Here is a 60,948-nt window from a genome sequence, read left to right on the forward strand (position 1 = left end):
AACCTAAACGCTTGACCAATCACAGCAAAGTGGGGGTGGTTTTGGTAAACAAGATTTCATATCCAGAAAAAAAAGTGTTTTTTAGAGGGCAGGGCTAACATTTTCTTTTTTTCTAATTTCTTTGAAAGGAGAGTTTTGTACAACAGGCACATACTGATGAGTGCAATAGAGGTCCAAGAGTAACTTAAGAAAGACATAATTGTGCGTGCTTGCGTGTGTGTGTTCGTACCTTGACGATAACGGACAGAGTCTTTGTGTCGTCCGTCAAGGAGAAACAGAAAAAGGAAGTTCCTGCGATGACCAGCAGAGACGATATACTGGACACTTTGCCAAACACAGACATTTGTTGTCCTCGAGGCCTGGAAAGTAAAAGACAAACTGATTCAAATTCAATGACAAACCGACTCAAAAGAAGCTAGAAACTCACCTGTTGGACAGAATCTCCGACGCCTCCCGAACACCGATGGCTCTGTGAGACTCAAACCATGAAGACGGTGCGGAAAATGTTACATTTGAAGGACAGTCCGTCAGCAGGACTGGAGAAGCAACGAGTTCCAGGCAACCATCTGTTGCATCTTTAGAAGTTGCGGGTATGTAATTCCAGTGAGGCAAGAAGACAGGAAGATACCGCCACAGTGGAGATGGACTCAGACACTGAGAAGTATTCAAGACAGTTTTAGGACGTGAGTGATGTTCTTATTTCTCTCCACAACTTACCTCACATCTGACATTTCCACCCCCGTCAGTCAGCATCCAGTCTCCATTTACTTCTGTCCGTAACCAGCCAACCAGAAGCAGATTCACCCTTGGTAACGCCTGCTGATTGGGTTGATGGACCTTTGCCCCTTTTGCGAACGCTCGCTCCTGATTGGTGCTCCAGGTCAGGTTACTGAAACAAGCCAGGTGCTGCTGGGAAAGCAGCTCAGTCGCTGACACGAGCCTGAGGACAAAAGTCAGAGGTAGTTTAAAAACAAATGGATACAATTTGAAGATTCTTAGAATCATATCACCATGACTGGTTAGTCTATAGCCGCGTAGGTACCTGTAATTGAGCAATACTGCATTTGTGGAACACCTGAGCTCCTGCACCTTCTTCACCATACTCAGAGTCAGGTCGAAGGCATGTTCGTCAACCTGCAGATTAGAGTCTTCGGACACATCTTCCACTTGTGAACCAACTGTAGGGTCAAAGACACAGGCAACAACAATTATGGTTTTGTATTAGCAATAATTTAGCGATACGATACGTACCACAATACAGGGGATACAATACAAAATATTGTGATACTGTAGGATATATTTGTAGTATTGTCAAGAATGTGACTTTAGTGTTGCAGAATTTACAGACCACATGACTCTTGACAAAGTGGTAACTGGTTTAATTTGTTTTGAAAGCAAAATATGTCCAAACATCAGCTTTAAAAGCCGCTTGAGTCGACTGTATCCTCTTGTTCTCAGTCACCATCAGGATCTTGCAGGAATGTATTGTTCCTTTGGCTGAGGAGGATGTAATGACAGCACCAATCGGCCTGAGGTTATATTGCCATATAATAAAAATATGATATAAAAGACAAAATTAATAGATATAAAAAACCCTCCAAAATAAAATAACGTATAGGAGTATCAATATTTTTTGACACACATAATGCCAATCACATCTGTTTTATCAAAGACAGGTGAAAGCCAAAAAACACAAGCAAAAACATCAACAGGACACCAAATGATTATAATAATCATAAGAAATAATAATAGGAATTGTGGTACAGTTGGCCTAATAAAGAAAAACAAACACTATAAGTACGAGTCCTTGCATTACAATGCCAAATAGTAAAATATTAAAATGTAGAAATACATTAAAAGATAAAGTTGAAATTTGTGAATGTACACATAAAAAGATCATCAGAACGTTGTGTATTTTTTATAACCATTCATTCAGTATTTTCCATCAAAGTCTCTTCATAATGTACAACTCACCTGAATGTATTTTTTATAACCATTCATTCAGTATTTTCCATCAAAGTCTCTTCATAATGTACAACTCACCTGACTCTCTGACGAAAAGCGCGGGACCATGTGACGCAGGACACACTCGTTCTTTCATGAAAGTATAAACGTCTTTCAACCAGGTCGTCTCCTGAAAATAACAAGAGCAAGAAACACTCTATAAACACACCGCAGGTTGACCGACATGTTTTCATAAATCACATACTGCTCATCTGTACTAACATAAACTTAGTCATTGGTTAACAAAACTCACAGCTTCACTGGCGGCTGGAAAATGATTCTGCAGCAACTGCAGCAACTTCATTTCTGAATCTGCTTCCTACAAACCAAGCCGTATTAAAAACTATATTTATATGAATTAAAAAAACTACTGAACCAAAAAAGAAAGTGACAGCAACTACGCTGTCCTGCAAACTCATAACATCACGTGATCATGTTCTTTTTCTTTGCGTGAAGGCACACATTGGCTGGTGCATTTGACTGCCATCTAGAGGATGAAGGAGTTATTGCCCTCCGCCCGTTTTTTATTTATTTTAATTAATTGCAAATGTGTCTAAAGCAAAACAATCTTACGTTTTTTTTTATTGCAGGTTATATTGTGATCGTTATTATATGCGCACGTTACTAGTATATCATTATTAAGAAATTGAAAATTGTTAAAAAATATATATAAAAAAAGAAGTAAAGGTTGATAATTTTGATCACCTATTCAAACGTTTTCTATGTATTTTGATAGCTTTAACGCCACAAAACGTATGGCTTATAAAGTCAGTATGAATTACAGATCTATATTTGCATACATCAGTGAAATATTTGGGTAAAATCCTGAGAAATTCCGCGTGGACCTGACTTAACTACCTCAGCCCCGGTGATGACTGAACCTGCCTTGACGCTGCCTGTTCTGTCATACATTGTCGCTCGACGATGACGACAGAGTTTTGATTTCCCACTGTCTAATTTTAATCCTTCTAGTTTGATCTCCCTGGATGACCAATCTCACTCCTTCTACAATTCAGAAAACAGAGATAAGATGAAAATGAGTATGTTATGTTAGTAATAAACCATTTAGAGTTAGGAATAAGGATCAAGCTCTGTAGACACTAATGAGTTTAGATAAGATAAGATAAGATAACTTTGTTAATCCCACAGTGGGTAGAGGACATGGTCACAGCAGCTCAAAATTGCAAAATATAATCAATTAAAATAAGTATGCATAGATAGATAAAGCTTTATTGATCCCTCTGGAGGGCTCCTTTGGGAAATTGTTTTTCCAGCTCACAGCAACACATAGTATAGAGTATAGATTCATAAAAAACAAGAACAAGTACAAAGTTTCTATAAAAAGAAAGTGCAAGATGACACAATCCAAATTTGAAGATAAAAAACAAAGGATACAAAGATTAACATAGAATAGAATGTCAAGGTACTTTTCTCCACTTCTGCCCCCAAACTCAGAATTATATCTAATAGCACGAGGAATGAAAGAGTCCCTGAGTCTATTAGTGTTATGTCTCGTGTGTCTTTCTTGGTGTTTCCTGTTTTTATTTTGAAACCTGCTCCCTTCTGTGTCTGAGTTTCCTTTCCAGTCCCTCCTCCTGCTGATTGTTATTGTCTCCACCTGTCTTGCTTTTCCCGTTCTGCAGCTGCCAGTGATTGCTGGCAGTCTTCATATTCTGCTCACTCTCCCTCAGTCTTTGTCGGTTCGTCACACTTGTTATCCTGTGTTCGTCTAGTTCGTGTTTCACGTTTTAGACTCCCAATTCTAGATTGTTTCACTTTCCCGGTTTTGACCCCTGGTACGTCTTATTGTTTTTCTGCCTGCCTGTGCCCTTGACCTGTTTTTCTGGATATCGTACCTGTCGGATGTATATTTTCCTGGACTACCTGTGACGATCTCTCTGCCTGCTGCTAATAAATCTGTCAAGTTTGACAATCAGACACTTTCTGCGCCTGGGTTTCCTTCCGCACCCTGACAATTAGCGTTGCATCAAGAGGAGCATTCCTGCTTCTCTGCTCACTGATGACCGTGTTGAGAGGATGACTGTCATCCATTTGTCCAGTGATCTCCTCTCAGCAACTGTCACCAGTGAGTCCAGATTCAACCACAGAGCCAGCCTTTCTGATCAACCTGTTGACACTCCTCTTGGACACATTTCCACCCCAACACACAGCATAAAACAGGACACTGGCCACCACAGACTGGTAGAACATGCAGAGGAGCTTCCTGCAGATGTTAAATGATCGAAGCCTCCTCAGAAAGCACAGTCTACTCTGAACTTTCTTATATACATGGTCTGTGTTGCAGGACCAGTTTACTGTCCAGCCACACACCGAGGTACTTATAGTTGTCAACTATCTCCACCTCGTCACCTCTGAAGGACACTGGACGTGGCTTTTTCTTGGACCTCCTAAAGTCCAAGACCAGCTCCTTTATCTTTGAGGTGTACAGCTGCAAGTGGTTCCTATCACTCCAGTCCACAAAGTCAAGTTTTAGACTCCTGTACTCGTCTTCGCTGTTGTCCCTGATGCATCCAACAATAGTAAGTAATTTTTATTTATATAGCGCTTTTCCAGACCAGGGTCACAAAGCACTTAAACAATCAAAACAATATTCAATAAAGTATATACTTTAAAGGTCAAGATAAAACTGATAACACAACAGGAGTTCCACAAAATCAAGGAAAAGCCTGAACAAATAGAAACGTCTTGATGTTTCTGTCAGTATGAACAATAAGGTTCAAGATTTGTAAGTATAGTGTTTGTTTTTTTCATAATTGATCAAAAGACAAAGCCATCCGTCTGTAAAAATCAATAATGAAAGAGATAAAAATAACTTTTAGATAAAAATCTATAACTAATATTTGTAATCAATATTATTGTGTATCCTATAAATGATCTATTATTTTGAGCGCAACTAATGAATTGTTGTTGAGTTGATCTCACGTTAAAAACAGCGGCGCCTGTGATGCATCCATTGGCACGGTTTGACGGACAACGCTTCGAGCCAATCAGCTCTCACTCCTCCTGAGCCTTCCCCGCCCCCCTGCCCCGCCCACTGAATAGAAAACCCTCAAAGGGGGCGTTTCCGGGGAGGCGGTTCCCGGTTCGAGCTCGACCTAGTTTGAAAGTGAACCAACGGCTGCAGTCTCTGCCTGCGTCTCTAAACAACAACAATTCAGTGAATTTCCTTTAAAAAAAACAAACAAATTGCGATTCTTGTTCCCAAGTCTGCACCAGCCTGTAAAGCAGGCCCTCTGACAAGTGAGTACACGACTGTGTCATAGGCCTGCTCTCTGTCTCAGTGACGGAGCTCCTGCTCCACGGCTTTTATTTTATGTTTGTTTAGAGACAAAAAAAATAAAATGGTGGCTCTTTGTGGGCTTTTTTTATTTTTTATAATGATGACATTGAATCGGTTGGAATCCAGTCACTAAGAGAAGAACTTGATTGTTAAGAAACAGCGCAGTTGGAGTTTTTTTGTGAATAACGGGAATTAGTCTAGTCCCGTGCCATTGGAACTACCGAGCTTCACCGTGTTATAGTCGGAGCCCCGTCGTCAAAAACGCGTATCTTTTTTTTACATTGGTTTCTCTTGTTCGTCGCTTTCTATTGTGTCCGCGGGAATAAACGTGTTTTTTTGACGCTTTCTCGCCGTCAACCTGCGGATGGAGGAGGAGGAGGGAGGTGGGGAGTGTTGGCGCTGCAGAGGGCGGGAAGCAAATGGTGTTTCCATTGTTCTGGATCGTCCCGTCCGCCTCGCAGTAATGCAGCAGCAGCATCCACGCTGGTCTGCGGGGCGAGCGCGTCACCCTCCCGCGGTCCACGTCCACGAGACCCGCGGCTGTCAAACCCGCGGCGTGGATCTGGTGGGGGGCGAGCTTTTTTGGTAGTAGGCCCTGAGATCTGCCAGCTAAAATGGATCCCATCTTTTTTCTCTTTGTTGTTTCCCCAAGCAGCCATATTAAGTGTTTTGATGGGGGGAGAAAAAAAAAAACTGGAATGTCCCGGTTATATCCACGGTGACAGTGTCGACCACTGTTTATCAATTAAATTAAATAGACATTGTGTCTTTGGGAAAAACATTATTTTGTTTTTCCGAAAATGTTTAAAAAATATTTTTTTAAAAAAAAGATGTCGTTTGAGGAAAAAACACAAGTGTGTACATTTACAAGCCTTTGTTTTGCACAAACAGCTGCTGTAGCCCTGAGCTCCTGGTGGCCTGTCCATGACCTTTGACCTTTCCCTTTTTTTATAGTAGCCTTTCTATTCCACACATTTTTACCGACTATTCAGGGACTTATGTGTTGATGTTCTACTTTCTAAGAATTGTGCGAAATGTCTTTTTTCTGCGGTTTTCTAACAATTATAACGGGTAACATTGATCACTAGATTCCTTGAAGGATCTTAAGACGTTTTTATTTGTTCAGGCTTTTCCTTGATTTTCTGGACTCCTGTCGTGTTATCAGTTTTATCTTGACCTTTAAAGTATATGTTTTATTGAATATTGTTTTGATTGTTTAAGCGCTTTGTGACCCTGGTCTGGAAAAGCGCTATATAAATAAAAATGACTTGCTTCCTTAAATTCTTAATGAAGAGTTACAATTTGAACATTTATTTTCTGACTCTAGTTTTCTCAGGGTCAATGTGACCCAAAGCCCTTTAAAAAAAAAAAGGTCAAGGTGAATGACCTCCCTGGCTTCCAGAAATACTTATACAGTAGTTCAGGTCGTTCACCTTGACCCAGAGACAACACTAGGACTAAAAAGTGTCAATGGGTATTAAAATCATGATTGTAAAAATAGGACAAAATTGGCTTAAAATGTGAAAACTTTAAGGTTTATTTCTGGTTTCAAATCTGAAAATAGTTTATTTGTTTTTTTAAACAAGACTTGTTGTTAATCTGAGTAATCATGGATTTAATGTTAAATCACAACCATCTGCACAGAGTGTTTTTGACTTCTAACCTGTTTTCAGTTTACTACTGATGCGTGTCTGGCTAGTTAATTACTATGGGGATGAATGTGGCTTAAAAGCTGTTTAGCTCAACGTGTGATATTATAATAATAATAATAATAATAATAGAAAAAGGTGAGCCGAGCAGTTTTCAAATTTAGGAACATTTAATTTATTTTATTTTTTTTGCATATAAAACTTTTTACTTTATTAAAGTATTAAAATCCCCCAAAACAAAAATAAACAATAGTTAAGTTGACGTTAGTAACCCTTTTCTCTACCAATGCCTTGTGTTAATCCTTAAAAAATAGTAGGTTATATATATATTCAGTATGACATTTCATTTTCGTTTGTATATATATATGTTTTTTAAATGGTTCTAAAAAAAAATCAATTGCTTTTTCAGTAAAATATTTGATAATCAAAATATTCCATGGCAGATCTAAGTGGTTAAAAAAAATACATTTGTTCAGGATCCCAACATTAAATTCCTGCAATAACGTGTGCACTGACTGACTTGGATTAACATGACATGAATCAAGTATATTCATATTTTCTCTCTCTCTCTTACTATGTTCCCACGAAGCCGCCAGTATGATGCGCAAAGACGTGAACAAGCCGAAGGGGAAAACGTCAGCGTACGCCTTCTTCGTTCAGACGTGTCGAGAGGAACACCGCAAGAAACATCCTGAACAGTCCGTCAACTTTGCAGAGTTCTCCAAGAAGTGTTCAGAGAGATGGAAGGTACTGTGAAGGAGCATGACGTGGAACAATTGATTATAGCGCCACGTTTTCTTCAACTAATTGTTTGAAGAAAACATGGGTGGTCTCGTCATTTGTGTTTCGGATTAGTGAGTAAACGTTTGCTTGTCTCCTTAAGGGTCTAACTCCCACCGACAAGAAGTGTTTCGAGGACATGGCGAAACAAGACAAGGTTCGCTACAACAGAGAGATGAGGGACTATGTACCCCCCAAAGGATTTGGAAAGAGGGGCCGCAAAAGGAAAGATCCGAATGCGCCCAAAAGACCTCCGTATGTGTCCCTTTTGTTGCTCTGCTGCACATCTACCCATCCAGCTGACGCTGATCCCTGACCCTGTTCGTGTGCCCGCAGGTCTGCGTTCTTTGTTTTCTGCAGTGAGTACCGTCCCAGCGTGAAGCAGCAGTTCCCTGGTCTGTCTATAGGCGACTGTGCCAAGAAGCTGGGTGAGATGTGGAGCAAGTTGACCCAGTCCGAGAAGCTGCCGTACGAAGAGAAGGCACAGAAGCTCAGGGAGAAATACGACCGGGTAAGAACAAGGTTAAGGTTGTTTAATAGTCTTTTGGTTACACTTGAAGCCTTGTGCGCACGGACGCGATCTCTTAAGAGACTCAAACGTGAATTATGATGGAAACTGATTGCCGGGACGATCCCAGCTCCTGACCGGTTTGTCGTCATTGTGCCCCTGAGCAAGACACTTGATCCTAAAAGTGTTCGAGTGCTCAACTAAATGGGAGACGTCATATTTTTCCTCAGAGCCCTAAGACTCACTGTCACTTCCTCTGACCTCCATCGCTCATCCCTTTCAAAACAAGAGACCTCTGGTGCTCTTTTTGGCATGAACCACTTCTGCAGGGTCTTTAAAACTCATCCTAAGACGTTTCTCACCGACCTCCTCCATTGTCACGTCGAAAGGTCAAAAAAAAAAAAAACCTGGTCCTGAACAGATACAGAGAGTCTGTTGATGGAGTTCATCCCGAGGCAGATGGAGAGAAAAAGACTTGTACTCGTGAAACTCAAAAGGCTTATTGTTATTTTGTCCAATTTGAGGGCAGAGGAACTAGGAGAAAAATGGTATTAGGTCCTGTGTAACAGACCGGAATCAGTCATTTGTTGTCACTTTCAATTGAGTCAACTTCAAATTAAGAGGAGGAAAGATTGCTATAGGACGGTGCATCGGGTAGTTTAGATGGAAGTGATGGCAGGTCAAGAACCCGGTGAAAGTGTGGAGGGGGAGCAGTTAATTTCTCCACCTGGATGTTCAATGTGACCTCAAAGAAGGATAAGAATATTCCTGACAAGTATAGGAAGTTTTCTGGCACCAACTCTCGGAGCAAAGACTCCCTGAACTTCATGATGGAGGGATCAAGTTGAGAAGTCACACAATGAAGACGTTGAAATGCATGAGTTCCAGCAAATGGAAATCCACAGCAGTAGCATGTTTTTTTTTAAGACAACACAATTTAAGACCAATTTATACATCCTTAAGTGGTGCCAGTTGATGTTGATCAATTTTGATTTTGTAATCAAATCACGCTCTTGAGTTCTTATCATATTTATGTTAAGTCTTAGTTGAATAAACCAATTTAATTTTTACTTTTTCATAATTTTAATCGCTTGCAAATATTTATGGATTTTGTTCGTTTTTGTGCTGCAATTAAACCTCCGGTCACTAGATGGCAGCAGTTATCACGCCATCTGCAGAGAACAGAAATCCCGGCAATGACTGAGGACGAGGGGATACACTCGACTTGGACATAGTTTGGGTTAAAAAAAACTAAAATAATTTATCACTCTGACAATACTACCAATATTTTTTCGAACGGTATTGCAATACATTGTGTCGTATTACCACCTCTAGCTGATACACATTTGGACCACTCTACACTAGACCGTAATATTTGTGTAAAGTGATGACACGGCAGTAAATAACGTGTTCGCTCTGCTGCAGGACATGGTGGCGTATCGTGGCGGCGGCACTTTTGCCAGGAACCCCAGCTCATCAACTCAGGGCGGTGGTGGTGGCGGTGGTGGTGGTGGCGGCGGCGGCGGGGGGGAGGAGGAGGAGGATGGCGAGGAAGACGGCGAGGAGGAAGACGACGATGACGACGACGAGTAGAGAGGAAGAGTTGCCGATTGTTGAGTGCGTTTGGGTGCGAGGTGCGAGCGCATGTGTGTTTGTGTGTGTGTGGTCAGACAGTTTTTAACTCAATGTTTCCACTCTTCCAACTGGCCGACTCTAGAGAGCGACCCCGTCGCTCACCTGAGGGGTCGCCACGGTGACGTCCATGCTGTCAGTAGCAGCTGGCTCAGCAATTTTTAGTATTGCAGCAAGATTTTAACGTTCATATCAGTGGCTCCTGTCGCAACCGTTTAAATATCAACCGTCAGCGATTTGTGTTTTCTAAAGACTGCAGCGCTGTACGGCTACACTGTCTTAAAACATGTTTGTTTGTTTTTTTTCCCCAAGAAAAAAAATATCGACTTATTTTATCGCCTCAAAATCAAAACTGGAAGCCAGTTTTGACACCCAAGGTTAGGTTGGTGGTGATATTCTAATACGGCTCCCTTTTTAACTGTCAGTTGTTGATCAGTGCACTTCATGTTGGGGTTACCTCAACGTCCAGTAACAAACCGTACGTCTGTTTTTTTTATTTACCCACTTAAGAGTTCTTACCTCTTCGTTCAAGTGGACAAACAACACACACATTGTATTGACTGAATTCATTTTTTTCTTTGCCTTTGAGTAATGTGTATGTGTGTGCCAGTGTTCACAAGATGTTCAAGCGTCTGAAGCCCAAGAATACTAGAAAAACCTGCCTTCACTGTTGATATTGTTCCCCTTGCGTCTACTCCCTCCCTCCCACCCCCTTATCATCATCATGTGTGTTTTCCATGGGCGTCACCTACCCTTCATTTATATCGTATTGTTTTTTGTTGGTTCTTGTTTTCTTACTCTATTTTTTTTCTGGTTCACTGTTACAGTAGAAACTTTTTTAATAAAATGAACAACGGAGGAAAATTCAACCTTTGCATTGTCTTCTTCCATCGTTAGAACGAAGAATTACGGTCTTTTCATTCTAGTGTTGACAAAAACATGTTTCCTTCTATTGACGTTCACAAATCCTCGTCATGCAGACTATGGGAGTAATGACCCACAATAACACATCAATGTTCAACAGCACATGTATTTTTTTTTTCAGTTCTTTTATTAACATTTTAATTGGGTTGCAAAATGAAATAATATTTGTTATTACAATACAAATTGAAATATTCAGTGTTTTGTTCATTTAAGTGTTGCAATACAATTTGCTGGTAGCTATCATTACATCCTCCAGAGCTAAATAACTAAGATCCAGGTGTTGACTGAGGATGAGAGGATACAATCAACTCCAGCAGCTTTTAAAGCTGATGTTTGGACATATATTGGCTTCAAACAAATGAAAGCAGCTACAACTTCGTCAAGAGTAATGCGGTCCGTAAGTTAGTACTACAAATATATCGTTGTTTTCCTCATATGTATCATATTTAAAGATTCTCGACAATATACACCTTAATGCAGAAGCTTTAAGCAATGGTACAGGCTTAATCCCTTTAATTTCATTGTTTTACTGAACAATAACTTATTTTATTTTTTATTTTCAAGAAAGGTAAAAAAAAAACAGACTGAGTGAAGTTATTTTGTGAGCATCTTCAAAGTTGAATATAAATGAAATATGTGATTTTAATTCAGCTAATGTTAATCAAGATGACTCGTCGTCTGTAAATCACTGTTGCGCGACAGCATCTTTATGTTCAATACTCGGAAACTTTACGTCTCAGACAATATTTGAGATTTCAATGGGACGTTCATTGTGAGAATTAAGAAAGCATAACATCCATTCTTACACTCTTTGAGCAAAACCTTTTAAATTGATGAAGTTGTCGGCCTTTTCATCTCTTTTCTTTCACCTAAACGTTGCTAACATGTCTTGACAAGAAGAAGCTGACTCTGATCCAGCCTTACACCCCCGCTCGGGCTCTGAGGAGAGAAATCCTTCCAGACTGAGGCTCCTAAGCTTTGGAACTATCTTCCTCGCGCTTTACAAATAACTATAACTTACTTACTTACTTCACAACAAATCCAACAAAAAGGGCTTGTTCTGCATTTAAGTTAATGAATATATACCTATACAAACACATATTAATTTCCTTTTTAAAACATAAATTCCAGGACACATCTTAACTACACTCTTTGCTTTTCTCTGGCATTAAATACATCTTATCTACATTAAAGACAATCTTTTGTCATTTGTAAGTGCTTTTATTTTATAGTCAAACCGAGACAGTTCATACAACAGTGGCAGAAACAGTTTTTGTCCTTTTTGGCTCGGACAGCCTTGAAAAACATCAAACAAGTGACCTCTGGTCAAGTTTGATCGCAGAATACATCGTTCCGCTCTGGGTCTGTAATTCTGTGTCAACATCTCCAAACATTTCAGTCATAAAAGAATACAAACAATACTGTAAAACTGGCAGCCTTCAGTCAATCAATCAAAACACCCACTACACACTTCACAACAGTAACAGGTAAGAATGTCGCACATCAACGAATGAAAACACACCATGCAGCAGGTGCACGGCCAGAGCACAGACATGAACTTTTGCCCTGAGTAGAGAATTAAATAACATAACCTTCCACATTAAGGGGTGCGGACCCACAATGCATTGTTTCCGTGGAGCACAATTGTCATCAGCCGTACATTTGTTTGGAGCCGCTGAAATGTTAAACGATAATAATTTGGTTCAAGGAAAATACTTTAATATTTAAAGATTTCAGTCAGTTTAAAAATGAATTTATGATTGTAAACCCCTTAATAAATAGAAAATACATCTTGATCCATTCCGGTCCAGGTGAGAAGAAGAAACGTTGAAAGCTACATTTTGTAAATCCGATCGATGCTACGTCTGAAGTGGAAGGATTTTCTTGTAGATTTTTTTTTCAAATCAAAGACACTTTGTTTTTTACATAGCGATGGAATCCTTCAACTGTGATAAAGAACAGCAACAAAAACATTCACAGTACAAACAGATAATACATTTGTTGTAATTCTGGCTACTTTCAGTAAAGATTTGTGTGACTTTTGTAGCACAGTCCTCGTCTCTTTTAACACACACAAGCAAGAAGTAAAGTTGCAAGAGAAAATGTGTGAATCCTTTTAGATAGCTAAGTATAAATTGTCCATAAAATGATCTTTCTCTACAGATTATAGCAGCCTGTTTTTTTTTAAACGTCTGGTACAACCAAAGGTTCATATGTTTGAATATAACGTAGGAAGAAAAATACAAGAGTTTAATTTAAGAGATATCTAGACGTTGTAATAGCGACTTCTAATATTAATAAATATGAGATTGTATTGAGCAAAAAATGTGCTTTTAGGAATTCCATGTTTCTTTTCTGTGTGTTAGTCACATGAGTAACTACTCGATTGAGAACTATCTAGTCTAGACAGATAGATTAATCCATAGTTCAATTGAATTTCTTAATTTTGGGGTGGATTTATATATAATAGAATATGATATAATATTTAAAAGAAACTGTTGTTACAAGAAAACAAAGCTGCTCTTGTCATTTTTGACAATCCTATACCCAACAACAATAGACAAACATTGCCTTCTTATGATAATATAATAAATGTGATTGTGCATTTTTAGTTTAAGACGACGGCGTTTGTTTATTTTCATGTTTCGGATTCAGACACATTTTTTTTATGACAAATTGAGGCAGAAACTATGTGGTTGTTTTCATCCTCAGTAATAAAATAATTTCACGCAACATAACATAATGAACATATATATGTGCTTACAGCGACAAATACTGAGCGGTAATGGAAATAAAGACATTAGTGAGAGAAGAACACGTTTAATTACAGAAGTAATTGTTGTTAATAATAGTTGCATTAACTTAAACCATTTAGATTTTGAACTACTCAACACAAAACTACTTTTTCCACTCAGAGCTATAGAGTAAAAGAGGGCTACAAGAAGATGTGATTTATTTTTTTTTATCTATAAAAAATCTTCTTCTGATACAATAAGGCCCTGGGAAGTAAATAATACTATGGTTTGTGCTACCGGATGTGTCCAAATCGCAGGCCTCTGATTGTCGACTCCAATGATCCGTCCTCTGATTGTATTTATTGCTTCAACAGCATCACAGTCGGCTGGTTTCCAATTAAAAGAGACTTCAATTCTACAAAAACCTAAGCTGTTACTGGTTTGTTTTAAATCCTGGAAGACAATTATGACATCATCATTGCAACTTTGGGATCCTCATCACCCGCGCCGCCCCCCCGCCCCACGACTCCTAACCCTGAGATTTACATTGCCATTACAAACATTCCACCAGCCCCGTCCTTCGCAGATACCATGTTTGTGCGTCTCTTTGTACGTCTTAGTGGTCGTTAGGCATGTGTCTTATGGTGTGAAAGATCCAGTCCATCTTTGTACTCCAGCCACCGTGGTGAGCGTCATTCATCTGCTTTGTAAAATATTCCAAAGCCTCTTGTTGGCTCTTTTCTGGAGCACAGACACACAAAATCATGATTAAGCAAAGACACACAAACACATGAGAGAGAAATGGACACACAGTTATAACAACACTTAAATACCCTCAACTTAATATACAACCTGAAGCCAGAATATTGTCTTATTTCACCCCAAAAACACTTACAAAATACCCTCAATCAGGGTTTTATCATAACCAAAATCATTAAGTTATCATTGGTGATGGATTGATGAAGCTTCATTAAAGACTGGGTTCTTATTTTCAAAGTACACATGCTGGCTCTGTAAAATACTGCTTTGTACAGTTAGTCTACTTGAACCTCATTTGTAAACTGAGGGCGCCACCTACTGACCTACAATAAATAGGACAGTGAAGCATCGTCAGCCCATCACTGACCATCACTTAGCAGTTGTCATAGTTATTGATAAACTATTGGAATATTTGTTCCACACAATACTGTATCAATATTAAACAGTACAGTGTATTGATTTAATGTATACATATTAATTAATAATTTACAATTAACATGCAAATAATTACGAAGTTTGTTTATTTTGTGTTGCAATTAAACTTCCGTCTGCTAGATGGCAGCAGTCATATCCTCTACAGTAAAGAAAAAATGAAATTCTGCGAGTGTAACGGGCGATACAGTCGACTCCAGCTGCTTTTAAAATTGATGTTTGGACATATTTTGCTTTCAAAACAAATGAAACAGGTAGAGAAAGAGTCATGTGGTCTGTAAATTCTGCAACACCAGAGTCAGGTACTTGGACAATACTACAAATATATCCTTATTCTTGCAGTATGACAATATATCGTTGCCTTTATTGTTATACATATTGTGTTGTGAGATTCTTCACAAAACACAACCCTAGTATCAGGAGGTGTAAACTCATCTTGAAAAACAGAATATGACCTCCAGGCCCTGTAATCTGTTCCTTTTGTGAGTCCATTATAACAACAAGTATAGATTTTAAGCTTGTTTTTAGCGGTTTAACGAATAACAAGCAGTACAGACAGGAAGTACTCAAGGTCTATACTGTGTACACTGGTAACGCTTGCGATATTTACCTTGAGTACTTCCTGTATGCATTGCTTGTTATTCTTTATATTTAAATGGTTTACGTATCTTTTTGGACAAAGATGAAAACAGACCACTGAGCTCCAGTCGCTACATTAAAATTGATGGACATCTTTGCCTATAACTCTAAAAGCTATTCAATTGAACCTCCTCCTGAGCTCCAAAAAAACGGACACTGCTTTGTCAAGCTTCATCAAACCATCACTAGTTGCAAATGCACTGATTTAAAAATATTCAAGCCGTCCATGAAAGCTGGTGATAAACATTAAACATGGGGATAAGAAGGAGAGAGAAACATGTGGATCACTCGAGGTCTTACCCAGTGCAAGTGTCTTCCTCAGATATGCTATATCGTCAAAGCTTTGCAGTTCTGGCATCCCACAGCCCAGCAGCAGGGAGAAGAGGTTTATGAAGAGGCTGGCGTGCTGTCGGATCGCCAGATACGCCTTGTAGCACATCTCCTGAAACCTACACCGAGACAAGTGGCAACGTTAGAGTAAGTAAGTACATTCCAAGGCAGAGGCAAGCCAAGTAGGACCACCTTTCAAACTCTTTGGTTTTCGTGGACTCCTGCACTCCCTTGCTAATGACGATCAGGAAGTCCTGAGTCAGCACAAAGGGGACTCGTTCCCGCTTGTAGCCAAACTTCTTCTTTTTGTGATCCAGAAAGTGACCAAAGTCAATGTGAAACAGCTGGCCGTTCTCCTTCACCATGATGTTGGAGTTGTGCCGGTCACCGATGCCCAGAATGAACGTGGCCACACAGTAACCTGCACATGAACGGGTGAACAGGTCAATGGCCCGGTCGTACCTACGAGACAGACACGCCCGGAGTCAGACGGACAGAAAGATTCGCGGTGGACGGGCAGACTTTGGATACTGACGCCTCCCCTCGGTTCTTGTCCTTGATCCAGTGGTGCAGCGTGTTGGAGTTGAACTGCAGCGCCCCCTTGAGACCACCTTTGCACTGAATTTGCATGATGGTGAAACTGTTCTTTACCACCTCGATGAGACCCACGCAGTCTCCAATGGACAGACACCCGTACGGCAACATGCTGAAGATCACAAACAGAGACTCACAGTAGTAAAACCAACAACACACGACAGACCAGATAAACTATGGACAGGACTCCTGATCTAACCGTAGGTCCAGACCCTGGTTCTGCCAGATGTTCTCCATGATCTTTATGATCTGCAGTGTCAGCATGTCCTGCCGCAGGTCTAAAACCACATAAGAACAAATCAATCTCAAACTTATTTTAAGGGAGGATCGAACAATATACCCACCGTCACCGTTCTTAAAGATAATCTCATTGTTGGCAAAAAGCAGCTCAGACATGATGTCAGGATTCTCCCAGTTTAACCACAGGGGGCGCTTCGCCGAAGACATGATTCTGCACTCCTCGAGCCTGCCAACATACGCCTCCAGTTAGACAAAGTATAAAATGTTTATGTCGTTTATCAATAATAAGTCAGGGATGTCAAACTCAATAATGCCAATTTTATATAAATAATACCAGTAATAAAGAGTGCGAGCCGCCAGGGGCGCTAGAGGGGCCTAAGAACATTTGAGGGAAGGGAAGAGTGTATTTTAAATAAAATGATATAATACTATTAACCATTTGCTCTGAAAATACAACGTGCTCTTCTTGTCTTGATCTTTGGATTCTCAAGTTTCAGATTGTAACTCAACCAAGTAGATCGTACTTCGCTAGTAAGCAGGAATTACACAAGGTTTCTGACCAAAGAAGCATATCAACAGTGAAAGAGAAAACAGTGACGAGGATTCTCCTTCCAGAAAAGATAAGATCTCATGTTCATCTTAAAAGGAAAAATACAAGGCATCATAAATCAATACAAAAAAATGACTAACATTGCCCAAAATGCAAACCAAAGACCCATATAAATAATAAATATTAAAAAGTGAATGAAACTAAGGAAAGAAATTTAAATGTATTCTTTATTTATCACCTGAGGTTCCCCAGCTGGTGCACTGGGTTCAGGGGTGACACAAAACCCTGGAGCGCTTCCATGTAGTCTGGTCGAGACATGTGTTCCACCAGGAACTTCATCTGAGTCTGTGAGCCGATCAGAACAAAATCAAATATGACAACATGTACAGTTTTGTGTTCATTTCCACCTTCTGTGTCTCATCCTTCTTTTCTTGCTTCAGTGTGTCTGTCAGGTTCACTAGTTTATCCATCGCCTCCACCTGCACACAAACATTTTGACGTTCTCCACTCCAAGCTAACCCACTGGTGCCTTCAGGTGCATCGTGATTCCTTGTGATGCGTTGGATAACATGATGGATTCGAGTTCAGGGCCAAGGTTTTCTCGAAAGAGTGTCTAAGTTCTAATATATGGTCTCTGAATCTTGGACACCTGCTGTTTGAACTGCTCCCCTCAGGAAAATTTAATTTAATTTAATTTAATTTAATTTATCAGCCTCTTATTTTATTTTATATATCTTACTTTATTTCATTCCTTACTATGATGTTGTCGTGTTGTGTTTTCAAAACCACTAATAAACATGCTTTCATTTTGGGAGGCTAAGTAATAAGTGGGCAACACGACAATGTTAAGTGTGTATCAGTAGCTAGTTAAAAAAAAGGAGTACAAACAACATTAAAGGCCTAAACCTTAGAACTTTAAATAGTGTTTCTGGCTCCCCCTAGTGTTTGAACATTGTAATTTCAATAATGTTTATTCTCTGTGCGTTTCCATTTTGTTTCTTTTCCATTTCTTTACAAAACCAAATGTGTTGTGATGTGTCAGTACTTACCTGTCTGTTCAGGTGCTTCAGGTACATGCCACATGCTCTGCAGAAAGCCTCAAGCAGCAGACCGAAGCGTCGGTACACAGTCTTATTGTGCATCTCTGACCTGTTGAAAAGTGAATATACATAGATGGTGATATCAGCCATTACGTTTCTCTGCACTGGCATATGGTGCGGTGGTTACTTGAGGTGCCAGAAGAAGAAGTGTCCTATCCTCTGATTTGTCAGAGCTTTCTTGATGAGGAACCGGGCCAGAGGGTTGTCAAGGTACATCTCATACTTCAGCACCTGGAAATGTAGAAACGGCATCATCTTAGTTAATAATCCACTCAAGATGGTGAAAATACTGTTGCATCACAGATGCGTTTTCAAGTACCTGGACGAGTTGCAGCAGGTACTGCGACAGCTTGTCGTCGGTCAGGCCTTGAACCAAACAGCGCAGGGCGAACTCACGAACCGAGGGGTCAGGGAAGTTGCAGTCCAACAACTCCAGAGCAGATTCAGGTTCCATCAATGGCCACTCCTTTAATAAACAGTACATCTGGAACAGACAGGTTCACTGTCAATGAGGTGTTTTTCAGGTGAAACTTCCTGTAATTCATCAAGTAAGCGGACCTGAGATACTTCATCTCGCGAATTCCATTTCACTGCCTGAAGAAGTTTAGGAAGTGACTCTGGGATGTTGACACAGTAGTATCTGTAGATAAAGTAGAACCCGGGTGAGATTAAGAGAGTCCACTAGCTGTCACTCTCCTCAAGGATTGACTTTGTCTCACCTGTGTCTCCACAAAAAATCCTTCTCCTGCTCCGAAAGCTCGTAGAGAGGATCTTTGGAGCAAAGAACTCTGAGCTGCTCTGCATCTCCAGCGGAGGCACTGCTGTCACAGGCCAGACGACTGCTCTGAAGACCACAGACATGCAGGAGATTTACAGACAGAAAAGAAAACATGGAATGCCGAAAAGCAATTTTTTGTCAGTAAAAGTCATAGCTATTAACTTAAAGGACAAATAATAATTAAAGTGTCTTAAATAGATGTTGGACCTTTATTGTACTCATCAGTTTGTGTCTGTCTGTACAAAACTCTCTTTTCATTGAAATATTCATATTAGAAAATGTGCTTAATCCCCGCCCACTTTTTTTCTGGAGATTAAATAGTTTTTAGCATAAACACACCCACTCTGCTGTGATTGTTTTCTAGGTTTGTCTCCAACTTCAAGTGACTCGTTGTTTAAACAAAGCAGGTGTGATTACAGCTGGCTGGAGGAGGAGTGATAGCATTATTGCATCATAATGGGCTTCACCCTTGTAACCTCTCGTTTGCCGTGATTTAAGACGGGGAAGAACTTTATACAGTAAAAACGTCAGAACATGGTCATGATGAGAGACTTATTGCATCTTGGAGAGAAAGACTTTAATATTTGAAATATATGTGATTCAGGAAAGTTGGGTTTTCACATTAGTTGCTCTTTAAATTCAACCATATTTTTCTTATCATCATCAGGTATCAACGTTTTATACATCCATCCATCCCTCCCTCCCTCCGCGATTCAATACCAGTTAAAAATTGCAAAGAAATATGAGATAAATTCTTCATTATAATGACTTGTGATAAATCCTCCTTCAAGAGGATCCTTTACAGAAAGTAAAACAAGAAAATTATGAATGTCAATATTGAGCATCGAGCAGTTTTGTATTGAAAAATAAAATGTTGACATTTATCATGATTGAATGAAGGGATGTGAGACATTTAGTTAAGTTAACAAAGGATAGCAGACGGATACAAGTAAACATTGTGACCCAGTAATGGAAAAAAACAGGTACCAGTCCATGGCAGTAGTTGTAGCCCAGCTCTCGGCTGATGGTCCAGTTGGCGTGCTCCTCGATTTGCTGCTCGTCAGGAAAGACCACCATTTGGTTGAACCAAGAGAACTCAAGCTCTACACATGGAGTCTCCTGCAGGGAAAACACATGATCAAGAGAAATGCACCAGTCCTCATGAGGCTTCTCGAGAAAGTAGGGGAGATACCTTGTTGGGATTGGAACCTGCAACCCCTATGGGATTAAGTAGGTCCTCCAAGCCATGGGGTACAGGCCACAGCCCCAAAGCCACCTTTCCCGCCACCAGGATGTCCTTGTAGTCAAAGAGGTTTACGTTTCCCCAGGCCAGAGGACAATGCTCCTGTGCAGGAGACACAGTCACGTCTCAACTCACCCACTGCTGTGCTAATGGCAGATTTTTAAATCACGTGGTGGTTTGATTGATGGTGGAGGATAAGTAATGAATGGTCAGACCTGCCCGGGATGATTGACGGAAAAACTGAAATCATACAGTTTCACTCTACGCGGAAGACTTTCTCTACAGACAAACACACAGAAGAGTGGGAGACAAGAGTATTCCGAGCGTGAGAAACCGACAACATGGTACAGGGAGGGTTTAGTGAGATCCAGGTGTGGTGACAGTGAGACAGACGAGGAAAATAGGATGAGATTGTTGGAGCAATGAAAAGGGCCTTGATTCAAAAATGCTGCTTCATTTCCATTATACCTCCTTGGCACCTTTCCTTCCCTTGACTGAGCAGATGGACAGGCAGAGTCTGGCTGAGCGTGGTAGGTCAGCCAGGTACAGGTCATAGGTCAGCCATTCATTCCACCTAGGCACAAAAATGTGTAGTTTAACCATTAGACTTATTCTGCCTGATGAGCTCAGACTAGAAGAAATTGTTAGTTTTAGTTACGGTTCAAATAAATATGGTCACAATCCTTTTTATTGCACTCGCTCTTCTTCATCAAAAACTATCCAGAAATGGTTCAAAATGTCACTGATATCACTCAAAACTTGCTCAGCCATGATGGTTTTTGTCTGTGTTTCACTCATTATGTCACAAATTGTTGATCGTTTAACCTCCAACCAAACATTGCCATCACTTACATCACAATTTCATTTATGGTAGTAAATTTAACAGGACATTGTATTTATTCATTGGTCAACAGAGAATAAGAAACAGTAATTGTTAATGGTAATAAAATCACAGACCCTTCAAGTACATAAACTACAGTATTTCTACCAATAGTGTTTTCTGTCTTTCGTGTTAATTCGTGTTAACTATTGTACGTTGAAAGTGTGTGTCACCTTGGGTTGGAGCAGGGCACTCTCTGAGTATTGACATTGTCACAAAGAGGCTCTCCTCCGTGATAGATCCCCGTCCGAACATATATCTGCACAAAACATTATTTTTAAAACATTTTTGTTGCGAAAGACCAAGTCAGTTGTTGTGAGGATCCACTACAAACACACACCTTATCGATGTCTCTGATGTTGACGTTGACATAAGTGGCACAGAGCAGCCGGACCCTCAGGAGTGTGTTGAAGGCCCACAAAGAACGTGGAGAACAGTCGCTCCCTGCAGGACAAGGTGAAGGCTGCGGTGTGCGCCGGCTTTAACACACACGGAAATAACAATTGGTGTTATTGGAACACAATAGAGTTGAATCAATTAAAAATATTAAGTACGATTCTTTTATTAAGGATAAGGCAAATTCCGAAAAAGTAAAAAATAAATAAATAAGTGTCTCCCACTTCCTTTAAAAAATAAAATATACATTTACAGTATATCAAAAACTTTCTAGCAGTAAATTAAAACATAGTAACCGCCGAACAAAACAGTAAAAAGGGAACCAATACCTTGTTTATAAAGTAGTAAGCTACACAAAAAGTCTGGTGTTTAAAAAGGGCATGAAGATGGACCAACATGTGCAAAGCAAATGAAAGTCAAAGTCCTAAACTGTTAAGACATGATTACAAATATTTAGTTTGTTCAGTTTTGTCTTGCAATTAAACTTCAGGCCGCTAGATGGCAGGCATTACGTCCTCCACAGCAGACGGAAAGAAGTATGGGAATCTATCATATTCAGTTGTATCCTGAACAAGAATAGTTTTGAGAGCTGAGTAAATCCTATTGAATAGTATCCTGGGATTAGTGTGTCTCACTCATAGAGCAAGAAGCTAAACACTTTACTGATGTCACAACTTGTCACAACTTTTACCTGTACGACGGTGTGACGAAGCCAGAGGCCGGCAGCTGAGAGTAGAGGCTCTCTTTGGACACGAGCATCAGGTGAGGAAGACGACCAACAATAATGCAGGAGCGGATGTACTGCACATCAAGTAGAGGGAGATTTAAAAATATGCCTTTTAGTGCATGAAAAAAAAACGTTTTCAGTTTTAACCAATATTTTGTTTAATTTTTTTGTTCCATTTAAAAATATTTAGATAAACAGAAAGATCAGAAGCCAGAGATAAAAAAAATAAATAAACAAAGATGCAGAAACATGGTCATAAATTGGACATTGTACAGGTTGATCAGGAGGACTGGCTCAGTGGTTGAAGCTGCACTCACTGGTGACAGTTGCAGAGAGGAGATCACTTGACAAACTACTGTCCATCATGGATGATGAAAGTCATCCTCTCAACACTGTCATCAGTGAGCAGAGAAAAAGACGGAGTGAACGAATGCTCTGTGTTGCTGTGTGCTGGCTTGTAAAACTATTTCCCAAAGGAGACCTCCAGATGGATCATAAAGTTTTATCTCTCTCTCACCCACTCACACTCACTCTCTCACTTTCTCTCTTTCTCACACACCCTCTCTCTCTCACACACACACTCTTTCTCACACTATCTCTCTCTCTCGCACACTCAAACAATTCCAATATGTTGGACAACTGCTAACTTAAAATGTATTAGATGTGATGCTTAATGACCTCATGGATTTCCAGTGACATGTTCTGCTTCTAAGGTCAGACAACACGTGTGTGTCGATATAATCCTGGTTGCAATCCACTGTACATATTAATCCAATATGAGTCCTGTTCTTCATCTTCCTTGTATTACTTTTATAAATGACTATGTGACCTGACACAACTTATGAGCGCAGCGGATATTGTGGCTGGTGATGTGAAGAACATCGATGAATGGGTATTGTTTGAATTAGTATTACCTTGTATTGGCTGAGAGGATACTTCTCCAACAGGTACTCATCACAACCACACACCTGGAGATGGAAAACAGGATCAAAATAAGTCAAAAAGAAAGGGAAAAATAAAACAACTTGTGCCCATCCCTTCAGCGAACTCTACCACCATCAGTCCCTCTGAGATTCTGTCCTTGACTCATTTTTTAATCCTGCTTCTATCAATGATTTTCCCAAGTAAAGAATTCTTCATGGCCTCATCCATGTTTGTTTTGGGTTATTTTTTTCACTTCTTACTGGTTTCATACTTGTGGGGCATAAGCACTTAATAAATTCTTCACGACTGGATCAAGGTGTTCAAGCTCATGATAGTGTTTGACTCCCTCTTTAGCTTCACAATGATGTTCAAATGCTTTCCCCCTAAATAATGGCTGCAACATTTCTTTCTGTCTACCACAATCCAAACAGCCATTCAGCTATCGTCCAATGGGTCACAACCAGAATCCAGAGCAAATATCTCTGGACCTTCCTCTTTTTAAAAACCTTTTCCAGCTCTTTTGTGAGGACACCAAGGTGTTTTCGAGGGCCAAACAAGAGTCGTAGTCTATCCAAAGTGTCCTGGCTCTGCCCTGTGGACTCCCCTAAGTTAGACATACCAAGAAAAGGACTCCGTCCAATCACTCCAGAGCAGGTACTAGCCCTTCATCTGTAGGGGTTAACCCCAATGTTTAGGGTTTTTTGACACCCACGCAGATTTCTGACTCTCCTCACTCTTGGTTCTAATGCCTGAGCCGTTGGATAAGTGCAACCTTGTTAAGATGGCTGTTCTAAGTGTTGCATCCCAAGCTCCTTCCCCGCAAAAGAGCTCACATTTTACATCCCAAAAGTCGGAGGAGGAATCCTGGGATCGGTCTGAGCCTCAACAAAAGACACTGACTGAGCAGACTATTATGATTCCTCTCCCAGGCGATGAGCCAACTATAGGAGTACCTTAAAAAAGAAACTTTATCCATTGTTCGTGGCCAAACTTTCTACGTTATGTTTTGGTGATAAAATACCACCTACCCCATTTCATGATATCAACATCACTTTGAGACAAAGAATAAAATAAAAACAACACCGATAGACAGATGAGGAGTATCAGCCTGAAGGCGAGTCTACCTTGAGTATGTACTGTCCCTGGTACTCCTGCACACATAGTCGCAGCTGCTGAGGGGAGAGATGCATCGACCGGCTTTTCTTTCTGATGGACTCTGCGATTAACTGCTCCGGAAGACTGTCGTGAGTGACCTGAACACACACGAGATTTCGAATTAGTCAGTGGGTTTACACACATTTAGTTGATACGATTGATCACACATTCTTCCATTGGTAAATAAAAAGATTGATGGGTGGCGTAGTGGTCAGGAGTATTGACCCGGAGCAAGATTGCTGTGTTTTTCTTCCAGCTTAATGAGCCCCCGTGTCATTCCTTTGTGGGTCTTTACCTTCAGTGTGTATTTCTGTTTGGAATTGGATGGAGAAACAATCACCCATATGGTCACAATCAACCGTCCTGTGGAGACACAAATCATAGTGTTCACTCGAGAAAGTAACAGTATTATAGCAGTCATTTGTGAGAATAGTAAAGGTTGATCATATGGGGTTTGAGTGGCAGAGATGAAGATACTAAAATACTTAAAAGGACGAGGGGTTTGTATCAGTTATGTTGAGAGACAAAGTAAGAGGGTCCAGCGTTCACCTTTGTCCAGCTTGCTGTAGATATGCTGCGGGAGTTGGGGGCTGGATTCCAGATTGGGGGGATACACGTACAGGGCTTGGCTGTGGGCCCCACCGCCCTCCCTTTCCTCCATCGCTTCTCTGCACACACTCAATATCGCTCGACGAAAGTCCTGAATTTCTGGGTCCTTCATCATCTCAAACTCGCAGACTGGCATCCCGATAGCAAAACCTGCACACAGTCAAGATCCAACTCAGTACAATCAGGTTATCTTGATACTAGACCAGGGGTAACCTATCGTGATGACACCGTGAGATACACTATGAGCACTGTTACTCTAACTTTGACAATCCTTTAGGCAGGAACAAAGGTTGCCTTCTAATGGTTTACAATCGCTAAATGAAATATGGATATTGATTGGGACCTTGGGGGAATTGTCTGTAGGTATAAGTGTGTGTGTGAATAGTTGTATGTCTTTGGTGACCTGGGACGGACTGGCTTCCTGTCCAGGGTGTCCCCTGTCTCCTGTCCCCGAAGAAACTGGGATAGACCCCCCCTGACTCCCATAATGAAATAAGCGGTAGAATATGGATGGATGGGTCATTTACAATCATTATCAATGATTTCATCAGATAGGAAAAATGAAATCGCACCTTAAACGTCGCTTAATGTGATCGCTATTAATATTATTAATCATTAATCAAACGCAAAGGGAGAGGAAGATTGTTCCAAAGCTTAGGAGCAACAGCCTGGAAGGATTTCTCTCCTCTTTCATCAGATCAGTGATGAAAGGTGGAGCCTGACAATGAATAGATCTGAAAGTAAGAACCAGAATTTTAAAATTGATCCTGAAAGAAACTGGCAGCCAGTGAAGAGTTTTAAGGATCAGGGAAATGTGAGTTCTTCTACTAGAGCGGATCAGAATTCTTGCTGCAGAGCTTTGTATTAACTGAAGGTGAGACAGCTCCTTCTTGTTTAGACACGGAAATAAACTGTTGTCCAAATGAGAAGACACAAACGCATGGATTATAAGCTCCAGATCGTGTTGTGACATCATTTTCCTAAGTGATTTTTCTCAGTTGAAGTAAACAGATCTTACTCAGACTTATTTATCCTTTGGTGCATCTTAGGTCTCTTGCCTTGATTATCCTTTCATGATATAACATTGACGTTTAATTGAGTGTGTTTATTTCAGGTAAATTACCAATTTCTCGGTTCAAGATCTTTTCCTCTCTGTTACCGAGCGGTTCGATAACTTTGAGAATGGGATGAAACAGCCTGAGATCACACAGGCGCCTGGTCTCGTCGTAAAACTCCTCCCTCTCAGCCTCCTGCGTGACCCCCACAAATATATAGCTGGACTCCTCCTGAGGGTTAAAGACAGGGTCGTGAAAAGAGGTCGTACATGGAAGTAAAAGATGGTCATCGGAGTTGAAGGCGTCATACCTGGAGGAGATGATACAGAGGATACTTCCTTGCCTCTGTGAAAAGCTGCTGCTTGATACTGATTAAAGGGGTTTCTCTGAGACACTCCAGACTCACCATCATCCCTGAGTACACAAAACCACAAAGACAGCAGACCACACACTTAACACCTTGGACGTCACCATGAAATCCAGCATCTCTATCCTTCAACCCTGTCTTGGAACCCGTAGTTGCCCAGCATTTGCTCATTTTCTGAGCTCGTTGACATCATACCGATTGAATTCTCTGCCTACATGTGTTCAGAGCAGGTACTGACGACATTTATCATTACTTTACTCAACTCTAAGTTCCAATTTGGGCACTGGTTCATTGCATGTTTGGCTGGGACAATCCACCAGACCTTCTAAGGATCAGTGTCGGCCCCAAACAATCCACCACCGTAAGGTAGGGTTAAACTAAAATGTTAAAAAGTGTACCACCTGAGTGTAAGCCCACAACGGCATGGAGATGGGAAATATCAGTGAAATACAAACCATGAAAAGAGATTTATACCATTAGGTAAGCAGCAGTCCACCAGGATCCGTGGGGGCATTAGGTGGAGCCCCCACAGCTCCCCCGATGAAGGCCTGGGCACCATCTTGACCTCGATAACTCTTCAGCAAACCATCTAGGGAAAGGAAAGATTTGAAAACACCAGGGTGGTTCTTTAGAAATATCGTTTTTTTTTTTGTTAGAGCGAAATTAGAAATTAGAGTTTCTGAGCCTTGTGTAAGGCACATTAGAGATGAATTGCTTACTTATCAGATATGAAACTAATTGTCCATTAATATTGCCAGTGTAGTGCAAGATTGATTAGTCATTGATTGTCTTAGTTGAATTAGATTTCATTTGGCACATGACAAATGTATGTAACACACAAGCTCCATTCCCTGAACACCCTGGGCCCTCAACCACCTCCAAGGTTTGGGATTTGTTTCCTTGAGGCACGTACAATAGCTTATATAAGGCACCGCTGGTGATAATGATGGTTGTCTGATCCTAATCTAATGCATGTGCACTTTTAGTCCTGAATTCCTTCCAGACAATGATTCATCTGTTCTGACAGGACATGCGTGCCCTTTGACCCTTACTACCATATGGATATCATAATCACAGTGATCTTTATGAGTCATTATGCAGAGGTTAAATGAGGCTAAAACCAGATTATTTTAGTATATAATCTGAGGTGAATACCTAATCTAACACACAATATGATTTGTTTGTGTCAAAAACACTCAGCTACAGTTTGCAGCATAGCTCAGATAGTACATAGGAAGACAATTATCCCGAAGATTGGTCATGGGATAGCAATTTACATCACAGCCTACTGCCGCCAGTATTAGAGAGTGTTGGGTAAAATATGTGACTAAATTTAAGGAAGGAGAGAGAGCACTTTCACTCTTCTTCCTTCTGGGAAGCGACTGCGGATCATCCAGAGTAGAACTACCAAACTGAGGAACAGCTTTGTTCCCTCAGCTGTTAGACTGATGAACATAGTCCTGCTCTATAGACAGTATGTATTGTACTTGACTGTATTATTATTACTATTATCATTGCTATTGCACATGGTTTGAGTTGCTGTTTCTCCGGGGTTGCTGTTATGTTGCCGTTCTTCAGGCTCCAATATAAATGTAGCTTTATTGCCAGTAAATGGGATGGTAATTTTAACTTCATCAAAAAAAGAACTCAGTGTACAGACCATTGCTCGAGACAATACACAGAGCTCTGAACTTATTTACTTTGAGTGTGTTGCTTGCTGCATTTGTTTTCAGGTAAATTACCATTTTTTTCTTAAGAGCAGCTACTGACTACATTTATCATTACTTTACCAAACTCTAGTTTCAAATTCAAGATCACTGCTGACTGATTCTGCTTCAAAATAATACCTACATGTTTTTTCTACTTGCAAAGTCATGTAAAAAATAACCCAAATCCACTAACCTTTCCTACCCTTTATTAATCAAAGTAATTCATTCATTCTTTCCCATTAGATCTATCATGTTCTTTCAAAATCCAAACTCCATTGCAGTAACTCTGCCCCTTGAACTCCTCCTGCTCTTCTGTCCTGACGTTTTAAGTCAAAAAACAAAAAGCCCCCCCCAAAAAAATTGTCTTGCTTTATTAATCTTTGCTTTCTTTATTTGATTTAAGTTTCTTTATGAAAACATTTCAACTTTTATTATTGATAGAAATAGATGTTTTATTTGTAAAATGTCAGGATTCAGTAAAAAATATGTTCATCCTAAAATTAAAATAATAAAAATTACATTTGATGAAATAATCTGTGTATAATATGGATTAAAGCAAATAAGGTACACTGTTTTATATCTTCAACCAGATCTACAATAAATTGAGAAGTTTTTTACAGATGTACAGGTATATCATTTTGAGTATTTATAAGCTAGCATTGACACTAAGCATTGTGGTGTTTTCATAAAAATCTTTTTCAACATTTAAAAAGTATGGTTTCATTCTCTGGGTCAATCTGTCTATAACGGTCACCTCTGCATAAAACATCTGGAAAAGCCTGCACTCCACTTTCAGTAACATGTCAAAAGGACTCACTGTCTGACGTGTCATTTCAGATAAAGCTAGCTATACTTCCCAGCTAGCAAGTCCTTGACTTGAACAAAAACAACCCAACGTGTTAATCTTACTTAATCACATACGTCACATTGTGTGTTTGCTTCAAGTTTCTGACACACGTCTCACACATGTCACAGTTTCCTTCTCTGTACTACACTTTTTAATTTTCACCTCATACATGCCACACTTTTCTTTCAATTCCACTACACACACCTTCATCCCTCGTCTCTCTTATCGCCTTGATGACTTTCTTTGTTACCTAATCTTAAATCATCCTCCCATCCTATGGATCGCTCGTGAACTCACGGCACAGAGAAGGGTTGCTATGACAACAGTAGCAGCATCCCGTACCGTCTTTTGTTTCCATGTGTCACTTACCTTGAATATTCCCAGCAAACTGTCTGGTTTTACGGTCATCGCATCGCTGTCACTGCCCTGTCTGTCTCTGTCTTGGGAGCTGTCTTTGTCTCCGGCTATTCATCAGCTGGTGGCTCCATCGTTTCAGCGGCGGGCGGCTGCTCTCATAACAAAGAGAGGCTCCATCATAACCCCGTTACCGCTGACCTGCCTCCATCTATCATGCTGTCTCTCACTGATGGCCCGTCTTTCGATGTCAGCTGGTGAGACAGAGTGTGTGTGGTGTGTGTGGTGTGTGTGTGTGTGGCTGCTGCTTGTTGGCAGACAGAGATGAGAACAATATGTTGGAGGAAGAGGGTGCGGGGGGGTGGGGTGGCTAGAGAGAATGGGGAGGAAGGGGCTTTAGGTGTGGGCTCATCCTGTCGCTTTTAAAGGGCCAGTGTCCTAAATCAGAGAGAGCCGCAGCAGTAAACAGATTTAAGAGGAGCTATGTTACACCCCTTCTTTAAGGTGGAAAAAAACATCATCCCGTTGCTTTTGTTCAGGGTAATAAAAGGTATGAGACTGAGATATTTGTTGAAATTGTGTCATCAGAACCACATTTAAGCATCAGATCATAGTTAATACACTTTATAGCTCAAGTCGCACTTAATATAATCATACTTTTCTACGCTCAATGGGATTGATTGGGATGTACAGTCATGGAGGGAAAAAAAGATTGTTTAGGCAGCGAGAGTTCAGTTCACTGGAACTATGGGACCAAACCCAGGTTTTCAGACACACACTCACACAGTCCAATTCAGTACGACAACTTGAGTTTTCCAGGTGATGCCAATCCAAGCCTCGTCCATCAGATTATCGTTAGATTATTGTATTGTACTTTGTCAGTCAAGTCATTAATTTCTGAGTCCACTAGATGGCACTCTCTACAATCTATTATCTTGGACAGATACTATTACTAGCTATTGACTAGCGTATGGGTTGATGAGTAGTGATGGTCTGATGCAGTGTTATTTTTTTAAGAGTCCACTAGATGGCGGTCTCTGCACTTTTTTCCTTTGTTTTTGAACAACTGTTCTAATGAAACATATCACTTTTAAAGTGATGGCGCCACCTACTGACCGCTAAACAACATGACACTGTTTCATGAAGCTTCATCAGACCATCACTATTGATAAGGTCTAATGAAATAGATTTGTGATCAAGACCCCGTTTATTTTGAAGGACCACTAGATGTCACTCTAAGTTCCAAAATGATGCCAGGTTTCATTGAATTAGTAGATCAGAGCCTAACATTATAAAGCAAAGAGTGACATCTAGTGGCCTTTCTGAATAAAGACATTGTATCATGATACTTCATCAGACATTTCACGAGGCCTCATCAACCCCAACTCGACATCCATCAATCACTACTCGACATCCATTCCCTTAATTTGGTGATTTTCTGTCCCCCCAACAATTTTAATACCGTCGAATGTGGAATATTTAGGGCGGAGGAAATTCCTTGACGGAGTAAAGTGAACTGAATACGTCATTTAGAATATTTGGATGAGTGAGCAAAGACTTTCTGGTAAGGTTAGTAGAGTGGAATCATTTGTAATATTTATTAAATAATAACTTCTCTGAGCATTTTACACAACTTTAAAAAACACATATTAAGAAAACATCTCACGATCAAGACTCCCACCGCCTCTGCCGTATGTGCAGGTCAAAGGTGGATAACACAGGGAACGGGGAGGGACAAGGATATTTACACGGCGACTCCTCATCTGGTGGAAGGGCCACCTGTCTGTACAGGTCATGAGTCTTTAAGAAGTGGAGCGAGGGGGTGTCCTCTTCCCGCTCCCTGCACTGAGGTGCGGGCGGAGTCAACCGGTCCTGCCGGGCTTGACTGATCAGCTGATCCTCCTGGACTTTAATGCTGACCAGGGAGTTGAAGAGAAGTTTGGAACGAGTGATGTTAACTCCTGCAGAGAGAGAGAGAGAGGACCAATGTTATTATGATGGATGGATGGAAAAGAAGATGCAAATAAAGTGTAAACCTCCATTGGCAATTATTTTGTGTTCATCATGTTTCATTATGATAACATTCTTTCGTATCATTCTTAAGCACTAAAAAACTTGTAATGTGTATCTCAAAGGATTTAATAGTTTTGCCTGCTTGTTTTTCCAAATGACACTCGAGTCTCCAAGAAGGTTTGCCATAAATGCGTGTGGCATTGTTGCATGCAATTTTAAGTTTTATTGAACTTGTTCATAAACTGTTTATTTTCTTCTGGGATCGTTGTTCTTTGAAGTTGAGGTGTATTCTGGCTCTTAAGAACCCTGTGTTTCTTAGATTAAGAAGATCTCTCACTAGAGGAGAAACATTCAATTACACATTGATGTTTTCCACACACATCTGTATGTATGAGTTTATAGTACTACTATGACTATACCGTTAAACATTAATTAAACAGTGTGATTAATTAAGCTATAAAACAACATCAAATTCACTTTTTTTCATTTATTCACTGCAATAAATCCACATATATGCATATAAGGTAGAGACTGGTAGAAACACGTCACAACTTTTCCTGCACCGATCGTACGATACGTAGGAATTTTATAACAAAATGAGAACATATTATAATTTACTGGTTTCCCCTCCATTAAATCAAATAAAAGGTACAGGCTTTCTAACAACTACACATAAAAAATAAAAAAAAAACTCTGGAATTTGACACATTGTCATCTTCCGAAGCTTTGGTTTGATCTTAAGAAAGTAGTTAAGAACGTGTCTGGAAAACACTCAAATCTATGCGCTCTTTCGAAAGAGCCTTCATACGTGCTTAAAATCGCTTACATCTGGGATAATTGGCTATTAAGTACTTTCTTAGTAGACAACCATTTAAAACAGTGTTCGCAGTGTTTCTTTAAGTTGTTTTGAAAAAAAAGATTGTATTTTCTGTGATTAGTCTGTGATTCTTGACACAACAAGACGCTCGTTTAAGTCAAGATAAAAAAATAATCCTGTAAACTAATGGTAAATGTTTTCCATATGAAAGGTTGGGGACCCCTGATCTAAAGCATAAACATAAACAGTATTTATACCTTCAGTGGCTCTGGTGTCGATCAGCTTTTTGGTCCATTCTGAACTCTGAAGAGTCTTTTCAACACATTTTTGAGATTGAAACTCTGACGCCTACAATAGAAACACAGGTAAATATGGAGACAAACGTATTTAATTGTGTGATAAAGCAAGTCAACCTGCAGGGCCTCAATCTGTGCTTTCAGACAGAGCGTTGAGTTAAGTTCCACCCCGTCCAAACTGAACAGCGGATCATTGGACGCCGGAGACTCGTTCTGTGGACTCGGGGTAGGAGATGCTGCATGTGGTGGGATTGAAATAATCTTAACACCATTGATTTACTATTAAAACACAGAAGGTAGAGATGTCGACTGACCAGTTGTCTTCCGCCGACTTTTAGTGGAATTCTTGGATCTGAATTTATGTTCAGATGTGTTGACCTATGGATGATTCAAATAAAGCTTCAAATTATAGTAGGACACAAGTAGATCCGTTACACCAGTAACAAGACTGAAGGAAGACAAATACAACAGGTGAAGTCACTCACTTTCTCACTCCTCACTGTTTTTTTGGTCTGACCTTTGCCCTTGAGATCTGAATGTTGAGAATCCCCCACGAAGGACAGATCGAGTTCAGGATATTTGTTGGAGATGAAAGGATAAGAGGAGGGCTTTGGTGGCGAGGCATCCGTTCGGAGACAGAATGAAGAGGGTGAGTCCGCCATCCTGAAACATACATTTGTTTTGTTTATTAAACCACCAGCGAGTGACAAGGAACACTCAGCAGACTGTGAACTCAAAAAAGTACAGGGGGTCATTTAAAATAACGGATATCTTGTCAAATAAGTTTATACAACATCAAAAAAAACTATTATGATAGAACTTTTGAGGAGATATCACATTTGTTATTACCTTCAGTTGTATTTAAACAAGTGGTTTATTTAACGTTAACTGTAACAAAGACTGTCAAAAATGCAGCGTCAACATTCATATGAATATTGTCAAAGTTTCTTTTCTGCAACCTTGACTATGAGTTTTAATTCAAAAACCTCTCAATAACTGCGTCAGTTCTATAATGTTTGCGGCTGTGATGTCAATCCTCTTACTTAGGGTTTAGATAAATAAACATGTTAAAACAAGTCGCAAAAAAAGAGTTAACATACACGTTTAGGGATCTTTACAGAAGACTTTACCTTGCCTGGGAATAATGGTCAGGTGTGTAAATATTCTTAAGAAAACATAGTTCTTGTTCAGCTGTTTGAAAATACTCTTCTCTTCCGATTTCCCTCCGCTTGGTTACTAGATGACGTCACTACAGCTACCCCACACGGCCAAAAGGCACGGAATGCAGTTCAGTAAAGAAAAATGAAAAAAAGAGAAGGTAAGTAAGTAATAGTTATTTGTGAACCGCTTTAACGATCTAAAACAATACACAGTTGAAATCAATGAACCAATACACTGAGAGCCTGCACAAATAAAAACGTCTTCAGATGTTTCTTGAAGGAGTCAGTAGATCATCAAACACAGAGGGAGAGGAAGATCGTTCCAAAGCTTAGGAACAACAGCCTGGAAGGATTTCTCTCCTCTGGTCCTGAACCGTGTTCAGGAACCATCAGTAAATTCTGATCCACAGACCTCAGAGCCCGAGCTGGGGTGTAAGGCTGGATTAGATCGCTGATGTAAGGAGGAGCCTGACCATGAAAAGATCTGAAAGTAAGAACCAGAATTTTAAAGTTGATCCTGAAAGAAACTGGCAGCCAGTGAAGAGTTTTAAGGATCGGAGAAATGTGAGTTCTTCTACTAGAGCAGGTCAGAATTCTTGCTGCAGAGTTTTGTAATAACTGCAGGCAGAGTAGCTCCTTCTAGTTTAAAAACCAAAATAAACTAGGTTGAAAGTTTTGTCCATGTATTACCACAACTAATAATTTGTCTTATTCTTGTGGTCTTCTATTTTTTGATGGGATTTAGCACATTGACATTTTGTTAATTTGTTATTCACCTCCACCAATGTTGATAAGTTATATACAAATAATATTTGAGGGTTTCAACACAAAAAACAACTATATGAATCAATTAAAAAAAACAGATGCAAGTGACACTATTGTATTTAAATAAAACTATTGGTATTACTTCTTACACTGTCGAAAACTTGATAAAAAACAAGAATAGTGTAAACCTTTACCTTAAGGTTGACTGGAACATTTACTGCCTTTAAGGACCCAACCAAATAGATACTTTGAGAAAAGACTGAACCACCTTTGAAGCACTTTCATGTCCTTTGTACTGTATTTCTCTGTGCATTTATGTGACCTATTTCATTTTATTTTACAGAAATTGTGAACCTGTAGATCTCATTGAAGGACGTTGTGCAAAGTTGTTAAAAATGAACAATAATCATTTTATTGAACAAACAAACACGTAACCATTGAGTTTAATCCAGCAGAATGCAATTAAATGTGCAGCGGATGCATTAGTGGACATTGAAGGCAACATGTGAAAAGCATGTCGATACCATGACGGAATTTGAAAGTTTAATCTCTTGTTACCAACGGAGTTCACCATGATTAGATGAACTTGAGGTGTTGGTGCTCCTTCAGGCCATATTTCTGCTTGTTCTGCTCGAAAACCTCTGTGAGCGACTGAAGGTAGACTTCGTGAAGTGCATCAATGTCCGAACTGCTGGGACTGGGAGTTTGTTTCACCGGGATTGGTTTTCCGACTAACACACAAGTGAGAAACAACAATGTTGTGTCAATATATGCATGTTAGGATCTAGTTTATCACAGGAACAACAGTATTTACATTTTACTACTGTTAACCGTGCAAGAACGTACCAACTGTGTGAATGGGTTGCCTGTAGGGCATCAGACCAAAGCTGTACTGAAAAACTCCTCTAGCGTGGAACAAGGGCATTGCTATTCCCATGATGGTCTGCAGGCGGTTCTGTTCACACGGATGACAGCGAAGGGAAAAATCTACTCAAGTTTACTCAAAAAACAACATAATATGATATGTCACAAATGTCTTAAAGCTGCAGGTGTTTTGAAATGACAACTCAAAATATTTACACAGAAACAAATTTTCTTAATTGTATAGATACTTTTTTTACGCTGCCGTCTCCATCACAAATTAATTAATGGCAAGGTTTATTTCCTTCTTCAACATCCATCATCATAGACATTTCTCTATGTGTTTTCCAATGCAAGTGTGTGTTCATGATGCACAAATTGACTGTTCAAAACAAGCTATCAAATAAAACTATTGTCTTTTCTTCTTCTTTAAAGGTTGCTAGCATGCAGCTTTTGGTGCGTCTTCTACCCGTCTGTCTAGCTTTTCTTGCTAGAGCGCCTCCTGGAGGTTGTAAAAATAACTACACTTGCTGCTCGTTTCGGAAAAAAGTAGTGGTTTATGGTGTGTAAACTACTGTATTTATTTATCAAGACTTTGCTTTACTGACTGAAGCTAGAGTTCAAAACCCTTGTTTTTATTGACATAAAGCACAGATACACTTGTCATAAATGATCACCAACCTGCAGTCTCCTGAGAGAGGAACCTGCTGGGTTCTCGATTTGATCAAAAAGTTCATTCTCTCCAAACGAAAACACAGGAACCAGCTGTGCTCTGCGTCAGAAGTCATGGGTTCACTAAATACCTGAGAATTATCCAAATGTGCTCCACCTACCCATGCTTAAGTGCCAGCTTGACGAAGCCCTTCCTGCTGCGAATCTAAAGACACGTTTAAAAAAAAAAGTAAACACAAATGAATGAATCAATAAATGTCTGTGGTTTTAGTTGATAGCAAAGAAACAACCACTGCTCCTTCACTCATCTCAGCTGTAGTTGTAGCAATCATGAGTTCAGAGGTCACAAGGCATTACAAACCTGTAGAGTTAAAGATCCTGGTCGAGCTTCTAGAGACTCTGCAGCTCCACCTACAGCAATGACGGCCACGTTTCCTCCCCCAGGCTGACTTGCAAGATATGACAAGCTGTCTTTGCTGCTCGAAACCAGTCCTGGACGGACACAAAAAAGGAAAAAAAGAAAATTGAACGAGCAGAAAACGTGAAAGTTGAACAGTGGTGTCACAACTCAACTTATACTAGGGGCCCAAATCTTAATAACAACATCTAAAAGCTCTTCTTAAACAATATATAAAAATATCTTTAAAGTATTTACTTTACCACTAGAGGCCCACAAGGTCCAAACGATAACGATAACGTAATAACTCACTATATGATTTCATGTGATATATTTCAATTAACATGCAATGATTTTTAGGGACACTGAATTTTAGTGACATCTTGCGATTGTTCAAATCTCGTTTGGTTGAAGTATTAGTACTGAACGACAAAGTATGCCCAGCTTTAAAAGCAGCTGGAGTTGAATGTATCCCCTTGTCCTCAGTCATTGCCAAGATTTCATTGCTCCTTTGGCTGGATGTGATGATTGTTGCTATCTAGCAACAGTAAGTTTAATTGCAACACAAAAATAAACAAAGTCTATTTGTGTGTTAATTGTGAAAGACAGATCAATATTTAAAACCATACACACACTTTATTTAACCCTTGTGTTATCATAGGGTCAATGTGACCCAAAGGCGCCAAAACAAAGTCAAGTTTCACCTTGACCCCGAAGCAACACAAGGGGTAACTATTAAATGTGACAAAAATATTATTTGAATGTGAAAACATAAAAAGTTAAAACAATTAAAAACTAAAAAATAAACAAATTGAAGGAACAAAAACAAACAACCATTCATACTGTACTGGTAAATATCAATACAGTACTGTTAAAAAATATATTGATATATATTTTAGTGATTTATTTTCTATTTCAGTGTCCGATGCAAAGAAACTTGGGCGTATGCGGAAAATAAAGGGCGACGGGAGAGTTTTAATAAATGTAATAATAAAAAAAACAAACATCTTTGATCCAGTCTTCAGTTTGAAATTAATATTCCATCTGGACAGGAAGCCACTAATGGTTATCAGACTCTGGACAACTCAAAGTCAAAAGATAACGCAAACACAAAGGTTAAATATTGACAGAATGCTGCAATACAGTTGGTGTTCAGGTTTTGCGAGTCAATCGATCAATAGTGCAACTTCAGCAAGCAAATCAGAGAGCAGTTTTGAGATTACACATTTACAGAATAAACCCCCTCCTTTTTCATGACCTTAATTAAATGATTATAGTTCCAATATATGCCATTATTTAATTTTAATGTTGATTATTAGTGCAAGAGCAAAGTATTTAAGCTGATAAACCAAAGGCAATTTTTTTTCCTCATGGTTGGGGCCGAAGTTTTTAAGTGAAAGAGGGAAGAAAAGATGAGGGGAAAAGTTAACATTGAAGGCCAGTACCTCCGCACATGATGTAGTCTCTGAAGAGAGGAATCCTGAACCAAAATGGCAGCATCAACAGGTGCGGCCTCAGTCCCGGGAACAGTCGAGAAAATCTCGTCGCCTCGGTGCAGAAGTTTCCAAACGCCCCTGCGACCAGCACTCCTGTCGTGAAGAGGCACAGAGAGTTGATAATTTGTCGCATGGCTTGAGAAAAACAACCAGCAGACGAACATGTAAGACTCACCATGTGGATGAAACCCAAAGATATAGTTTTTTTTATGGTCCAGGTCCACAGTTTTAACCAACTGAAATGTAAACACAAGCGGCAGAAATTATGAAGGACGTTTTATATATGGTGTAGATGTTATAGTCTAAACAATTCAGTGTGTTTATATACTGTATGCCAGATGAGTAGATAGATGTACGAGAAACCAGTCTTTATTGATTTAAAGAAAAAAATGGATTTACAAAACAAGTCAACACTGTACAAACACATTTTTATGAGAGCATTAAACATACATTTCAAATTAACCTTTTTTGGAATATTTTTTGAATAATTAACTTCAATTATTTATATATATATATTTTATATTAGAATAAACAAACTCTACCTTTATATTAAAAGGTAGACTTTTCATTTATTGAATATTTAAATTGAATAACTCCTATATTTGAAGGAATATTTGTTTTTAATAATCAAGAATCTCAATACTTATTTGGTATTGTCCGGTGCCATTATTATATTTTGAAATATAAAATGTTTAATTTTTTCGACATTTGCTTTTATAATATTGATCTTTACATTTACATTTGTATGTAATGTATGTAACGCATTGATTTTAAAAATATCCAAAAGTTTGATGAAATGAATGAAAGAAAAAAAGATGCAACCTTTATAAAAATGATTCAACTGGTTTACCCTTTAAATATATACAATTTACTGAACTCAATTATTCACTAAAACAAACTTAACATTTAAATATACAAACAACTGAACTCAATTATTCACTAAAAAAAACTTAACATTTAAATATACAAACAACTGAACTCAATTATTCAATAAAACAAACTTAACATTTAAATATACAAACAACTGAACTCAATTATTCAATAAAACAAACTTAACCTTTTAATATACAAATAACTGAACTCAATTATTCAATAAAACAAACTTAACCTTTAAATATACAAATTATTTAATTATTAGAAAATTGTAATTATTCAAAAAAGCCTTTCAATATACACACAATTATTCAATAAAAACAATTTAAATGCTTTTAAAGCATAAACATTTCAATAAAGAAATTAAAAGTGTCAACATTTGAAATGTTTAATTCAACAATTCATTATTCGGATGGCACTGATATATTTAATTAATTATGTTGTTTTTTTTATTAATTTAAGTGCTGCATAAATATTACTTTTAGAATGTACTTTGATCCATGTCAGCAGGCAGAGTGAAATGTCAATCTAGTTCGATTGATAACTTAATCTTATCGTTTTTTTTTTCAGTGGTCATGTGATTGATCCGTGTGTGCACTGCTTGATAATCTTACCGTGATTGGGAAATACTCCCTAAAATATTCCCAAACACCCCAGCTCCTAATCCAATGTGACCTCCGACCCCCGCTGGTGGGCGTGTCCCAGTCCAGCCACAACCAACCAGCGTACAGAACGGCGAGCGTCCACCAATGAGAGAGAGCCAGGAGGACAAACGCTGCCAGACAGCATTGAGCTTTAAAAACATGACAGAAGATGATCAGATGTTTGTGATGGAAAATATTAGTGTCAGAATAAAGATGAATAAAGGTGAGTTCTCGTTGGAAAGGAGGAGAGAAAACAAGTTGGTACCCAGAGCGAGGAAAGAAAACATCCACTGCAGCACCGCCGCGGTCTGGAGCCTCCGGCGCAGAGGAATGTTGAGCGGCGCGAACTCGATGCTCATGGCGGCGAAAGTGTCGACGTCTCCTTGCTTTCTGTCCGGTTGTTGGTGTTTCTCGAGTGCGCCCCGATAAAAAAAAAAAAAGTTACTGGGAACTTTTGCGACCACCTATTGGTGATCGGTAGCGCTTGTTTTCATGGGGCAGCTGCGCGGAGGGGCGGAGCCCAGATTGTGAAACTTCACTCCCAAAACAGAAGTTCCATTTGTACGGCAGCGCGACAGGGACAAAATCCAACACGATCAATACACGGATTTGGCGATTTCTCAAGACTGACTGACTGGAAAGAAGGGCGTGTGATAGAAATAATAAATGAACTGCAGATTACACCAAGTAGGAGAGTTAGAAAAATATAGATACAACAATATATATGCGATGTTTTCCCACCATGATACTGTATCAATAATCAACAGCAATCTATCGATTTTATTTAGTTAAACATTTTTCTTTTTAACTTTTTTAAATTCATTGGCTTTTAAATCATATTCTACTTTTTTTTAATGGATTTTTAATGGTACATGTTTCATAAGGGTGTATAAAAATCAACACTATTTGTTATTAGTATTGTTTTGATTGTTTAAGCGCTTTGTGACCCTGGTCTGGAAAAGCGCTATATAAATACAGATTACTTGCTTACTTACTTTATTTATTTACAATTATCATGCATTTCACAACTTTGCATTTTTGTGTTGCTATTAAACTTCCAGAAGCTAGACAGCCGCAGACATTACTCCCTTGAAGAGAGAAAGAAAGGACGAATAGAATCCTGCTAGAACCTGGCAATGACTGAGGACGAGAGGATTCATTCAACTCCAGCAGCTTTTGTTTTTATTGTTGTCCCTGTACAGTGAAATAGTTCATGCTGCCAGATTCTTACCAATACACACCCCTAATAACAGGTCAAGATGCATCAAACAAGTGTAACTAACTCGTATCACTCTCTTATTCTGCGCTTTTAAAATCCCTTGTTGTCATTATTGATTATGGTCTAACCTCAAATGACTGGTTATTGCAGCTGCATGACCAATATTTATCTCTGCAGATTTTATGACAACATTTGTCAACTTTGACCTGAAAATGGCTCATTATTTGATGAAAAAACAACAACATATTTGTTAATTTCCCAAGTAGTTTCTTGTAAGACAATCGTGACTGGTTACTTCCTAAATAGACTCTGATCTTTTAAAATAAAAGAAGCTGTCCTAAATGGTATTTGGATTTCCATTAATTTCATCACTATAGACACACTTCACAAAAGTTGATTCATAGAAACAAAACAGAAATGTTCATCTGTCATAAATAACATTGATACTACGTATTTAACCAGAAATTAATGGTTCCTTTATTAATTTTAATTTTTTATTCATTTTTCAGTTATTTTTTCCTTTTCCTCCTAATGTTAGATCGTTAAAATCTTTCTCCAATTGCATTCATGTATTTTTATTTGTATTATTTATTTTAATCTATTATTATGAATAGTATCGTTACGTTTAAATTAACTATCGGTGCAATTGCAAAAAAATGAGAGAAGCAATTGAATTAATTTCACTATAATAGTTGTTGAACAATCCCACTAGAGGGCAGTGTGTAACGTTCATTTTCTCAATGCATGGCCATCATTTGCAAACGAAATAGTTTTGAGTATACATGAGACATTTAAAACAGATTTTCGTCTCATTATATATTTCTGATGCATTTTCCAATTTCAGTTGCATCCAGAAAGTACCGTAGGCCAGCAGTCGTTTTCAGATGTACGCCCTGTCCTCAAAGGACACGCTGGAAATACATCAAGAGAGAGAGAAGTACTTTATTCAAAACCATAACCAAAGGTCAAGGTGGACAAATAGATTTATGACAACCTTTTTCGCTTGCAATTAATTCAAAACTCTGCAGCAAGAATTCTGACCTGCTCTAGTAGAAGAACTCACATTTCCCCGATCCTTAAAACTCTTCACTGGCTGCCAGTTTCTTTCAGGATCAACTTTAAAATTCTGTTTTTTACTTTCAGAACTATTCGTGGTCAGACTCCTCCTTACATCAGTGATCTGATCCAGCCTTACACCCCAGCTCGGACTCTGAGGTCTGTGGATCAGAATCTACTGATGGTTCCTGAACACGCTTTGAGACCAGAGGAGAGAAATCCTTCTAGGCTGTTACTCCTAAGCTTTTTGGAAATATCTTCCTCTCCCTCTGTATTTGATGGATCTACACAGATCTAACCGTGTATTGTTTGTGATTGTTAAAGCGCTTTGTGACCCAGTTCTAGTAAGGCGCTCTAGAAATAACCCTTACTTACTTACTTACTTTTTCCTAAAATACTGCATACCCCCTGGACAAATATATTATTCACGTCTTACTTATTAAAGACCTGATGATGCACCACAACCGCCTAAAGGTTTTTTTTTGTTCACGGATCTAATCTAAAATCCAGTTCTGTACCATTGTCGTCTGTCTGGGCCCCAGGACAACCATACCAGAGAGAGAAGAACAAGTCTTCTTCTGCTTGAGAGAGCCTGTCAACACCTCTCCTAATGCTGATATGCCATTGATGTGTTCCCTTCAACATGTCATTTTACAAATCCAAAAGGATTGCAATAGTTTGAAACAAAAAATGTTTTAATGTTCTCCTGAAAATAGAAATAATCCCCATCTCCAGGAAACGACTATTCTCATTGTGGGCCACAACTGTAAATTGTAGATGGATGGAGTTAAAAATAAATTACTATTACAAATAATCCGTCTACGCTCGGACTAACGTGACATTGTCCGACGAGTGGCCCCTGTCATTGGTCAGAACCGCGAGCGCTCGTTTGACGTCACACGGCACTGGGGTGGGGGGGTTTATTACAGTGACGCAATCCGTATCTCTCCATCTGTCGTGGTCTCTCATCCGTTCCATCATCGCTGGACCGGATCAATACCGGGAACCTTTTCCCCCTCTTCTCTGGGTCTGACGCGATTAACCACGTGGACGGGGACCCCCGCGACTTCTTCCATCCCACGAGCAACAACCATCACCTTCATCCCCATCTCTTGCCACCACCATCATGTCCGCCACCAAGCAGGACGACCGCAAAGGCTCGGGCGACTGGCGGGAATTTTTCTGGAACCCGCGGACCCACGAGCTGCTCGGCCGAACCGCTTCAAGCTGGGGTAAATAAATCCACTTATTTGTTCCTTTTATTTTCCTTTTTAATGCGTTCTATCCGCTCACCTGATCTATTATTTAAGTCGGTGAATATTAACACAGAGATTTTTTTCTTGCGCTATAAATATGTATTTAAATGTGAAACAATGTGATCTGTTCCGGCGACATGATTGGCTGAGAGGAGTCACGCTGTCCGGCCTGACATTGGCGGAGAGTCTGAGGTCAACCTGGGCAGGTCTGACACGCCATCATCCACTTCAGACTCACCCATCGCCTGCTGTTGCACTTCAGCTTCAGGCAAAACTTAACATCAAAACTGATGTTGTCTAGCAAATATAATCTGGTGTTTCAGCACAACTGTTGAAAATATGAGTCATAGGTGGCCCTTGAAGTACAGTGAGAACATGGACGGGTTGTAATGGAGGATAAAGCGATGGCCCTGTCGTTACTGGGTAAAAAAAAAAAACTGGATGTGCACAGGATTTGTCAGAGGGGAGTCATGATGTCATGATGATGATGATGATGTGGGTGTATGAGAAAGAACCCGGGTCTGTTGTGGGGTCATCAGCGGGGTAGACCCGAGGAGGATCATGTGATCAGACGGTATTGATCCTGTTATTGTAATCCTCTTCACAGGACACTGTTAACAACATAAGCACTGATCACCAACCAGCAGACTTTACTTCCCCATTTTCTTCCACTTCCTGCTTTTCTACACCTCTAACCTTGACCCTCTTTTTTTGTGATTCTCCATTCTAGTTCCAATATTCTTCATTCAATTTTTTTAACTGGATTCTCTGTCTTTCTCTTTATTATGACACTATGACGTCTTTTGAAATAATTTTCAAAATCACTACTTATTAGATGTTCCAGATTTTAAAGCAACAGTATGTAACATTTTGATGATATACGTTTTGTTAATTTTTTTGTAGTAATTTGTTTATTTTGAACAGTCATAATTCATGTCTTGCTTTTATTTCACCACCAACATTTCTTTACATCAATATGAAGAACTGATTAATCTTTTGAAATAACCTGGAGGATTAAACAAGAAACGGATACAACAACATGAACAAAAAATGTGCATGCTGTATGTGGCAACAGAGGTTCCAAGACATTGCAGTTACACTGTTCAGACTCTGGGGGGGTTTAAAAAAAACCCATCAATTGCTGCTTTAAGATCAGACATAACACATTTCACATGTTAGCATTTATTTGGACACAGGGTAGTTAGTAAAATCAGACAATTTTTACTGTGTTTTTGACTTGCTGAAACTGCATTTCAAATATCGGTTCTGACAAGTGAAAACTAGTAAGTAAAGTAGAGTAGTGTGTGAGTCTGAGAGCTCAAAGGTCAGGCAGACTCATCTTGGAATATGTGTGGGTTAAGTTCAGTTGGTTCCTGTGCATTTATGCTATAAAGCCAGTTGAAAAGCAGGAATAAAGTAGTTTCATTCTTCTAATAATTGAAAAAAAATGTATGGAAAATGGTTAATAAACTTTGAATGTAGTAAAACTGCAGTGGCCCTAAGAGAAAAAACGTCACAAAATAAAGCAATAAACTAAAAATGATGAACATAATAACAAGACCACAACATTGAAATTAGATTTTTTGGGGGAAATAAATGTGTGCATGTGTCATGTGTCTTTGTTTAGCATTGATTCATTTATAAAACTGTCAATTCGCCAAAATGTATTATTTTCATTATATCCTCATATGGGAGCTTGTGAAAGCAAATTACTTATCACATTATTTGTAATTGGTCAAATTTCAGTGTTCATTGATGCCAAGCTAACATTTTAACATAAAAATGTACTTAAAACAAGGAACAGAAATGTTGATGGCAAGTCTATGTGTATTTGTGCAATTTCTTCGAAGTAACATAGAGGATTATTTTACAGTAATGTCTCCTAGATAAAATACTTTCAGATCGATTATTATATTATTACTGTTTAAAGTTCCAAAATAAATGTTTTCTACTGCCCTTATAAATGTACGATGTACCTTTACAATATGTATTCAGATGGCAATTTTAAATTATTTTCGTATGTTTTTTATCCTATTATGTGTACAGTGAGTAAATCAATCATTCAAGAGATACAATTAAAAAAAGAAGAAGAAAATATTACAAATTCAAAGAAATATTCAAAAGAGACAAAAAAAAGAAGTAAAGAAAATAAAATTGAAAATGACCAAGAGGAAGAGGTGGTTTATACAAACCCTTAGTGGAAATATGAACAAAGAGGACTGGAAATAAATATAGCATACACGGTACACTTTTCTCTTACTGAACCAGATTGATGACGAAAAACACTTTGAAACTGTTGCATTGTAAGTGATTTGTAACCTGATCTGCTCACTAAAGCAGCATCTCAACACTGTATTTGTTTCTGGCTTCTCCCTATTGTGTCGTCCCCAGAGAGCAGAGAAACAACATTTTTATTATGGATTCTTGTCATATTTGTTTTCTCAATGTTCTCTTGCTCAAAGCTACAGTAGCATCCGTGATACTTCAGTCTTGAGGGAAATAATGAAACACTGGTGTAGAATAGTGGTTACATGGACCTCCAAGTGTCCAAAGAAATGACTATATTATACCATTTTGATCTGCTTTAGGTTTCACTTATAGACTACCTGTTCTAAAATCAACAGAATTCCTATTAGAGCTTATGTTTTTTTTATTCTGTATTATTTAGCCACAAGTCAGGTCTGCATGCTCACACTGGGCTGGACTGTCAATTCATCAGCACAGTTTTCATTTTCTTTTTTGACATCTTTCCAGCACTGTCACAGTTTTTGTCTTTGCACCATTGTTTTGTTTATGTTTCCTCATCAGTCTTTGTGATTCACAACCAGTTGTGACAGAGTTGGACGATCCAGAGATCTCCTGATTTTGCATTAAGTCGTGAAGAGTTTGTTGAACTGACCAGTTGAAGTGTGTGTTTGTTCTTGGTTCAAATGTTGCCTCTGAAGATCCTGTGGCGCTGACACGACAGTCCAGTCAAGTGCTGTGTGTCGGAGGAATTTAGTCTTTATGTTTTGATGATGTGAGTAGCAGTGAAAAGAAAATGACTTCTAAAACTTGAATGATTCTTCACTTGTCTAGAGCTGAATTTGGTAGAAGACGCTCTATCCTGGAGGTTCCAAAAATCTATTTTTTAGTGCTGTGGGCTGTTCTGAGGTGCATCAAATCTCAACTGAAAAGTCATCGGTTCAAAACCGCATAGTGCACCTCATTTATTTTCTACCTTTTCTGCCATTTCATCCAATTTTCACTGCTGTGTTTTAATGATGTTTTGATGTTTTTTGCTGTTTGAAATGTATTATAATTATTATAACTGGATGTCTTCTAACAGTTAGACAGATGAATACACAACTGATGGATGAATAAACTATAGACACAATTAATTCAGCTATCAAGACTTAAATATATAAAAATTGAACTGATATTTCACATTATTTCCATTAATTGTTTGAAAGTTTCTTTCGTGGTCAAGAACATTAATTTAGATTGTTTTGTTGGGTTATAATCTTCTGATCATTTGTAAATCATGACAAAACCCATGCATTTTTGGTGAGAACACAACTATAAGATTCACGCCATGTTTATGTGCATCAACCAGTTTCACAACAGATCTGTAGGCAGATTAGCCCCTCCCCCTCCATTCATCCTCAACTAGGTCAATGGCAGGGGAGAGCAGCATAACGGGAAAAGATTATAACCCAAGGTGGGGGAGGAGAGTATAAAGTGGATTGAATAAAACAACGAAAAATAAATGAAATTCTGCTCTGTGTGATTGTAAAAACAATATGCACATCATAGGGTGGTGGTTGAGTCACAGTGTGTTGTATGAATGATTGTCTAATGATCGTCCATCTGACCTTCCACTGTGTTTCCTCATCAGGTCTGGTTCTGCTCTTCTACTTCGTGTTCTACCTGTTCCTCGCCGGGATGTTTGTGTTGACCATGTACGTCATGATGCTGTCACTAGATGACTACAAACCCACCTGGCAGGACCGTTTGGAGACTCCGGGTCAGTGAATCCCACTCAAAAAGCTGAACCTCCCTTGGCTTGTTTCAGGAAGACATTTATTTTGTATAAAACAGCTTCTCTACACAGCAACACACAATTTTAAAATTTCTTTATGTAATAAAAACAAGCATATTTAACATAATATTTAATTTATTATTATTATTGTGAAACTATACAATCATGTCCCACCTGTAGAAAAAAAAATGTTACAGGTCCAAGAAGACGGAAGCTTCAAAGAGTTCTTAATAATATGATGTTGAGCTTCAGTATTCCACTTAGGCAAACGAGAACACTAGGATGAACACTTGGATTTCAATGGGGGTCTTTTCCCCTTTGGGTCCCTCGTCACCTTGACCTTTTCCAATAGCCCCCTCGTAAAACTTTTACTAATTTTCAGGCAATTTTTTTGACAATTTCGGAAATTTGATGGGGATTTTCCAAGTCACGGCACATTACAATTCTGAAATTATTCTTTAATGAATGTTATAAAAAATAGTTTAAATCTAATTAAATCTTAAAAATGAACTGGGGGTCTTGTGCCCCCTTTTTCTTGACTTGATGGAGTTACTATCCCCCCTAAGACTTTCTCTGAGAGGTCAGTTGTCCACATGATCATTTCTAAGCTTTTCTTTCAAGCGGGTTATAAGACATTAAGATCATGGCTTTCAAATGCTCGACATCGTAAGACGTCTACTTATACGTTGCCAATGAATTTCAAATAAGAGGGTTAGGAAGATGCATTCACTTAGAGATAATAAAACGCCTAATAAACATTAATGAGATGTTGCTGCATTCACGGCTGAGCCCTGCATGTGTTGCTTTGGGCTCAGTGTGTACTTGTACACACTTTTCATGAATAAATGAAAAGCCTAGTCAGCAATGTTGCTTTTAACTCTCTGGTGTGAGCCAAGTGCTGGTTCTTACTTGAGAGTGTTTAGCTGTTAATCCACCGTCGTGATGAAGTTCGTATGTTTCAGGGGTGATGATTCGTCCGAAGGGGGACCAGTTAGAGATCAGCTATTCTCTGTCGGACAACAGCAGCTGGTCCAGCTTCGCCCAGAACCTGGACGCCTTCTTGGCCCGTAAGAACCCTCCTCATTCGAACGTTGATGACGTCATCATTCGTGCGGTGAACACGTCTGTCCTTTGATGCCTTCACAGCGTACAACAACGACTACCAGCTCCTGACCAATGACGACTGTCCTCGCGATCAGTACTTTATTCAAGAGGACAGTGGAGAGGTAGAGCCGTCTCTCTCTCTCCTTTTACCTGTCGACTGTTCATCCTCCCTTATCCTCTCATCCATCTTATATGATTTGTTTTTGTCCTCTGCTTCAATGTACCCTTGATCAAATATGTCTAATATGATCACTCACTTGAAAAGACAACAACAAACAAGTATATTTAATCAATTAGATAATAGTAAATATTTTCAAGTCATAGTGTGCAATATTAGGGTTCATCATCAGGGAGCTATTTAAGTAAATAATACTCAACAATTAATGTAATTTACTTGTTTAAAATAACCACTTTTTTTGTGAATTAATAAACCTTTTATGTTAATAATAATAAAATAGATTTTCTTTTTTGGACGCCTTTCAAAACAAAGTGCAAAACAAAGATAAAATGACAAAAGTTAAAAGATACACTTTTGGGTGGACTACAGAAAATGAATCACTTTTAATTGATTGATTAATAGATCAATTGATTGCCTTTATTCTTCATTCCTCCCTGAATTCTTCCCACATTAGGCAAATTTGAGTATTCACAGAAGTTACCCAAAGAAGATATTTAAAACATACAGTATTACATAATAATAAACTGTTAATAAATGAATAAATATAAATAATAAATACAAGTAAAATAAAATTAATAATCAGAATAAAAATAATAATAGTAAAAAATACAATATAAAATTAAATGATGATAACTATATCAACAAAAATGATCATTAGTAAAAGTACACACATTACAGAAGTACAGAAGTGGAAGCAAGGGGATCCTAATTAAACATTATATTTATGTTTTTATTGAATATTCTGACAGCAATGGGCTGAGAGGTGCAGTGGAATCAGCTCATTTGAAGAGGTGTGATTTTAAGGTGTTATTTAAAGGGTTAGAGTGTTGATGTCAAGGATGCTCGGGGGGAGGTTTCAGAGGCGGGGGTGCAGAGCCATTCAAGCTGAAAGTGTTGTGAGTTTGATGGAGAACGACCATCTGAGATACCAACGGTCTCTCAAATCAATGGATAACATTCAGATTTTCTGAGTTACACATCAAAGTGTTTTTACTCCTTCCTGGCAAAGTGCCACGGCGCTGGAGCTATGACTGGTTCAGGACAAAGGCCAGCTACAGACTGGGTAAGAGGTGCAGCAGACGCTCAACTCAGCTCCAGTGGATTTACTCGCCTGAGGCGTCTCTCCACCTTGTCAGGAGAGTGTCCGTGAAAATCTGAGGTGACAAAGAGCGTTCCATCGGGAGTTCCTGTGTAGCCTGAGCATGAAAAATCACTTCTGTCGTCCATTTTTTTCACCTCACTTAACAGTGAAGTGGAACAGAGATAGGATGCTCCATCCCAGGTGTGTGAGGGAGAGGTATGGCAGGTCCTACCTCCCTGCTGCCATCAGACTCCACAACAAGAACACAGCCAGATAATATTTAACAGCACCTTTTCTTCTTGTTATTTTTGTAAATATGTTAGTGTATATATATAATATAGGGCAGATTTTTATTCTATTCTATTTAGATTTTTTTCATTTTATTTTTATTTCTGGGTGTTTTTATTTTTTGTATATTGCTGTTTAAACCGAATTTCCCCTCGCGGGACAAATAAAGGATTCGGATTCTGATTCTGATCGATGCACACTTGGGGAAATACCTGCTTTATATACCGTGTATTTCAGCAAGCATCGATACACCTGCTTCTTAAACCTGTCCTATGAGCATTGTTTTATCCAATTATCTTTAGTGGAATTGTGGCATTTATGAACTGCCATATGCTGCCTCTCCTTGCAACAATTAAATAGTTCCTCTGTAATCACCTTCATTCTTATTAGATTGTTTTTGTCCTGTCTTCACTCCTCTGTAAGTCTTCTATACTTCAGATATCAACTCAGCTTGCTGTTAATTCTTCAGAATTTCAAAGCTATTGTCTTTCAATTGCACCCACAGTTTACACACCTTGTGTGAATACATTCCTTCCTTCTCTTTGCCAGTCGTTTTTTGGTTTGTCGTGTAAACCTCTGGAGTAATTTGGGGCTGTCGCTCTTCTTTCTCATGATCAATTGATGATCCATGAGACCAGATGTTACATTAAGACCCAGGCCGGGCGACATCGACTGTCATCTGTCAACAGTTTTAGTCTTTAGTTCTTAAGTTCTTACTAAGCTTCTCCTGTAGTACGATACCCCATCCCAACCTTGGTTTGTCTGTGGTGACTATAAGACACATTTTTTTGGCCCATGATGGAGATATTGGAGTTGGATTATATTTTTTTGTAGGCGTGTTTTTTATAAAAGTAATTACTTCAGGCAAGTGCAGTGAATAGCGTGAATGGTAATAGTGGAGCTTGATCAAGACAAGCTAAATAGTCATCAAGAGACAGAATTATTTATGGATGTTATATGGTCCATGGTCCAACCACCTGTTTATCCACATTAACAAATCTGCGCTGCCATCATTTTGTAACTGTTTCTTTCTCTTTTTTTACCAGGTGAGGAACAATCCAAAACGCTCCTGTCAGTTTAATCGTACCTCTCTAGGGGAATGCTCTGGGACGACCGACGGGTCTTACGGTTACAGCAAAGGTCAACCTTGCGTTCTCATCAAGCTTAACCGGGTATGTTTATGTGCTTGTAACATTGGAACTCCGAGATTTGATTTTTGAAGAAATCGTTTTTGAAAGTTGTATTGTGCAAATGGTAAAAGTATATTTAAACTACAAGGATAATCCAGAGAATTTTAAAAGGGTAAAATGATCTATCTGTTGTGAATTCACAAACTATAGATTCATATATGGATCATAAATATCTCATGATACTATCGGAGATATCCTGAAAATAAATGCTGGTTGTTTGTTAATGTGATAACACTGAAACTTCAGGTCGAAGAGTAACTTTCACATTATAGATTGTATAAGATTATATTTTCCAAACATGTCAATATTTTAACACACCATCTTTTCAGGTTATCGGCATGTTGCCAGGGAAAGACGGTCAGTCACCTTACGTCTCTTGCAGTGCAAAGGTACATCTTTAAGTGACTCTTCTCTGTCTGAATTCCTGTATGACTTTGTACTCATGATTTAACCTCAAAGAAAAACACAATCAATTAAAACTCTTGATTACTTTTTTTTCCACAGAAAGAAGAAGGTGATAAAATGGGAGAGCTGGCTTACTATCCTTCTGATGCCGCCTTTAACCTCATGTACTACCCATATTATGGAAAAAAAGCTCAGGTAACTGGAAATTGTGCAAATAAAAATGGATTAAAAAGCTCTTACACTTTAAAACACTTATCTTACTTGACAGGTATTTGGTTTTTTTCACATGTATTTGTCATTAAATGAATTATACATGTGGTTGCAAGAAACTGACCACATAATTTGTCTTTTTGATTTTTGGTAAATTGTATAATTTTTGAAGAAATAAAAAAGTCCACAGTGGTTCTATTGACAGCTACACTAGTAATCGTGTGAGATTTGGCTGTTTGTATTTGCTTCTGATCTATTACCAAACTGTGAGTGTTTCTTAAATGTTAAAAACGAGCGTATTACTCATGTACGCTGAATCCTGGCATGTGCATGCTGGTCAACTGAGGTATTGCAATGCCAAGACCATGACTAAAAAATAGGAATAAGGATAAATACATTGTATTATTCCTGCCACTTTAATTTAAAAAATATGTTATTATCCAAATAGATGCTTGGTTAAACTCTTACTAGTACACTCTACCAGTTCAAAGTTAGTGTTGATAGTGTCCAAATCGAGAGAGGCCGAGAGAAAAAAACACACATAGAGGTGAAAACATAGTAAAACAAATAAGTTAAACAATTCCAACACCAATATATCATTGTCTGTCCGAAGAGTTCAAATACAAGACCACAAGATGCCAGACACGGGATCGCTTTTACCAGTCTGGAATCCAGGCAATGTGAAAACCAGACCAGTACCAGGTGGATTTCAAAACTGCCTTTGGCTGGTATTTCCTTGGCGGCTTCCAGCTGTGTGTTAGTGAAGGTCATGAAGACCGAGAGGAAATGGAAAATGATGAGACTAAATAAAGGCAAAACAAAATCAGTCAATACTCTAGCTACCTTGTAATGGATATTATATATTCCACAAATCACAGGGAAGCAACTAGTGAAGGCATCTTAATGTGGAACAAACTACTTGTTCAATAGCGAGAGAGGGTTTAAGGGACTTTGAATGTGTTTTTTGGTATTTCAAAAAATGCCAATATCTAACACAGGTCCTGTTGAGGTCAGAGTAGTTTGGACAGCAGCAGGAAACACAATCAGAGTCTCCATCAACTCATAAGTCTGCAGAAACTATGAGTTGCTGTGACATTATTATGGATAAGTATGTATAAGGAACACATATCTTAATCTATACCATGACGAATTGAGGACATTTTAACGTTAAAAGGAGGTCAAACCCGCGACTAGCAATAGAAGGGATCAGGAAAGGTCAAGATCAGACAAACTACAAGGGCAACGCAAGTTGGTTTGGACACACTGAAAGAAACGTTTTTGATGAACATTTAGAAATGTTCCAAGTCAAAAGGTTGCTTTCTTCATCTTTTTGTTTTCAAGCTTATCTTTTCTAATCGTTGATGTGAAGGAAAACATTTATTTTATTGAGAGAAAACATTGAAATGAAATGATGTATCAAAGTAGTGATTTATGAACCATGTTATTTAAAGTGCTATATAAAGTACAAGATAGGTAAACCTTATCCAATGAAATCCAATTTCGAATGAATAATATGATTGTGTGACGTGTCTCCTCAGGTTAACTACACTCAACCACTCGTGGCGGTGAAGTTTTTGAACCTCACTCTGAATTCGGACATCAACGTGGAGTGTAAACTCACATCCAACAATCTTCTGGAAGGCAGCGAGAGAGACAAGTTCGCTGGTCGAGTGTCCTTCAAACTCCGGATCAACGACAAGTGAAGTCGCGGGGACAACAGATGCATGTTGAAATTACACTCGTGTCAATGAAGAAATTCTCTTGTCCTTTTGTGTGCTTAATATGTAGAGCCACTTCCCATGGTTTATTTATCATTAGCTGACATGTAAACATATCCTATATTGTTACATTTTCACATGTCGAGATCCTTTTCTTTCTTCTCCCAGTCCCTCGGTGCAGCTTTACCTCCCCGAGACTGTCACTGCCGTTCTTTATTTTTCTGTTGTTAGACATATCAATTCACTTCACAGAATCTTAATCTTCGGCCGACGGAGCCGTCACAGATGTTTACACTGTTAATGCTACTATTAACAAGTCAAAGAGCAATAGAGGAACAATGCCAAACCAGATCACAGCACCGTGACACACTTGTTGCTGCTTGTTGCACAGAAAACTTCAGAGTCTATGATTAGATGTTGATCGTTCAATTAGTTTAAAAAAACAGCAACAACAACATTTTAATCTCTTTATATTGTAGATTGTGTATTTGGTGAACTGTTTACAGCTTACAAGACTGCTTTGAACTACACTGCCAACTCTGTCCCGTGACATCTGTCTTATCACATTGATCTGTCTCCTCATATGTTGTTCCTTCCTGGTGCTATTACTGTTTCTGTCAGTGTCGTTACATGTTAATTTATTGAGCAACTCATATGAACTACACCTGAAACCACAGACTTGGACGCAACGGAGCTACTTAAGAAAAGGATGAATTGTCTAAACAAACGTTCATACTTCCTTCTGTCCATACTTCTGGAATGATTAAAGACCGCTTCCAAAGTGAGAGAAGCGAGGGAGGGGGAAATAGTATCCGCAAAAAGAGAGCGACACAACCAGTCATGTGTTGATGAAGCTTCATGACACAGAGTTTTTAGAGGCGCTACGCTCAGTTTTAAAATGATGTGAGGTTTTAATAGAATAGCTGTTCAACTCAATAGACTGTAGACAAGACAGTGCCATCTAGTGGACTCTCACAATAAGCACAGTGCTTCATGAGGTTTCATCAACACATCATTGGTTGCATGTGAGTCAAGGATGTTCAACAGTATGTGGATGCAGAAGCTGCACATTTGATGAGATGTTTTTTTTTTGTCTCTTGTCATCGTTTGTCAAACTTGTGTGTAAGTTGTATTCACACGTCTTCTTCCCCTCCTATTGTAAGCGTTGATTCCTTCTTTCAAAAATACTCCCTCGATTACTACATTAATAAAGGATCAACAAATGATATTGATCTAAATTCTCCTTGTTTCCTTGTCTTTCTTGTGACAGTATTTAGCATATTTGAAGAAAGAAATCATTTGAAGTTTTACTATCTGAAGTATTAACTTCAAGAAAAGGATTGTTGTGTTATGGTAACTAATTGTCCAGTTCAGAATAATGGACAAATAGGCAGAGTAAAAAAATAAAAGAGTGGTTAAATACAAGATAAATTATCTGTTCTTCTGGGATAAAGTTCTTTCTTACAGATCCCATGTCAGGTTGAACTTTCCCCCCACAAATATTTGTGAATGGTGACAAAATAAGCATTTGTCCAATAGATTTGGAATACATTGATTTTTTTGTTCTTTTTTATATTTCGCCTCAAGGGACCAAAACAACAATAAAGTACCAAAGTCTGATACATTTAATTCTCTGGCTGTATCGTGTTTAATCTTCACGAACATAAGTACAAATGCAACAGTGTAAAAAGTATGTCGGCCTACATATAGTACGTCATTTCCGGTAGATAAAAATCACACGAGAACTCCGAGAATGTCTGCCTTTCTTAATTCTTCACCCTTTTCTATTTCATTCTTTTTGAAGAAACTCATCTTTTTGAAGTAACTCATTCTGATATCATGCCGTAATTTTTTTTCAACCAGTTGATTATGAAATTGAATAAATAATCTTAGATTTCTGAGTTCTCGCGAGATTGGAATAACACCCCTTTAATCGCTATTATACGTCACTTCCCTGTCTTGCACATGCGCAGAGGTGGGAGCTGTTCGTCATTCTGTTTCGGAAGCTGCATGAGGATAAACGAACGACAAATATACGAGGATTATTTCATAAAAAACTTTCAGAGCCACGAATGCGAAGCCATGATTGACTTGGACCGGTAGGAAATATTTAATACATTTAAAAAATACAAAAAAAAACTACAGATTCACCATTTAGTTTCTTAAACTGTTTCTCTTCTTGATAACTACTAACATCGTACAGCTGACTGTTAATTCCAAAAACAAAAGACCAATATTTATAGAGTCAGAGTTCAAATTGAATAAAGTTTTCGTACAATCTTGTATTTGCCGCCGGTAAATAGTTGTACTTTATTTAACTTCCGGTTTTCGCAGCCCCAGCAACGAGGAGGAACACAGAGAGTTGGAGTCTTACACCAACAACAATGATCAGACTAGTGATACCAACATTACCAACCATTACAAGGTAACTATGTACCTGAGAGGTGCTCAACTAGTCTGTGCAGAAGTTAACATCATCTTCTCTACTTCTTCATCCTTTTTCGGTGCAGCTCGTGTGTCCAGGTGAAGGAGAACATCCGCTCCAGTTCAACTACACCTTCTGGTACAGCAGAAGAACTGCAAGTCGAGCTGCAAGTTCCCAGAGCTACGAGCAAAACATCAGACAGATCGGCACCGTAGCATCGGTACAACTACATCATCCTTCTATATTTGTTGTTATCATTCTAATGATCTGCAACTGTGTGCGATTTGTTCAGGTGGAACAGTTTTGGAGGTTCTACTGTCACCTGGTGCGACCTGGAGATTTGAGTGGACACAGTGACTTTCATCTGTTCAAAGAAGGGATTAAACCCATGTGGGAGGTAAGACACGCTCGAGTCAGGGTCGCCGCGGATCCTTGATGTGTTTTAAAAGACATTCATGAAACTAAATACAAACATGTTGACACAAAAATGTGAACACATTTTGGTTGATTGTTGAGTTCGTAAATTGTATTACACAGTAGTTACATTTGAATTCAACTTGTCTACAGCTGTAGGAACCCCGTGAGAAAGACCATTTTTAAAATCGTACTTTCACTGTAAATGTATGTTTGGGATTAATATTTATCAGGTTTCTCACCAGGACCTTTTTACGATTAGGGGGACTGTGTGAAGTGAAATCGGGTCCGGGGGTCTGTGTTCAATAGTTAACATGAATTAATTTACAACTTGATTGAGATAACCTTGGAACTTAACTTTATTTCCTACTTTGATTGGTTATGGCTGGTTTATAGTAGTCACCTTAGGAGGCTGCTTTAAAATTGATGCTGGATGTTGGTTGGAAAGAATAGGTAAAAACGTAGAAAGAGTAAACTAGACATTGATTGTTGAAACTCTTAAGCCTTGTATTTGATTAATAAACATCCTTAAATGGTAGTATTTCTAAGAGCTGACAAAGGTATTTATTTACAGTATATGTTACTGCAATCATTTGTCACAAGTAAATTGCGTTTTAGGAAAAAGAGATTTTATTATATAATCCGAGCTGGGATGAATGTATAAATAAGATCAGTCTGGACTGCAGGATTTGCAACTTAAACTTTAGATAAGACATCATTGTCTGTGTACATTCATGCGTTTGTGTGTATCTAGATCTAATCTAGATGAAACTAATTTATTTTTCTTCGTCTGTCGTCCAGGATGAACGAAATCGAAACGGGGGAAAGTGGATTATTCGTCTTCGTAAGGGTCTGGCAAGTCGTTTCTGGGAAAACATCATTCTAGCCATGTTGGGTGAACAGTTCATGGTGGGAGAAGAGATCTGCGGGGCAGTGGTTTCCATACGTTTCCAGGTGAAGTCATGACTTTAGTCTGCATCCTTGAAAAATCCAGTCGTAAAACTGCATTCTTTTAGGTTCTGTCGTCTGGCCTCAACTCTTGTCTCTTCAATCCTCTGCGTTTCAGGAAGACATCTTGTCTATGTGGAACAGAACATCCTGTGATCAGACGACAACATCTAGAATCAGAGACACTCTAAGAAGAGTCCTTAATCTACCAGCTAACACCATTATGGAGTACAAGACCCACAACGACAGCCTCAGGTATTACAACTATGAAAACTACTAACAATAAGGAAGATATCAAAAGCTCTCATCTGTATAATGCAAGTTATCATGGTGACAGTAAACCTGAGTAAGGTAATATTTTGCAACAATACTGCACATATTTCTGGCGTACAAAAGTTGGACAAAGGTAGACATTTGGATCCAGAAAGTCTTTGAAGGATTTGTTGCGAGGGGACTGGAGAAGACCCTTGGAATACTTAAATTGTTATTAACTACTAAAAACCCCAGAAAATGGCACCTTGATTTCTTCCATGTCTTGTTGATTTAAATGTATGGTACAACATAAACGATAAGAAGAAAAAAAACTCCTAAGAATTTAATTTAAGTGTTGAGTCTAAACATTTCCAAGTTCCTGCATCACTATTGTCGTGACAAAACACTGCTTGTTTTCGTTTCTATTGGTCACATGATCATATACATAGAAGTTATTGCTTGATTAATGACCATTGTTTGAAGACGACAAACCTACTCCAGTCATTTTCTATATACTATATTAACAGTATATTAAATAACCTGATGTTTGTTTTGGTTCTAGGGATAACTCCAGCTTCAGAAACACAAAGATTTCGGTCTGATGACTTTTCTGTTGAGGAAAAACTCTCCAGTCCCTTGTAATGAGGTGTGTGTGTGTGTGTGTGTCTGCGTGTGTGAGTGTGTGTGTGTGTTTGTGTGCACACGGATTACTTTGTGTGTATGTAAGTACTGAATGTATACCAATAAAAAAGTTTAACAAAATGAATGGAGAGTCATTGCTCAGAACTATTTTTGAGGGGCACTCAGCTGACATCTTTTCTTTTGTTTCCATTCATCACATTTAGTTTTTCTGTTTGAAAACACATTTGTAAGTAAGTAAGTATTAGTAATTTGTGAAATGAAGCTTCTAAAGCTTTGTACTCATTAGCAGAGTCCACTAGATGGCGGTTTGCGCACTATTTTATTGCTTAATAAAGCTATTCTATTGAACCCTCACGTTTGAGGGCGCCACCTACTGGGCTCTAAAAATATCACGGTTCTGTTCAGCCAAAAGCCATAAAGAAAAAGAGTAGGTTAGTAATTTATATTTGTAGAGCTCTTTTCCAGACCAAGGTCACAAAGCGCTTAAACAATCAAAACGATACGCAATTTTTTTTAATCCTTGTGTTATCCCAGGGTCGAGGTGACCCAAATGTCCCAAAAACAAATGTGTCTGTGGTCTTCTGGTCTTTTGGTCTTCGTGTCACATTGAACCTGAGACAACACGAGGGATAAAAGCTCAGGACTGACTTCCAGGGAAGGTTAACTGTGAAGTTTCTTGTCCATACAGAGCAGCATGTTCTACTACCATGTTCTCTTAAGTTCTATGAAGAAGGAAACCACAGTAAACTGACTTTTTTTTAAATTTTTAAATAAATACTTTTTCAACCTGCAGCTACACGGGCTGGTTAAGTAAGTAAGTAATAGTTATTTGTAAAGTTTACCATAAAAAAAAAAGGCAATCAGTTGTCAATTTAATTTTAATTTACTATTTTCTCAAGAAGACACCTTGTGCAACACTATATTGCAAAATGTCATTATTTAACTTAACTCAAACTAGTCCAAAATGACTGTAAACCAACTCTACACTAAGTAGCAAGTAAGTAAGTAAGTAATGGTTATTTGTTAAGCGCCTTTCTAGACCAGGGTCACAAAGCGCTTTAACAATCAAAAACAATACTCAGATATATCTATATACTATAAAAGGCCAAGACACGTGAGACAAACACAAGAGTCCCAGACAATCAGGGAAAAGCCTGAACAAAGTCTCAGTATTATCTTAATTATCAGGTTCATACAAGGATTGCAACAGAAGATTATTTGATTAAAACAAATACAAATACAAATAGACAAATACATTTGTAAACAATGCTGTGAGAAGAATTTTTTATTTTGTATAAAGATACACATTTGATGCAGTTTCATTAGAACAGCAAAACAACGTTCATTATAAACGTGTACATTATGTTTCTTTTGTCCTTCCATTATTAGGTCAGTGTTGCTGATTCGACAATCCAATGTAACCATTTGTTCCCGGTTGTCTTAGGTGGGCCTAATCCCTTTTGCTTCTCTTGGCCAGTGCACAGATAGAAAGTGAGATCCCTTAGGTTACAACTAATCCAGACGAAGGATTAAATGCACATACTGCAAATAAAGCTGTTCACAACTAGTCCACGTTTTAACCCGAGTGAAAGTGGACCACTATGAATCTGTAACTTGTTTTGTTGATATTGTTTTTTTTAGTAATGTTGAAAATGATTAGATCAGCCTTTTATAGTAACAATATAATTAATTAGTGAAAAAAAAATTGAAATTCCTAAAATCGATCGTTACAATGGCATAGTTACTGATGTAAGTAAGTAAGTAATTTATGTTTATAGAGTGGAAAATAAAATAAAATGAGGAGCTTTTTTTTCTTCTTAGTATTATGTTTGTCCAAATAAATATACCCTTAGTTCCAGCAGACGTTAGAATACATTTTAAATTGAAGAAATTTTAAGGGATTACAGTCATTGTACATAAATCAGTGATTCCCGGCCTGTGGACCGCGGCCCCCTGGTGGGCTGCGAAGGTATTGCAAGTGGGCCGCAAAATCGTTTCCAAAATGGTATAATTTTTTGTGGGAGGGAGGATGTAATTATATACAAATAAAAATACACATAATAATGATTTAAATATTAAAACTCGTTAAGTTTAAAAGGATGTTAAACAAATTGAATTATTCTTTTCGTTATTTTGTTTTTCCTTCGAGTGTTTTACATGTGACAAGGGAATGAGAACGCATTATAATGCCTTCGTATTTATGGGGTCGGAGGTGGTTTTTGAGACTTAAAAGTGGGCCCTTAGTTGAAAAAGGTTGGGGACCACTGATATAGATGATGTGAAAGTTCAACAGAGATCACTTAATCATACTCTTAAAATGTTGACTCATTCATTATTATAACTACCATCTTATTGTAGAAATAGCTTTATGTTCTATGTGTATTTAAATATCATCTTAGTTTATAGATGCATTCTTCAATATTTGACATTTATACTCGAGGATAAACTTGTAGTTGGAGTTAGCGACACTTAATTAGTCGATAATGATCTGTAATTAAAAGATATCATTAACCAATATTGTAAATAAAACCACTGTGAATGACAAGCTGTATCGTGCAGAATCGTCCAGAAGAAAGCTCAGCGGAGTTAACTCGACTCTAAATATAGAGTTTTCATTGTAGCCTCAGATCTCACGCTTTCGTCTGTAAGTGTCAACAATCTAATATTCTGTTCATTGCTCGTTTCATGTTAGCTTGTCTGATCGTTCTACCATCTGTGTCGGTCCAAACACTCTCCATACACGTTCTCTCAAAGTTAAACAGGATTAGCATCAAATCTGTTTCTCCTCCTCTTTAACCCAGTCAGTCCCTCTGATCTGACGTTAGCTCTCTGAAGCTCCCTGCGTCTCCTCCAGACGCCTCGTCACCTTTGCCTGAAACACAAGGTTTATCATCGGAGCCAACGATGATCTAAGATTCAAAACAGGTACGTCTTTAGAATCTCTTTCAATGTTGACCTTTTGACCTAGTGTGAGAGTCGACGGTGTGTAGTTCCACTTTTTAATTTTGTAATCCAGACAATTGTGATACCACACAGTTCTTTTTAGTGATGCATAAACACTCATATTTTCTGTGGTGGCTGAATTCATGGCAGGATTCTTGCTCTACAAGAAGTAAGCAGCCATTTTGGTTTTACCCACCTAAATCGGCTTCATCCCGCTGAGCAGCTCAAACCTTTAAACACTTGTCAACTTCAATCAGCGGCTGAGACTTCTCCGTGTTACCTTACCCTTGCGATGTCAGCAAGTGAGAAGTCAATTCAACGTAGTTATAAGGGTAGCTGTCATGGTTTGAATCCATCTGTTGAAATGTTTTTTGGTTAAAGAG

General features: G+C 38.7%; 7 protein-coding genes across 11 annotated transcripts in view; 3 read left to right on the forward strand and 4 right to left on the reverse strand.

The window, feature by feature from the left end:
• The window catches only part of ctc1 (CTS telomere maintenance complex component 1), an 11,810-nt gene extending 9,401 nt beyond the window's left edge, over positions 1 to 2,409 (reverse strand). For all 4 annotated transcript variants that reach the window (XR_015710912.1, XR_015710911.1, XM_087789229.1 and 1 more), the window contains exons 1-6: positions 2,258 to 2,409; positions 2,044 to 2,134; positions 1,043 to 1,178; positions 718 to 940; positions 428 to 654; positions 230 to 359 (exon numbers count right to left, since the gene is read on the reverse strand). Coding sequence is in view for 2 of the 4 variants with exons in the window: in XM_087789229.1 (XP_087645355.1) it covers positions 230 to 359; positions 428 to 654; positions 718 to 940; positions 1,043 to 1,178; positions 2,044 to 2,134; positions 2,258 to 2,308 (858 nt within the window). In the remaining 2 variants the exon portion in view is untranslated. The remainder of the gene's footprint in view (positions 1 to 229; positions 360 to 427; positions 655 to 717; positions 941 to 1,042; positions 1,179 to 2,043; positions 2,135 to 2,257) is intronic.
• A 2,700-nt stretch (positions 2,410 to 5,109) lies between these two features.
• hmgb2b (high mobility group box 2b) lies at positions 5,110 to 10,743 on the forward strand. The gene is made up of 5 exons (XM_087789230.1): positions 5,110 to 5,265; positions 7,544 to 7,701; positions 7,838 to 7,989; positions 8,071 to 8,245; positions 9,668 to 10,743. The coding sequence occupies exons 2-5, from the start codon at positions 7,552 to 7,554 to the stop codon at positions 9,833 to 9,835; spliced, it is 645 nt and encodes a 214-aa protein (XP_087645356.1). The 5' UTR covers positions 5,110 to 5,265; positions 7,544 to 7,551; the 3' UTR covers positions 9,836 to 10,743.
• A 1,269-nt stretch (positions 10,744 to 12,012) lies between these two features.
• On the reverse strand, positions 12,013 to 29,547 carry LOC148082114 (phosphatidylinositol 4,5-bisphosphate 3-kinase catalytic subunit alpha isoform-like). Of its 2 annotated transcripts, XM_087789232.1 has the most exons (27): positions 29,237 to 29,547; positions 26,786 to 26,900; positions 26,255 to 26,358; positions 26,013 to 26,175; positions 24,830 to 25,039; positions 24,576 to 24,643; positions 24,250 to 24,378; positions 23,116 to 23,169; positions 22,166 to 22,275; positions 21,419 to 21,557; positions 21,252 to 21,337; positions 20,667 to 20,772; positions 20,148 to 20,300; positions 19,943 to 20,074; positions 18,897 to 19,021; positions 18,736 to 18,817; positions 18,497 to 18,661; positions 18,305 to 18,408; positions 18,127 to 18,226; positions 17,485 to 17,556; positions 17,316 to 17,422; positions 16,632 to 16,753; positions 16,487 to 16,565; positions 16,229 to 16,399; positions 15,886 to 16,155; positions 15,664 to 15,812; positions 12,013 to 14,274 (listed from the first exon to the last, which is right to left on the reverse strand). In XM_087789232.1, the coding sequence occupies exons 2-27, from the start codon at positions 26,868 to 26,870 to the stop codon at positions 14,150 to 14,152; spliced, it is 3,210 nt and encodes a 1,069-aa protein (XP_087645358.1). In that variant the 5' UTR covers positions 26,871 to 26,900; positions 29,237 to 29,547; the 3' UTR covers positions 12,013 to 14,149. The 2 variants fall into 2 exon arrangements, with proteins under 2 accessions (XP_087645358.1, XP_087645357.1); XM_087789231.1 differs by having other exon boundaries at positions 16,487 to 16,753.
• A 1,248-nt stretch (positions 29,548 to 30,795) lies between these two features.
• ppp1r35 (protein phosphatase 1, regulatory subunit 35) lies at positions 30,796 to 33,611 on the reverse strand. The gene is made up of 6 exons (XM_087788123.1): positions 33,478 to 33,611; positions 32,833 to 33,010; positions 32,662 to 32,725; positions 32,465 to 32,583; positions 32,309 to 32,399; positions 30,796 to 31,182 (listed from the first exon to the last, which is right to left on the reverse strand). The coding sequence occupies exons 2-6, from the start codon at positions 33,007 to 33,009 to the stop codon at positions 30,890 to 30,892; spliced, it is 744 nt and encodes a 247-aa protein (XP_087644249.1). The 5' UTR covers position 33,010; positions 33,478 to 33,611; the 3' UTR covers positions 30,796 to 30,889.
• A 1,053-nt stretch (positions 33,612 to 34,664) lies between these two features.
• On the reverse strand, positions 34,665 to 39,718 carry mogat3a (monoacylglycerol O-acyltransferase 3a). Its single transcript, XM_087788124.1, has 9 exons — positions 39,481 to 39,718; positions 39,186 to 39,364; positions 37,874 to 37,934; positions 37,648 to 37,791; positions 36,167 to 36,297; positions 35,967 to 36,010; positions 35,815 to 35,905; positions 35,119 to 35,227; positions 34,665 to 35,003 (listed from the first exon to the last, which is right to left on the reverse strand). The coding sequence occupies exons 1-9, from the start codon at positions 39,572 to 39,574 to the stop codon at positions 34,849 to 34,851; spliced, it is 1,008 nt and encodes a 335-aa protein (XP_087644250.1). The 5' UTR covers positions 39,575 to 39,718; the 3' UTR covers positions 34,665 to 34,848.
• Positions 39,719 to 42,437: 2,719 nt separating this feature from the next.
• On the forward strand, positions 42,438 to 54,121 carry atp1b2a (ATPase Na+/K+ transporting subunit beta 2a). The gene is made up of 8 exons (XM_087788125.1): positions 42,438 to 42,722; positions 46,624 to 46,752; positions 47,730 to 47,834; positions 47,914 to 47,993; positions 50,465 to 50,590; positions 50,938 to 50,997; positions 51,113 to 51,208; positions 52,762 to 54,121. The coding sequence occupies exons 1-8, from the start codon at positions 42,617 to 42,619 to the stop codon at positions 52,924 to 52,926; spliced, it is 867 nt and encodes a 288-aa protein (XP_087644251.1). The 5' UTR covers positions 42,438 to 42,616; the 3' UTR covers positions 52,927 to 54,121.
• Positions 54,122 to 54,917: 796 nt separating this feature from the next.
• Positions 54,918 to 57,746, forward strand: LOC148082118 (eukaryotic translation initiation factor 4E type 2-like). Its single transcript, XM_087788126.1, has 7 exons — positions 54,918 to 55,040; positions 55,276 to 55,366; positions 55,452 to 55,586; positions 55,659 to 55,763; positions 56,582 to 56,734; positions 56,847 to 56,983; positions 57,543 to 57,746. Exons 1-7 carry the CDS (start codon positions 54,952 to 54,954, stop codon positions 57,580 to 57,582), a joined length of 750 nt encoding a protein of 249 aa, XP_087644252.1. The 5' UTR covers positions 54,918 to 54,951; the 3' UTR covers positions 57,583 to 57,746.
• Positions 57,747 to 60,948: the final 3,202 nt, after the last annotated feature.

The sequence above is a fragment of the Callionymus lyra genome, chromosome 4 (assembly GCF_982586985.1).
Source record: "Callionymus lyra chromosome 4, fCalLyr1.hap1.1, whole genome shotgun sequence".
Taxonomy (NCBI): domain Eukaryota; kingdom Metazoa; phylum Chordata; class Actinopteri; order Syngnathiformes; family Callionymidae; genus Callionymus; species Callionymus lyra.

Bases quoted from the DNA above. Each gene is read 5' to 3' on its own strand.
- hmgb2b (XM_087789230.1), top strand. From the start codon at position 7,552: ATGATGCGCAAAGACGTGAACAAGCCGAAGGGGAAAACGTCAGCGTAC. The intron at 7,702-7,837 runs GTACTGTGAAGG...TGTCTCCTTAAG, and splicing joins AGTGTTCAGAGAGATGGAAG to GGTCTAACTCCCACCGACAA. The intron at 8,246-9,667 runs GTAAGAACAAGG...GCTCTGCTGCAG, and splicing joins TCAGGGAGAAATACGACCGG to GACATGGTGGCGTATCGTGG.
- LOC148082114 (XM_087789231.1), bottom strand. From the start codon at position 26,870: ATGGTGCCCAGGCCTTCATCGGGGGAGCTGTGGGGGCTCCACCTAATG. The intron at 18,818-18,896 runs GTGAGACAAAGT...CTTTATCTACAG, and splicing joins GATTTTTTGTGGAGACACAG to ATACTACTGTGTCAACATCC. The intron at 14,275-15,663 runs GTAAGACCTCGA...TCTGTGCTCCAG, and splicing joins GAGGAAGACACTTGCACTGG to AAAAGAGCCAACAAGAGGCT.
- ppp1r35 (XM_087788123.1), bottom strand. From the start codon at position 33,009: ATGGCGGACTCACCCTCTTCATTCTGTCTCCGAACGGATGCCTCGCCA. The intron at 32,726-32,832 runs GTGAGTGACTTC...AATCATCCATAG, and splicing joins AAACAGTGAGGAGTGAGAAA to GTCAACACATCTGAACATAA. The intron at 32,400-32,464 runs GTTGACTTGCTT...TTTCTATTGTAG, and splicing joins CACAGATTGAGGCCCTGCAG to GCGTCAGAGTTTCAATCTCA.
- mogat3a (XM_087788124.1), bottom strand. From the start codon at position 39,574: ATGAGCATCGAGTTCGCGCCGCTCAACATTCCTCTGCGCCGGAGGCTC. The intron at 39,365-39,480 runs GTACCAACTTGT...ATGTTTTTAAAG, and splicing joins GTTTTCTTTCCTCGCTCTGG to CTCAATGCTGTCTGGCAGCG. The intron at 35,906-35,966 runs GTAGGTGGAGCA...CTTCTGACGCAG, and splicing joins AAGCTGGCACTTAAGCATGG to AGCACAGCTGGTTCCTGTGT.
- atp1b2a (XM_087788125.1), top strand. From the start codon at position 42,617: ATGTCCGCCACCAAGCAGGACGACCGCAAAGGCTCGGGCGACTGGCGG. The intron at 42,723-46,623 runs GTAAATAAATCC...TTTCCTCATCAG, and splicing joins CCGAACCGCTTCAAGCTGGG to GTCTGGTTCTGCTCTTCTAC. The intron at 47,994-50,464 runs GTAGAGCCGTCT...TTTTTTTACCAG, and splicing joins TTCAAGAGGACAGTGGAGAG to GTGAGGAACAATCCAAAACG.
- LOC148082118 (XM_087788126.1), top strand. From the start codon at position 54,952: ATGAGGATAAACGAACGACAAATATACGAGGATTATTTCATAAAAAAC. The intron at 55,041-55,275 runs GTAGGAAATATT...CGGTTTTCGCAG, and splicing joins GCCATGATTGACTTGGACCG to CCCCAGCAACGAGGAGGAAC. The intron at 56,735-56,846 runs GTGAAGTCATGA...TCTGCGTTTCAG, and splicing joins TGGTTTCCATACGTTTCCAG to GAAGACATCTTGTCTATGTG.